This window comes from Manacus vitellinus, unplaced genomic scaffold, assembly GCF_001715985.3.
Source record: "Manacus vitellinus isolate BGI_N305 unplaced genomic scaffold, ASM171598v3 scaffold_43_pilon, whole genome shotgun sequence".
Classification (NCBI taxonomy): Eukaryota; Metazoa; Chordata; class Aves; order Passeriformes; family Pipridae; genus Manacus; species Manacus vitellinus.
This window is the reverse complement of record NW_021940560.1, coordinates 6,933,945-6,994,892: the sequence shown is the minus strand read 5'-3', so window position 1 is coordinate 6,994,892 and position 60,948 is coordinate 6,933,945. Positions and strand designations below refer to the sequence as shown.

The 60,948-nt window shown below is 38.5% G+C and overlaps 1 protein-coding gene across 1 annotated transcript; it reads right to left on the bottom strand.

Annotated features, from left to right (window-relative positions):
• Positions 1-1,338: 1,338 nt before the first annotated feature.
• On the bottom strand, positions 1,339-39,304 carry TMEM163 (transmembrane protein 163). Its single transcript, XM_018078844.1, has 6 exons — positions 39,261-39,304; positions 38,059-38,150; positions 21,066-21,162; positions 6,909-7,020; positions 3,428-3,569; positions 1,339-2,478 (listed from the first exon to the last, which is right to left on the bottom strand). The coding sequence occupies exons 1-6, from the start codon at positions 39,291-39,293 to the stop codon at positions 2,418-2,420; spliced, it is 537 nt and encodes a 178-aa protein (XP_017934333.1). The 5' UTR covers positions 39,294-39,304; the 3' UTR covers positions 1,339-2,417.
• Between the last annotated feature and the right edge of the window lie 21,644 nt (positions 39,305-60,948).

The following is a 60,948-nucleotide window of genomic DNA, read 5'->3' as shown; positions in this document are numbered from 1 at the left end:
TTACAAACATCCTCAGAGCATTCCAGAGTTCCAGAAGGAAGTGTGAAACTTCATTTAGCCTGTGTTTAGCTTTCCTTCATGCACTAGCATGTCTGTGTAGCTCTGTGCTCCTGTTTACACTCGGCATTTTAGCAGAATTATTCAGTGTTTGACCTGGGTGTTGGTTTGAGTGTCTTACATACTTTCAGTGGTTCAGAACTTTGGTGTGGCAAAGGTCATATTGGGAGCTCAGTATCTTGCCACAACCACGTAACCTCCTGCTCACTTGCCTGCAGAATCAGTTGGTGCTGGACTGGCTGCTGGACTGCATGGCCTTGTGGAGCAGCACTTCCAGTAGTTCCCAAGTGTCAGTCTCACAACTAGCAGTGGGGCTGGAGAAGGAATAAAGCCCTCAGAGAGGTGGAAAAGTGTAAACAGTGCAAATAAAAACCAGCAAACCCATGAAATGTCTAATATAACTAGATTCAGGCTCTGGGTCTGGAATTCTGAGGCTGAAGGTGCCTGACGAAAGTTGTTAGTGAGGAAACACCTGTTCCACAGCTCATTGCATGGAACTATGTGAGAGAGAAGAAATATACTGGGAAAATATCAGAACTAAGATAAAGTATAACAAGTTAGGGGCTGGTGCAGGAAGAAAGGTCTTGAGGTGGCATTTGACATTTAAAAGTCCACCTGTGAGGACAGTGGGCACTCCTACACTTTCCAGTCCTCCTGGAGTCCTTGCTAAATGCTCTTATGATGTAACTCCTTTGTCATCTTACTGCTGAGTGACACACCGAGCTCTAACACCATCCTGTGACAGCAAGGCACACGCAGCAGCAGCACTGAGGGGCAACAATATCAGAAAGTTTGTGTGCAAATACTTGTACAAACTTAACTGACCAAGAATACATGAAAACAAACCATAGCAGAAAAACAAATTCCACTTTGCCATAAAGAATTCTGCAATATTGTGCTCCTCGTATGGGCACTGTCAGATTAGTGAAACCACTGGGTGGTCTCTTCCTACACACATCACTTGGAGTTGGCTTTCATTAGAGATCCTTAAGGATCTGGCTAAATGACATACAATAGGAAATACAGTTTTAGCATCACACCAGTGAAAAACTCAGTGTGTCCACTGTACATCAATCACTGATGAGTTCTATTGTACATCTACTCTAGTTTCTGTACTCTATTGTTGTATAGTAGAAATGGGCATTTCTACTCACCGTGGTCTTATTTCAAAATCTACAGTGGACTATCTATTTCTTATTCATCTGTGATAAACAGAAGCAACAATACTGGTTCTCTGTTGTGAAATCCAACCTGGAATATATAGAATAATGAGAAAATGGCTATAGCCAGAGAATCCAGTTTAATAGGCTGCTATACAGGAAGACTTTTTCTATGATACATTCTGGAAATAGTTTTCAAATGTTACTTACAGATACTGTATAAAATAGATACCAGTTTTTTATTGATTATACATCAAGATTCTTTGATCATTTAACCTATTAAGTAATATATAAGATGTGTGATGGAAGGTGAGCAACACTTTACAGGACAATCTAAATCTAGTAAATAGATCTGTATCTCACCACAAGATTGAGCCACTGCTGTGCCGTCGTCAGACTACAGAGCAACCACAACGTCACACACGCTGGTACAGCTGCATATGGTATAATAGGAGATGAAAAATCCCATTCCTTGAGCAGCCCCTCTTCCCTGCACGACTTTTTGGCTTTGGTCTGTACAGTAATACTGTGTGTGCTTGTTTGGTCCATGCAAAGCTATGAACAGTGTCTCGATAAGAAAAAATAGAATTTAAATTGAAGAGGTATAGTTTTGGTTAATTTGGGATTAAAATGCAGTTTTCTCTCTGATCACAGAAAGGGCTGTGCCTGCTCTTTCTGGGTGTCTATTTCAAGGGGAGGGGGGAAGTAGCTACTTAAGTGTTTTAAGCAACACAGCTCTTGGTGTCCAGACTCTATGTAAGATAGTCCTAGTCGAAGAGGTTAGCAAGGATTGTACTCCTGTTACAGCATGTGTCTGGGAAAATACAGGCCAGGGGGGAAAAAAAACAAACTCCAAACCTGAAACTGGCACTTCTTTACCCACAGGCTTACCACACCATTAAGAACACTTTCACTCTGGAATATACAACATGGCAGCTGGGTTCAAACTGCAAACTGCATGTTTTCTATTGTCACAGGAATCAATAGCATACTGGAAATAAAAAGACGCTGCTGTTTGGCAGAACTGCAAGCAGTGTGCACATATGCCAGATTTACAGAGAGATTTCCCATTAAAACAAACTTCAACAAAAACAGACCACGGGAAACAAACTGCATATTCAGTAAAATACCATTGGCACCACTTGCCAAAACATAGGACGCTGTAGTTTTACAGTCCTTACAGAGGAGAGGGCGGGACCTTCACTCAAACATCTCGTAGTGGCGCGTTTGCCTCACCCGGGGCACCATGTCGATGAGCAGCCTGCAGGGGAAACACACAGTGTGGGTGCAGAGACACAGCAGAGCCCTGGGACTGGGGGGTTTGCTCTCTTCACTTATTAATTTACTTTATGAATAAAGAAGAACTCAGATGCAGTAACAGCCTCTACAGTTTTCCGGAACAGTTGGTTTTACACTGGAAATAGCAATTATAGTGACTTATTCAAGAACAGTGTTCCCCATTAAAATGCTAATTTAATTTTCGAAGTTTAAAAAACCCCCCACAGCTTCCAGCTGAGAGCTGGCTGCAGCCTGGCCAAGATCTGGTTCCAACTAAGATGCTCCATCTCCCCCTTTCTCTTAATGGCAGAAAAGGGGATAAAGCGCAAAACTTATGTTAGATTCCATGCAGTCAAGAGAAATTGTGGCAGCAATAAAGCCCATGGCAGAGCTTCATTGATTTTTTATTTTGTTTCTGGTGTCATGAATCAAGAAAACATCTTAAAATTCAAGAGAAACAACATGTGAAACAACCAGCAGCCTTCCATTTGGAAGTTGTATAAGGTAGAGGGCTAGGGCAGAAATCAATAGCAAGATCCTTCTTTAAACTTGGGCACCTTTCCTTTAATCCAGACTGTCTTTGGAAAAGCAGTACTTAGAAATGTGCCATAAAAGCAACGGGGACTGATTTTATCCAAGATTTGTGGTTATATTTCAAATATTTAAAAACTTGTTTTTCCAATTCAGGTATCCAAAAGTCTTCTAAAGTTACTCCAATTTCTTTTTAAGTCCTGGCTGCTTTCCAGCTGATGTGAGAACACAATCTTTTATAACCATTTCCACACACTCTGCTTCAGCATTGGCAGCTCATCTAATAAATTCCAGGGACTGATTTCACTGGAGTTATATAAGCCTTTCAGAGCTATGGCTACCTCCCACAGACAGCCCATCTGCTGCACACACTGCACTACCTGCTCCCAGGAGATACTCACTTGATTCCATAGGCAGATATTGTAAGTCCAATTAACACTCCTATACTGCCATCCAGGTACCAGACAGAAGAATTGTGTTTAAATACTTCTGCACTAAGAAGGATGGAAAATCCCATTATTCCACCTACAAGAGAGTTGAAACCTAGAAGGGAAAAAAAACTAATTAAAGGAAGAACCCAAAGAGCTTATGAAAAGGAAAATAATTTTTCAAGTAACTTTTCAAAGACCTTCTCTTGAAGCTTTTTACCCCATTCCATATATTTATTTATGTGTTTGGTACACCAGCTTAGAGCTGTATACATTGCTGAAGACATACAGGAAAATTCTAGTAACATTTTACATTTATGCTTTAGACATATCACAGCAGCTTCTTATCTTCTATTATTTACAATTTTTATGACCATCCTTTTAGATTCCGCTTTCTTTTATTAATCCTCTCTCTTTGTCTTCAAGACTGTCCCTTAAAAATTCTCCCAGAGCTTTTGAAATTATTAATGCCCTTTTTCATTCAACTCCTGTTTGGTTGGTTATTGATTTGGGAGTTTTATAAGTCACTATATTTATAAGTCATTCCTTTTTTAAACCCAAACTCTTCCTGATTTTTTTTTCCCCCTCAATAACCCAGAAGACATCACTGTTGTCTACAAAAAAAATGTCACTGATAATGCATAGAGCCATATACTATTTAACCTAATTAACAAGTGAAAAATCAAACTTGAAACATTCTATATTGCTTGGTGAGTCAGCTCTAGTCAGCTGCTGCTTATAGCACTTACCCAGGCTTTTTCCAATTTCCCATGACTGCCAACAAGGACATATATGACACTTGTTCCTGAGTATCTCCTTTGACCCAGACGTCTCACCTCCAGTCCTTGCCTCTTTATTAACTTACACTGCTAATGCATGCTGATGAAATATATATAATGTGTATATATATAAAGAATATATAAAGAATATTAAAGATAAATTAATTAACTAGAAATTTAAACCAGTGTTACTTCCCCTGCTCCAGCTTAAGTCAGAATCCATCAGCATGATATGCAAAAGAATAATTCATTTTCTTGCCATTATTGGTTAATGTTTCCAAATTATATAAAAGCTACTTGCAAAGGAAATTATTTTCTCTTCCTGATTGTCATTCAGTCAAATCCTTCTTTGCTGGCATGGCAGGAAATCATGTAATAGCTGGAGGTATTAATGCAGACACTGTTCAGTGCATAGGGCCAGCACAGGAAAAAACAGGTGGCTAAATCTGGGTAGGAAACAGGTATCTAAAACCTACAGGAAAGCTGGCTGACATCACCCAACTGTCACGTATCTGCAGTTGTCCTCTGAGATGTTACAAAATTCAAGGCAGGAAATGGCTGTTTTTATTATCCAAGAGGCCGTGCTCTTTTGCTATAAACAAATTGTACAAATAACCTTTTGCCTCATTACATTTAGGCTTGAAAGAGGTACTGTTGTCAAGCCCTGCTCTAAAACAAAATTATTCTCAACAAAAATTTTTAATAGAGGTTGACATGTATGAGAGAGAATTTGCTGTTCTGAAAATAAACCTATTTTTCAGGAAGAAAAATGTATGCTCTTGTTACTCAAAACAGTTTGTTGGTCCAGAGCCAGGGATCACAGGAGGTAAATTAGCAGGAAACAGAAAACACTAAAAAAAGATATGCAAGGGAGTGCTAAATCTATCTCAGCTGCTGAATCACATTGTCTCTTCCTGATTCTTAATAAATCAAATATATATGTAAATATGTCTCGTGAAAGAAGATATTTAACCACACAAGGTAAGATCAGCCTCCTACATTTTCTAAAGTAGTCCTGAAGGAGACAAGAGAGATGAAAACCAGACTGAGGTAATTGTACACTTTTTTCCCCTAATTTTTTTTTAATCAAAGAATAAGCAATCTCCAGCTCAGAAGCAATATCATTAGCATGAGGATGTAATTATGGGGGAAGCGATTTCTGTGTCATACAGGAGAACAATTCAGAGCTGGAGTTATTTAGGAATTTTCAGCTAATATTTTGTCTGAATAAACTGTTCTGTTTCAAAACTAAGGTACATTCCTTTCTAAAGGGAGGGTTAATAATTTGCCTGCCTAGACACAGTTCTGAAACGGTCAATGTGTCCCACTTACGCTCTGACAGGGAAGGAAGTCAGACTCACTGGGCCATGGTTCCCAGGATCCTTTCCAGAAAGCTTTTTGCAGGTTGGAGATATTTTTGTTTCAAAAATGCCTAGGGTGGCAGAGTCCATAGGAAAAAACAAGATCTCTGAACTGCAGGTCTGTTGGGAGAGAATCTCAAATGCAGGGAGGCAGCAGCTCTAGTTGTAACCCCCGCACCGCTGCTCTGGTTCCTTTTTTCTTCTTTTATATTTAAAATATAAATAAATGCTTATGAAGAATTTATATAAGTAGGATGATATAAATACTCATCATACGTGCTATCACACATCACCAAGGAAAAAATAAAGCATGTTTAACATACTTAAAATAAAGCAATTGTATGTATCCCCAGAGTAAGCTGAAAATTGAATTTTCTTAAAGTGAAATCTTCAGCAGAGTAATTTATGTGCCATTATCTATGAATCATTAACACCCTACCATGTCTGTTTACAGAGTATTTCTAACTACCCTGTGCTGGCAGATACAAACTGGGAGAGGTTCATAGGGTGCTGTGAAACCTCTGCCTCACTCGTTTTCAGGGCAGATCCCCGGGGCTTTCCAAGGGTTCACAAGCTTGAGCCCTGTCAGTAAGAGATATACCTAGACCAAGCTTTAAAAGATGCCTTTAGACATAGCTTTTAAAACCAGAAAGAGTCAGGTGCTACACACCTGAGCCAGCACAGTGAGGTGTTCAGATAGAGTGGATGAAATTCACCCTGGGCCAAACCACTGCGGGACCAGAGGAGGGCAGGGCAGTGAGCAGGACAGGGCTTTGTTTCACACCTGCCATGTGTCTGTGGTGACAAATTACATCTCTGGGGGTATGTCTGAATGATGCTGGTGACCCCTGCTCAAAGCAGGCAGCGTTTCTGCAACAGACTTTCCTTTGTTTAAACTGTCAGGATTATGTTGTTCACCTGGCACAGGCAGAGAGGATAGAGGTGACTTTAACAAAACTCTGTGAAGTGGTGTCATGTCCCCCTGCTGTAGTCTAACCTCTGACTTATACACACCTACTTTGTTACCTTCTCTACCCTTAACTCTCTATTAGTAATATCATTACTATTGCTATCCACACATTCTCTGTTTGGCTTCCACCAAACATACTCATTTCATCTGAAAAATATATGCAAGAGCCTCGTGATACCACAGATTGTTCTAGGGTTTCAGGGTGTTTCTTTCCATTTCTCAGTGGCTGCCTTATTCCAATGCACTTTCACAGCTGTCACTGTGCAAGGCTCACTCATATCCTCTGTGTCTACAATATTCCCTGGAAGAGTCTATAAATGCAGCAGGATCAATGTCACACTCACCATCAGTTATCAGTGCTCTGCTTGTAAGGACCTTTCCCAGCATAAATTTGATTACTGCCAAGACAGTGCAAAGGATTCCACTTAAAACAGAGACACTATACAGAAAATCATCCTGGGAAAAAAAAAAAAAGAAATATCATACATTAGTATGTCTTCTGGTCATGCCCCATATATTGAATGATAAATAGTACTAGTTACTGTGCAATTAGTTGTGCCACTGGAGTATACAACCTGAGAAAAAAATTCCTGCGTTATGACTTCCATGGCAGATGGTGCTTATTTTGCTTATATTGCCAACTGCAATTCCTTTTGCAACCATAATTATTGACAGTTCCAACCAAAAAGTTTTGAATTGACCCAACCTCCTCAGAATAGGGAGGTTATATACCTGTGGGGCTGAACACAGACTGCCAAGCCATCTAATGCCTAGTGCCATCAGTACTGGAGTTCCCAAAGGCAGGAGAAAGGCTTGAGAATAGAATCCCACTTACCAGACCTTTGTTGATTTTTGGCATAAGAAATAACCATTTAATATTTTTTCTGATTCTGCACTTGCTTTGGTTTTGTTTGGTTTCCTTCTTCTAAAGTCTGGTCTGAGCTACATCCACAAAACTTCTGATACTGATGCGCAAAGTAAGGCTTAGCTCTTTCTTAAAAAACAAGTTTTCCATTGACTTTCATTTCACAGAATTATCCACATTGCTTAATTTGCATGTGTAACATGGGCTCCCCAGGCTCCCTTAAGAGAGAGCTTCATGTCTATGTAGGGCAAAGAAGGGTAACTAATTACTGTTTAACACACATTCTCTAAAAGGTTGTCTGGAGGCACCTACCCCTTCCTGATAAGTATTTTGTGTTTGGTTGGGTGGGAGGAAACTCTCCTGAGTGCTGACACACCACAATAAGGTGCCTAAAGGGAGTCCCTGTTCATTTTTCCACCTGAGGTGCAAGAGCCCACAGGCTGCAGAAAAACCCAAGCAAGCTCTCAGCCTGCCTGCCATCTAACCACAGAGCTTTGAAATAGATTCATTTATTATTCTTAATAGAAGCTTTAATTTAAGCTGTTGCAACACCAGTACAAATAAAGGAAACAGCAAGAATATATTTCTTTTGTATCTGCAGGTCTAAGTAGGCCAGTGCCATTGGGACCCTGTTCCTGATTAAAACACTCCGACAAAAATCCCCGCTGATAGCAAATATTGTCATGATGATTCACCATCAGCTCCATCCATTTTCATTATTTTAGCAGCAATTCAAAACCCAAAGAAATCAAAAAAATGGTTTTGAAATCTGCTTAGGAAGATGCTGGAAATTAGATTACTGGTATAATGTACTCACATCCCTAAATAAATCATTCAATATATTTTTATACAATTTTGTATGTCATATAATTTTGAAAGTCTACTTCATTCGCTCTCAATCATGAGCTCATTCTCTCTAGAGCTGGTACAATATTGAGTATTAAGGCAAAATGCATTGAGGGAAAGAGAGTAAAATAGGAGCTGTGAGAACACAGAATTGAAGCCCTGGGTAAAGTTAGGATGAAAAGCATTTCTAAAATTATTTTAACAGAACAAATGGAAAATATGCAGCCAATTTTGGAGTGCTAGGGAAAAACTAAGGAAGGACTGGGAATATTTGCTTGCTGTCAGTCTAGCAAGGAAAGTTGGGAGCTTTCAGAAGGTCTGAAATGACAACAAAGCAAAGATTCAAAAGTCTGGACAAGCTTTTCAAAACAACACTGGAAATTTGAGATCCTTGTCAAAATTATGCCTCTAAATGTTATGCATCTCTCTTAAAAATGTGTATTTTCAGTGCCCAAAAACTTAATTTTGATAGCCTGACAAATTCTGATTGGTTTTGAGATTTTAATCTAATCTCATCTAATATTTCACCTAATATTAAATATACAACATATGTATAAGGCCTCAAAATAATCTGAAGCAGAATGCTATGTTCCACTAACATAGTCATCTCTATCCTAGCCTACTGAGCTGGCAGCACAGTGCCCTTCCCACACTGCCCTACAGACTGTGAGCTTCCCGTTGATGTGTGAGTTTGGGTTTTACTTGTTTGGGTTTTACCTTTGTTACAGTACAAGTGACAAGCAAACTTCCTGGCGATGCTCTCAACAGCACCAAGGCCCCTCACTCGCTAGCAATGTGTGAGGAGTGGCTGAAAAGAGCAGTGCAAAGTTGCAGACCTGATGTGCTCCCAGCCATGCACAGGCCAGGTGCTGGTCCCAGCTCTTCACTGGTAACACGTGTTGGGTGCTTGTTCAGCTGAGCCATTGACACCTCAACGCTGCATTTCTCCTGTGTCTCACTTGACACAATGACTCATTGCTCTATGACTACATGAGAGTTCTTTTTTCTGCATCACCTCACAGACCCTCCAAAGACTTAATGATTCCTCCCAGTCATCCGTACCTCTTGTCTTTGCCTTCCTCCTCAGCAAAGCACAAGCTTTGTCATTACACAGACTTGAGCCCTGTGGACCCAGTGGAGGTGACAGGGTAAATTACTTTGCTATCAACAGTTATGTTACTGTCAGCCTTAGGCTGACAAAATGCAGTTTTCCTACACCTGTAAAATTCTTGGGTATGCACTTGCAAACTATTACAAATTCACATTGATACAGATGTTCAGAAATCCAGTTATTAATTCAAAATCTTGAAATAGTTATGCCTTATTTCCTATTCTATCATGCCAGGTTTCATCTTCTGTATGGCACATTATTTTGAGCTGGTGCAGTTTTTTCTTGTCATAGTGTATCACAAATTTTTTAAGTGAGCTCAGTTATTTTTTTTCCTGAATGTGTCACTAAATTCACAGTATGTAGAAATGTGTCTTTCCATTTGTTCTGCTATACAGTTGTGATCTAAATGAGTCTAGCCACTCTACTGGAATCCAAGAATGACTTAAATGTGATTTCTGAATGAACTCGTGAATTCCTGAACAGGCTTTTTATAGAGAATACATATTCACGATCTAGAAATTCTTCATAAGTTTAGAGTTTGTCTTTACTGAATCGCACTAAACAAGCTCATTTTGTTGCTAATACTAATCCAATAACCTCTGATAAAGCAGAAGACCTGACAAATTGAAGCTCCTTTGTTATCATAACGGACACAGGAAGAGAAGAAGTTAGAAAAACTTGCTCTGAATGCAAACACCTCAGCAGTTTCATGCTGTAGAACTGTGCCAAACAGATTTGCAGAAGATGATTTTTTTCCCCCCATCTCTAAACCCCTAAATCTAACCAGTATCCAAAATCACCATCTCCAGTTGTGTGCAGCTTTTCACACGAGCCACAGGGAGGCGGCAGATCCCGCAGGAACTGAGCGCACGCTGCGGGAAGACAAACAGAAGAGGGAAAAATCTTTTGAACTCACTTTCCTCAGTACTTCCCTATGTTTTCCGCATGTTCGGGCACCAAAGAGCTGGAAAAAGAAGAGTGAAGCTACTTGGCAGTAACAAAAGGTTTTGCAGGTGTAACAGATCAGCCCAAACCAGGCAGGCTGGTGTGATGGCCAGCAGCATGAACAGCCTGGCGGCACATTGCCTGAGCAGGTGAGGGTGGAATAGGAGAGAAAGAGCTAAAATATGCTGCCTTGGCACTTCTCTGATGCAATGATCAGAAGCTGGAACTGTTTTAGGACAGCAGGATTCAACAAATTACCTGAGGGAGGGCTGCTGTGGGCTAGGCACCTGGGCTGGAGCTGAGCCTGTGGAGGTGGCCAGGCGGGATGCGTGGCTGGCAGACGTGCTCTGCTGCAGTGCTATGGGCTCTGAAGAGTTAAACACGTCATACTGTGGCTGTGAAATGATTCCCATAAAACTAACTCATCCTTTGGAGAAATGAAGGAAAGAAAAGCCATAATGAAGACCTAAATTAATAAAATAAGCCTGGCCATCTGGCACCTTCTCCCTCTGGATCTTCCCGGAGCCCTGCCCTCTCTGTACCCCTTGCCTTCCCATCTGACAGTCATTAGGAGCACGAAGCACATCCAGCCAGACTCACTGTACAAGTCCTTGGTATTATTTTAATTAAAGCAGCAGCAAATTGTGACAGATGATAAAAATTTAAATTCTGATCATTTCCATATGATAAAAGCTTCTCAGTGCAGTAAATAAAGCTCCTTCCTTTTCGATTTCTTTTCATCATATTCCCTCATCACTACTACACTGTACATGACACCTTAATTAAAGGACACATATATCTGATTAGATGGCTTCATATTTAATCCAGCAATGTACATAAAACAAGATGCCCATCCTGGATTGCCTTCTCATTACACAGCACTCTAATAGCTAAAATGTCTTAAGATTTATTTTATGCTGTGGTTTTATGCTTGCTTTCCAGAAAGAAACCTTTTCTAGGATGCTCTTTTACCTTTCCTAGGAAAGGAATAATAGAAATCAGCAGGCAGCCTTCCTCTAATTCATCCAAACATTGTCCCCACCAGTGCAGCTGAGAAGAGGTGTGTGACAACGGTTCTGTCCCTGCTTTCAAGGATTTCACCAAAAGCAGCAATAATCTTATGGCTTAAGAAAAAATTAGTTGATTATGATGGGACTTTTATCTTTTTCTGAGTCTAATGTAGGAAAATAACCAAACCAAACCAAAACAAAAAAAATACCTCACGGGGTTCCTCCATACTTGGTTTATTAGGTGGAGATATTTTAATCCAATTCCCAGCCTACTAGCTAAGTTTCAGCTGACTTGTGTTCCTAATCTTTTCCTAGAATGCATTTTGCTGATTCTGACCCTAAAACTTAGCCTGGATTTCATATATTATTTCTACCAACTCCCCTCTGCCCGCTCTCCTTTAGTCACAGTCCTTTCACTTCCACTTTGGGGATGTAAAAATGTTCTCATTTCACCTGCATTGTACAGTGTTGAGCCAAAAGATATTCACTGGTATGGGAGGAAGCAGGTATATCCAGCGTTCCTCCCCAGTGGATACAACACATAAAATATTACGATTAAAATCTATGTGTGACCCTCCTCTCTGTCCTTCCTCAGTTGCTCATTTCAGTGCAATCCCAAAACAAGCTGTTTTGCCCACCTCCAACAGTGCAGTTTTCCTTCCACTCCCCTGCCTTCTCCTCAGCTTCCTCTGTGAACCAGCCAAAGGCCTGGTTCTTCCTCACTCCTGCAGGAGTTGGGCATTCTTGTACCACCTTCTTTATGCCAATTTTTCTCTTCCCAGAGAATCTGGTGTCTCATGATGCTTCACCTCTCCTCTGCTGAGCCTCACTCATCCTGGCTGAGGAAGCAGGGACATATTTCTGGAATGATACAGATGCTGTTGGCTGGAGCAAAGTCATGGCTGGCCCAAACTGAGCTGAGTTTGTGGTGTTAAATATTAATTTTGCCCATCTCTGCAACTCACCATCTGTCTCACAGATCCCAACAATGACCCTTCTTCAGTCCAGGTGACCAGTCACCGTCCTCCCCAGTGCCCGTCAGGTTCTGCTCCCACCCTGCTCCCCATCCCTACCTTCACATGCTTCCCACTCCCTCCCTCTCCTCCAGGTCCCTTAGCAGCTGTCGTGTCATCTGGGCACACTGGCTGTAGAACATGTTACTTAGTCAAAAAGGACTGGCTTCCCTCTTCTTCCCCTGAAGGATTGTTACAATACAGACAGTAACAGAGATATTTCTAATACAAACACTTTAAAAAAAAAAAAAGTCCAAATCTCTATCACACTTTCTCCCAAGCAATAAATAGTTTATGCAATCAGTCTAAAGGGAGCTCCTGGGAAGCCGGAGGGTCTCGCTCACTGCTGAACTTCAAAAGGAATAGGAGTTTTAATTGCACTCCACTGTCAGAAAACAAACCAACAGCCCAGTCTCTGACTCAGGCAGGAGACAGTCTCTTCACATGGAGATACAAAGATCTATTATTAGTGCCAAAAAAAAAAAGTCTTATGAATGTTTAAACTTATTTCTTTGGTGTGACAAAGCAATTCTCCAGCACGGAATGTTTTTTCAAGAAACAGATAACGAAGACAGGGTGTTCTGAATGCCCTGGGATGGCACCGAGCTCTCATAGGCGACCTCAGGACTCCTGCAAAGGGTCTGCCTGAACCTTTAACATCACTTGTGCTTCCTGTCTTCCCAGGATTCATCCACATTGTTTTAGCAGCGAACGGTTATAAAACATAATTTCAAATGGTATTTGCCCTCTCTCAGCAGAGTCTCCCTAGGGACACTGACATTTTTCTGATGAGTAGGGAGCTGAGACCAGCAATACATTTCACATCACCTACCAAGTAGTGAGCAGTCATCAGCTTTTCTTTGTTATCACTCTGAGGTAAAATCTGACAGTAAGGCTTTCCAAAATTCACCTGAACAAGGAGCGAAGTTGTTACGTTTTTCCTAACCCTGGCTTACTCATTAGTTCAAGCATCCACAACATTCCCAACAACCTGCAAGAAGCACATGTATTTTAGACCAAACTCCAAACTATACAGAGCAGGGAACAATTGTAAAGCAGGATTCTACCGTATAATTAATGTATATGGCACTTTGGTTTGAAATGGTAAGCAATAAATTATATATAAGAGATTAGAAATGTATAGGCAAGTATGTACAAGGACATATGTGTATGTAATGACAAGTATTTTTTATATTGCTATTGACCTATAATTCAGTTGTTGGCATCATTAAATGTATTTATACATTTATGATGGATTTATTTTAAACTATTAAATTAGTAAATAAATTAGAACTCACAAAGCTACACTGTGCCACCCCTACTTTCCCATTTCAACTGTAATCAATATCATGATAGTGTAACATATGGCCTAATTTTTCAAGTGGTTTCATTTATAAAAGCATTGGAGGCATCACATCAGATGGGCTGCATGTCTTTTGTACACAAACTGATTATATTTTTCCTTCTTTGTTCTGCAGGAAATGTCACAAATATGGCATGATGCTTGCTTACTCTTGCAAAAAAGTGTCCTTTGCCATACTAATGAGGACAAATGCCAAGCTGCATTGACATTACATGTGTTATACTATTACCCAGGGAAATGCAAGCAGTAACTGAATAGTAAATGGATATTGATTTACAACCCCAGGTGAAATTAAAACAGCCATTCTCAGTGTTGGGCTGGGTTGGGCTTTTTGAGCCTTCTTTAAGGAACAAGGAAAGGTCTACAGATTCTTTGTGGCAATAGTAAAAATAAAGCACATCATTCACACTTAAATTATATTTGTACTATTGAAGATTATCTAGTAATGGCATGATGAGGGTAAAGGGGCAAATGATAAAGGTTTTTTGATCATGGAGATGACAAGCACTAACAATAGCAAATGCAAACACAAAACAATGCTCAAAATCTGTGCTCAATTTGAGTTTGAGACTCCTTTCTCAGTGTATTAGCAAAATGTCAAAGAATCACTAAAATTTACATAGAAATCCAAGTGTGATGTCACTGGGAGTGTGAATATCACTATTCCTCCTCATTTGTAGTGAAATGTGTGTGTACCAAATCCTCAGGGACAGCATTGGCTGTGGATACAGCTCTCTGAAACATCAATAAAGGAATGGTAATTCCTTTCCCTAGTGGGAATTATCTTATTACGGACAACATGGGTTGGAGAACAAATGCTGCAAGTAACAATAGGGGAAATATCCTGAATCTAGGAGAAAGCAAACCTTATTAAATTATTTGAGTCAACAAGAAGTGATTCTATTTTGGGTTCAACACTCAACATTGTCAGGAAAAAAAATCTTAAATTATGTGATCTGAGAAATATTCATTTAAAATTAACTGGAAGGGTAAACAGAATGAAGGGCTTCTATTCTAATGTCAAATACTGATTAGCTTTGTAAGTCAGGTGTATTGAACAACAGCTAAAATTATCAGAAATTTCAATTCCAAACACTTCAGAAAGAAGAGCAGCTGGCCTACTTATTGTAGCACTTATTCCAGCAAGTGTAATAGGAACAAAGGAAAAAAGAGAGAGACAGGGAGAGGAAAAAAAAAAAAAAAAAAAAAAGACAAAGATCTGATCAGTGAAAAATATTTCCTTAGGGATCGATGATAAGAAACTGAAACAACTGCAGCATATTGAAGCAGACCCCTAAAGAACAAAGATTCCCAGCTATATAAAAAATAGGGCAAGAACACAGAAAAGAGTGGAATTTGTAAGGTTCTCACACATTATTGACACATCTCTCCCTTCTGCAAAAAAATTGTTTTCTTTGGATTTTGTGATCTTTCCAATTTTTTTTGAGTTTTCCAGGTGTACAATAGCACGTCCACAGCTACTCTCATTGCAAACACTCACATAGTGTTTGGGCAGATCCACTCTACAGCACATGCAGAGAAATTCCAGGACAGTGTCACTTAAAAATTCTGGGAATGGTTGGGGGCACTGTATGGGCTCTATACAGCACATATACCCCTACTTTCTACAAGAAATCTTACCCAAATACCTCAGCATCCCAGTGATAGGGTAAGAACAGGAGAGAAACAGCAAGATTTCCTTCAAAACCAACATGTTCCGAGACAAGTGGAAAATATCATCACATCTCTAAATTCACAAAACGAGAAAGCTTTAATTAAAAATATTTTCAGGCAAGTGAGAATGGAGGCCACAGCTTGATAAAGTGACTTGCATGTATGTGTTGATGTAGGGCAGAAACTGCCTCTACATACACACCCACACACAGATTGCCATCAGAGGATAATGAAGCTTCTCTTCGAATTCAAGCTGAGGTTACTTAAAAGACAAATCCCCCCTGGAATTGACATGAAAACTTTATTCTCATCATTTACTCCTCTGTCCAAAAAACAGAGACTCATAATTTGTATTTTCAATGCTCACAAAAAGCAATGTCCAAATCATCAAAGATGTAGGAGAAAAAAAATCCATTCCACTTCTCACTGAATATTTTCAATATTGGTAGTTTCCAGACTTTTTGGACAAATAGATCTCTTTAATTCCAATGTTACTCCTCTATCTACCTTATCATCAACCCTGAAAGTTAACTCATTTAAAAATATACACAATTTTATGGATCATTGTTGAAGAACACTGCTCTACATCACAAATACTGAAAAGACCAGGACAAGGGGGTTTATTTTAAACCCTGAGGATTAATATGTATCTCAATTACTTGAAAACGAACTTTTCCCCATGAGAATAAGAAATGCATAATTAATACAAATACAGAGTTATATAGTTAGTGTGTAATTAATTCTCTGGCCAACTCTCCTGACACAGAATGCCAGTTTTCAGGGCAGGCTTCTTTTTAATCATAATATAAATATAAATTCTGTGCACAGGGAAAACCATAAGTTTATCTAATAATGACAATTTCTGAACTTGCTGTTAACTGCAGGAGATGAAATCTACAGTTAAAGTTCTCTAAAAATATCAATTCAATGCTCAACGGTAATTTGCAAAAATGAACATATTGCAAAAATCCCTGGTGACCCCTATATTTGGAATTCTGTGGGCTCTTCAGGCTTCCTCATGTAAAATGGAGATAAAACTAAAAAGAAAGGTATGAAGAAAGTAAATGAAGACCAAAGATGGACCTGACCCAGTATGGCCACAGTTGCTGGTGCTTAGAGAAAACACACACACTCCCAGGAGTCAAACACTTGTCATTAAACTTACCCAAGTTCTTTTAAACTAATTAATCTACCTAGTCATTCATATCCTGCCTTACAGGCTGTATCATAGGCCCTGCCACATCAAACAAGGAAACCAAAAGGAAAAATACACCATTTCTGTGTTTCCCAAGGCTTTGAAGCATTCAAAATAATTACAAAAAACATTGCCTGTGCTGAAAGCTTGTGTTGTGACATAACGCTACCTATGAGCAGCACTGAGAAATGCAGAAAGTCAGGAGCTCTAATTGTCCTCTCGTCTCTGCCAGTGCAGATCAGGAGTATTGTCATTCACAGGGTTTCAGCAAAATTACATTCAGCGTGGGATAAAAGAGAATTCAAATATGTGACTGGAAAATGTCTGACTGAGCTGAACCTGAGCTCCAGCCCCGTAAATTAAGCAGCACCTCTCTGCAGTCTGACAAGAATCTGTGGATGTTTAAGACCCTTCCAGGATGAGGTAGTCGAGCTGGAAATGTCATTAATGTGTAAACCTGTCATTCTCTTCTTGGTTCTCTGAATTCTGCTGAGGATCACCAGACCTGCAGCAGAAATCATCATGTGAAATGACAACAATACTGAAGACTCATGTTTCTAAATGCCCACATAATCTCAAAACATCTGGAAGAGTATTTCAAATTATTTCTTAGTCATGTGATTTTTATATTCTTTCTTACTGATAGTATTTTCATGAAAGCAACGCTTCCAAGATCCAGTTTAAGGACAACAGAATCTCTGCATTAAAGAATTCCTAAATTCTTTCCAAGAAAATATCTTTTTTGTAACATGCATATTAAGAACCAACAGATACAAAACTGATGTATCTCATCACAAGAAATACAGCGAACTTCCTCTAATTATTCAGAAGTCACTGACAAGGCTTTAAGGGTTTTAATCATAGTTACTTCCAATTAGCAAGCAGATACTTAATTGGTCAGTCTGTTTATTTGCTTAAATTAAACTTGACCATATCATACTATTTTCTTCAAAACTTACTCAAATTAAAATGAACTCAGAGAAATTATGACAAAGTTGCTGAAGTTTGCCAGAAATTAAGATGTAAAAAGGGACGCTATAGTTTTGAGAATGATGCAGTTAGTCATGTTGCTCTGCATTATTATCATTAGGGTAATCTTGACTCCCCCACAAACAGAGCATTCCAAACCAGCTCCATCTGCAAGGCTGACAGTACTAGCTTTGTGTTCAGCATCTGAACACCATTTTCCAGTTGGGTTTTAGCCACATTATCTCTCTTGAAGTTGAAGTCACATGGCTAAAATTTCACAGGATCCTTTACAAAGTACCCACATCTTCAATGACCTTCACTTCACCAAAGAGCAATAGGATGTAAACCGTACCCAAAAAATCATGCGACTCACATGTGAAGGTTTTGTTGAAGTATACATCCTTTTAATCTAGTGCAGAACCTTTCCCCCTAGTTTTATACCAGTTTGGGACACCAGTGGAGTTACACTACCTTGCTCACACCACAAGGATACTTCCCTGGTCTCAGAATAGCACGCTAATATGGAATCCCAGTGACACAGAAATCACCATCAGAAAATATCTCAGGTCACTATTTTGATGCAGAACTGGTTACTTCCCTGCTAAGCAAAATCAGCAGAAAACACTGCTCTATTATTTATCCACATATGTCCATCATTAAAGCTAAATTACATGGTAAGGTATTACAGAAATTACTATTATTAGCCGTTAGCTCATCAGTGGTCCAAGAAACAGAAGATAGCACCCTGGATAAAGGAGTAGAGACAGAAACTTCTCTCCCTTACTGATTTATTTTGAGTAGATTTCCACTCTGCTCAGGTGTTAATGATGCTGCCTGGGCAGCTGCAGATTAACTGGGAATACACTCAATAAACAAAACCCCAAACAACTGGGAAGAATGATCATTTCTGCTGAGACACTGAGCTGCTAAGGGAGCAATGTGCAACCAGAAAATCAGCATCAGGTTCATGCCCAGCCAGCGCAACTGGAAAGGTTTCTATTGGACAACACCCTTTTTCCCCAACTATTTTTAATGTTGGCAACCCTCAGGCCATGACTTGCAGCAGTGATGCTGTTCTCTCAGCCTTCCCATTTTTCAGTGTTATTCTTAGTTTACACAGAGATGTTTCACCTGTCACACAACCCCTCCTGAATCAGTTTCCTGCAGTGAGATGTACTGAAAGACTTTGAATTTAAATTCCTTGCTATGTTATTTAAGAGACATTGAACAATAGTACCACTGCTTTTCATCCCATGCTCCAACCTACTTTCCAAGCAAAATTGCAAGGTATGAAAAACCTTTAAGTGTGTTCATGTGGCTTTTACCCTACAGTAGTCATCCACAGTCCGTGCCTGGCCAGATACATCTTTCAAACTGTTGATAGCACTTCAGTGCCTAAATGAGTGAGCACAGTCACAGGAACGGAATTATCTATCAGTGTTCTGATACAGTTTCAAATGGAAGCAGTATCCACCTGAACTTTTACCGACTCGACACAGACTTAGCACACCAAACTGAATCCAAGGCAGTCTGTGATAAAAAGGGATCTGTACAAATCATTCTTACAGGACACTGAAAATGCAATGGGATGTTCTTTTCAGGGATATCCTTCTGTAGTTCTGATTGCGGATTTTTCCCTACTGTAACTTTTTTAATTTAAAAAATTAAAAATGAGGATGTAGAATATCCCTGCAAATCACAGAAAATTTTTATAATGCAAATAGGAGACATTTCTCCCCTGTAAGAAATGGAGCCCTAAACTGTAGACAGAATCCATAATGATGGAAAAGTGAGATATAGATGATACAAGTTTTAAATTTTTGTTCTAAATGTTTTAAATGTTTTGTTTTGTTGGAATTCTTAGGGCATTTGCTCATAATGAAGTAGACCGAGACATCCGAATTAATCTGATCCATGCTACCATAAATTCACCAAATTGGTGTTTTAATTATCATTGCAGCCTCCCTTTTCCCTTCTGCTTCCCTGAGTCAGCACTATATATTACATTTTCTCACTAAACAGGAGTTAAACTGTAGCCAGATGCACCATTTGGGTACAGACAAGTTAAGAAGTTGTCCTTTAGCTGGTCATCACAGTAGGGTCTCCCCTCACCCCCACCTGTCTCTCCTTCAGCCTCGCTGGCACGATGGCACCCATACCCACTCTCTAACCCAGTTCTGTCAAAATGTTTGGGTTGAGTTTGAGAACTGCTTACTGGAAGTGTTCAAGCTAACCCAGATCGTTTTGACAGAACCAGGCTGGTGAACTACATGTGCTGTTGTCCTGGCAAAGCTGAGGAGGAAGTAAATCACGAAGACTGGAAAAGACGGAAAGTCAAATGCAACAAGAACATGAATCAGCTGCAGTCAAACAATGCACCTGGCTCCAATTCATGATGTGTAACTCATCTTTGCCCAAATTTCACTAAACTACTGAAAATAAGTTTCTGTAATTGCCCGGCTTCCTGGAAATCTCCATGAGAGCACAGGACCCACTAGGTCGTCTGCCCTGCTAACAGAGGGTAAAAAGATGAAATTCCATTTTGGCTTTTTTTTTTTCCAGCTCTGCCTCCAACTCCTGGTTGAAAGGAAGGAGTTTAGGTTTCTGTTTAGTACCATGTTGAGAATGGCACTTGGCAAGGTGACCCTAGATGCCAAAGACTGAACACATAACTGGACCAAACTTCATGAGAGCTGAATACAAAAGCTCCAAGTTAGGTTGTCTATAACAACTGAACTGAAGCCTCATTTTGTTTAAGCACATTAGGAAGAATCTTGTGGGAGTGGAACCATTGCCAAGTGGCTTTCCCAGTGAGCAGCTGGTTTGGATGAGCAGAGCTCAGAGAAGTTAATATCCAGTACTGAAAGGAAGCAAGCAGGACAGGACAGAGCAGAGCTGAGAGAAAGACCACTGGGGAGAGCTGCTCTACAGGCCAGGTAGGGGCTGGCTTTCACAATGAAAAGAAAGCAGAGAGTAGGAGAAAAGCCCTTTGTGATGCTCCATGGTGAGCCAGTCAAAAAGCCAGCTCTTTGACCCAGCATGCTCTCCTCACCTGTTTCATTCCTGCTACTTGTATATGGCTCTGGAATTGGAGGCAAGAGCTGGAAAACAAAAAAATGAAATCCAAAAATACATTTTTTTCCACACTGAAAATAGAATACTGAAGCCATTGGAGTAGGAAACCATTCTTCTCATAAAATTCTACTGCAGTCATTAAGCACAGAGATGCCTCCTCTGTAAGTGAACTCTTACAGTCCCATGTAAAAAGCTTTAAGTGGTTACACTGAGAAAAAATTTGGGTTAAGCCTATAAAAACTCATAAAGATTAGACTCCATCACATAAGGAAAAATACTGCTTGAATCCTAGGACCAGTATGTGCAACCAGGCAGAAAATGCACCTGCTAGAGCTTTGCAGAGTTCAGGGGGGCTGCTGAAAGGAGACACTGTTTCTCAGTCTCACTGGCAGGGCAGAGAATAAAGAACATTTGAAGGAACAGGAATCACCTTACCACTTCTGGAAGCACCTTCTTCGCAAGATCGTGGATGGCTTTGATCACAATACATATAGATGACAGGAGGAATATGACACCCAAAATAACACAAGCTCTGGGGAAAAAATAGACAAAAATAAATAGAAATGTTAAGAAGGTATTTGAAGCTGCCAACTCTCCCACTGCTGAGGGTAACAGAATATTAATAATAAAAAAATGTCTTAAGGAGCTAAAAATAGAGACTTAAATTAAAGAACAGAATGAAATGTCCAGTTCCTCTCCGGTTCTTAAAACCTGGATTATGAATGAGAAGACAGGGCATACCAGATGATGTTTCTGGGCATACCAGATGATGTTTCTTTCTCTCTGATATTTCAGAGAGAAAGACCTGCCACTTCTGCTCCTGCTCATTTATCATAGAGTCCTCTAGAGATCTGTTTATCTTTATTTGTTTGTTTTGCTTGGATCTCCCATTAGAAATAATCAAGGGAGCTTCATTCTCTTTACCAAACCAGGACAGATGTTTGGTAAATCTGGTCAGCAGCACGACAGAACCTGAAACATCTGTTTCCTTCCCAAATCTCCAAGAAAAAAATATTTTAAGTGCAGATATTAAAAAAAAACAAGTGCCTCCCTTTGTAGGCTGTCCAAGATGCTCTCAATACCTCAGTTTCATCAGATTAGATGCTGTGCAGAATTAGACTCTCTCCTCCTGTTCTGCAGAGCTTACCACCCATTCTTACAAAAAAGGCAAACAAATGCTTAGTGAAGAGAACATAAAGTAACAGACAATAATTTGCAGAGAATAATGAAGTTTTGAGTAGGTCAGACACACTGAGACTTACAAAGCACATAATGCATACCCAGAACCTCACAGTAAAAAAGAAAACCCTTGCTTTTGTTCAAACATACAGACTAGTACTACTCTGAGATGGTGTTCCTTTTGCTGTGAAATACTACATATAAGGCTTTGGTTTCCTCTACACCAATAATTATAACCGTTCTATTACAGTGTTGCTATATCTGTAACTCCATTTTACTAACAGTTCTTTGTATAAAAATCTGTTACCACAGATATACAGTAAGAGCAATTTAAACATTTAAAGTATGAAATAGTTAAGAAGTGATATCTATATGTACATTTTTTTCTTCAAAAGCTGTATTTCCTTTGTTATTCATCTGTTGGTACCTGTCTGGTAGCTCAGGTAGCTGATGCTATAGTTATTCCCGTAGCACACTACTATTTTCACCAGCTCAGCCATCAGGGCCATGTGGGGGTTGGCAGCACATGCCATGTTCACAGCAATCTCCATCCCAAGGCTGGAGTGGAACTGGCACTGCCCTGTCTGGCTCAGAGGATGCAGCAGCAGTGGCACAGGTGAGGAGCTGGTCATTTTACCCCCCAACACAAGTGACACTAAATCACACTGCGGACAATCCAAACAATCCTACAGACAACTTCTCAGTTAAGGGGTTGCCCTTCTCCAGAGGAGTACAGACAACACAGAGGCTCACATCCTCCCCAGGAACAGAGTGGTACTGCCGGTGAGGTACTCAGATAGGAAAACTCTGCTACACCTATTTTAAGGTCGATGTTTAATACCATTGTACTAACTTGCAACACAATCCTCATTCTTGTTAAACATAACCTGTTGTAAAAGGCAGGTAGAAAAGGCTTGAGACAGTCTGCTGACCCCAGAGTCCTTGCCCTGGGCTCAAACACAGAACAGAAATCTGGCCCGTAGTCTGTGACAGAGGAAGAAACTCACAGAATGGATTCTCTGCAATCCTGCAGCCAGAGATGATCATTAAATGTTCATACAGACGAGACAAAAGTTCATCTCCCAAAAAGAATGACTAAAATCAAATATTAGTGGGATTTCCACTTTCTATTGCACACTTGTGAGCAGGTCCCTGTTCTGCAATAAATTCTTTTAAGAGGTTTGTAGCTTCACTCTATCTGAACGCAGAGAGAGACCTGTCTGTGTAACACAACACAGAGACCTGTCTGGAGCCTCTTGAACTGCTTTTGTTAAACTCCAGACTTCTCGGAATTATCTTTATGCATTACTTCTGTAATATTTAGCACTGCCATAACAGAAGAAGCTTATATTGCACAATCTTTCACAACAGATTTTGTTGTGACAATGTTTTTTTTAATTTATTTATTTTATGTAAAGAATCGTATACTAAAGGTTCTGCTCATTTACCTGGGACAAATGCAAGTGTGAAATATCTTAGAACTGGTCCACAAAAGTTGGCTGACTTGCCTAAGGCCATTTGCTGAGCCAGTGACAGGTTGACATAAAACACCTATACTTTCTGTGAGAATATGCTGACATTTTTGTCTGAAAGCAACTCTGAAAGACAAGGTATTCTATCACTCCCAGCAGGCTTAAACCCACACAGCCAGAAACCTGTGAGCTGGAAACTATGGATTACACTTCCTTATGGCAGTATGTGTCGTTGAATGCCAAAGGTATGGGAAAGAGAAGACAGCAAAGCACCATCACCTTCCCTTAACTTACCTTTTATTCTCTGCATACTTCTGAGAAAGACAGGCGAACATTCCCTAAGGGGAATGCACTGGCTGGATTCAGTTCTGACATAAATTGGAGAGTTTGGAGTTATTTCTGTAAAGTCTCCAACCACTCAAGCCTAACAGCAAATATTTTGCATCTTTGCCTATGCCAGCAGATACACAAAGACTTCAGCAACCTTGATCTGCTTCTCTTATTCTCAAGATCAGTTTTACTCTGGCTAAAGAATTCCCATACACCTACTTAACCAGAAATAGCTCAAGTAGAAAGAAGACAAGCAAGATGATAATAACAAAGACAAGGTTATTAATAGCAGACAGAAATGCACTCTTAGGTTTGAATCAGCATTCAGTCATGATATTTAGCAAGCCTAGCTCCCCCTTTATATGCTGGCTTTTGGAGTCCACAGCCATGTAAAATTCATGAGTAATGACAGTGCAAAAGTATATGTTTATTGTCTTCTTGAGTGTCTCAATTTATCTGCAAAACCACTAGAACACAACATTGCATAGCATCTTCTTTCAATCTTATTTGCCAGAAAAAAATAATTTCTAACTCCAAATCACACAAAATTCAACTAAAAATTTACAAAACAAGAAACCTCCAAAAATTAATCTGAATAACTGTGGTACATAATAAACAAATTTCAATTGGTTATTGTAAGTTTGCTCTACTTTCACGGTATTGGACCGCAAAATTTTTAATGCAAGCCTTGTAACTTCCATCTGCTGACAATTACTGCTGTGTAACTAAATAGTGTTTCCAACTGCACACTAAGGGTGTTAATGCCAAGGTGGTTGGCAAATCCAATTTCATTAATAACATTCAATTAAATTAGAGGAGCCAACTGCCATTTCTAAACAGGTTCAAGTCAACTCAGAAGTACCCATAAAAATTAATGAGAGGAGTTATACAGTGAGGTTTGACTGATTTTAAAGATATTCCTGACTTGTAATCGCCGTGGTGTAGCAAATGCTCCTCAGTCTCCAGGTTCTCCATGATGACTGTCAGCAATTCAGACACTCTGGAGTAGCTGGGACTCCACCTAATGCCCTCATATTCCAGAATATTGGTATGTTCTTGCTAAGACATGAGGAGGGTACTTTTTTCAGCAACCCAACAAGATGGTATCCTATGCCACCTGTACCCCTTAAACCTCCAGCACCTGTTGAAGATCCTGTACTTATTTTACACCCATTTCTGCCTGAGTTAGTGTAAGAACTTCCCACTAAATATTTACTAAATCATTACAGTTATAATTGATCTATAATGCAAAATAATTGATTGCTACAGGTTTGACAGGCAGCAGGAAAGACCTAATGAAGAAAGCGCGAATCTGAATTCCCCCTCAGTTCCATGTAATATATTATTTCTAAAAAGAAAAATGAACAGAGAGAGTTTGGTCAAAACATTTTAAAACATAATGGAAAAGTGTTGTTTGATTTTCAGAAGAAATGAGCTCTCTGGAATCTTTCAGAATGTAGTATATTTTAAAGAATAACAGACTAATTCAGAAACAAAAAGGTGAGAGCATCTCTCTGATATCCAGGCAACAATCAACTTTTAAGTCAACTAAAACTCAAACTTCCAACTTAGAGCAATGACACGTGGAAGGCTAGAGTAATTAAAATAACATCATTACATTGTCAGTAAAGAGAATTCAATATTACAAATTCAACAGTGAAACTACCACATCTTCTTTAGTTTGCTGGGTGTCAGTAGCAGATCATGATCTGCCAAAGATACTTCTTGATGTGTTTTTGATATGGTATTTCTACCTGCAAATCCATGAGATAATACAAAGTGCAATTCATTGTAATAAAAATTAACTCATCAATTTTGTCAACTTTTCAGTATTTGTCACAGATGAAACACACTGTTAAATTAGTTGTACTGCAGCCTCAGGCATTGTGAATGAAATTATTTACACTCTCAAAACTGTCAAAAACTTTACACAGCTTTTGAGCTTTGGGTACTGCCAGTTCACTCCTAGAGGAATTCAGACATGTATAAATCCTAAAAACTAAAGCTTGGTTCTGGGTGTGCTACATCCTGGAAATTTCCAAGACATTCTTCTGAAAGCAGTATTACAACCCACATACAACTCGTTTATATTTATACAACCCTATAAATATCCATTTTGTATTACATCAGCCCTGGATATTTGCACTCATATCAATCAAAACAAGATCAATGTAGCTGCATTACATGACATACAGCTGCCATCTCATCTTTTCCATAACATATTCGCTGCATGGAGCTCTAATAAACATAATTCTTCATTTTGATGACAAATTCTCACAACTCATAACTAAACCAGAAAAGGAAATCAATCACTGTGAGCACCTGATGGTCTTTCCCTTAATCAAAAATTTGTCACTTTGCATAAGTTAATGGCTTTTCAGCAGGTAGCTATGAAAAGTACTGAGATTCAGGGATTTCCACCTCCACAAACTGTCAATTTTCAAGCTGCTATTAGTAAGTTAACTTTTTTTTTCCTCTTTTTATCACAGAATTAATTTCCTAAGGAGAGTATGTCAAATTATTCAATTCATTTGCATCTAGCAGATGGAGCAAAACAGCCTTATAATTCATGGATTTAGCCTTAATTCTATCTTATATTTTGCAATTAATTGTTATGATTCCCTGTAGGGAGTGATAAGACTAAAATTCTGTAATATTTTCGTCATAGAAATAAAGATTAATCTCACTCAGATTTCTGTGGTGATTAATCTTCAATGTAATGAAGGAATTTTACCTTTAGCATGGCTCTTGTCAAGCACTAAATACCCTTTACATGAATTGGCCCTTCCAGCCAAAGAGACTGCTCTTCAGTGTGAGCAGCAGTCAGCTTGAAGTGAGACTGCAGATTTAGATTCTCAGCTACTTGTCTTGTAACATTTTATAAAAAAACCCTAGATATATATAATAGTAGTGAAATTACAAATACATGCTGAGCAACAAGCTCTGCTATATACTACCTCAAAAAATATCTGGGGTAAGCTACATAAGGGTGATTGGTAACAGAGTTTTCCTCATGTCAACCGACTGCTTTAAAATACCAACACAAGAGGTTTCCCTTCTTAATTATCTTCCTCCTGTCTTTGTGGCAAATGGAATACAGCACCACAACACCAACACCAGTTTGTAATGAAGCTCTTGGTAATTGCTCCTCTCAAGTTAATCTGCCCTCACATGCAGCAAAGGTGGTGCAACAGAATTAAGGATTCAGAAAAGATTAGTGATGCATGTGAATGCAATCTGCAAAAATGTGTTAACTTTCTCTTAGCAGCTCATGGAGGCAGTTGTTTTGGGGCAGTGGGGAGGAAAAAGGGCCTCATGCACTTGGTAGTTTGTCTGTTACATCCTGGACCTTATTTTCCCACCACACTTCAAGTGCATTGAGATAGTCCCTGAAACGTGATGACATCATGTGGAATAAAACAAGTTTGTCAGTAGCGGTCTAATTACTTCCCACTTTTGTTAACATATGGTACAACTAAAATGCAATATTAGAAGCCTAATCTTCTTGTCAAATACTGGGCTATTCTCCCACCATTTTTATTCACTGCAGTATCTCAGACTACTTACCCTTTTTTGATTAGATGAGTTATTTGGGTTTTTACTACTTTTACCAATATGAAGAGGCTTGCAGAATAATAGAACAGCCCAGGTTGGAAGGGACCTCCAAAAATCATCTGGTCCAGCCTTTCAAGGAAAAGGGAGCCTAGATGAGATTCTCTAGCACCCTTACCAATTGCATCCCACGATCTACCATGTCCATGGGGAGGTTGTTTGAGTGACTGACTGATCTCACCGTGGAAAATTCTTTCTTGTATCAAGATTTCTTACCTTATTCGCTGAAAACATTTTAATAACTTCAGCTGAGCTACAGAAGTAAACATGAGAGAGAACTGAGAAAAAATCATTATATAAACCACTAGCATTTGTCTTAATATTCTTGAGGTAGAAACTCTTTTGTCACATTTGCAAAGCTGCCATCGAAACATGCTTCAGGTCCTCATCCAATTCTCTGGCAGCCACAATACTCTAAGGAAAAGATAATACTTCTAATTTCTACATATATTCTTGTTACCCTACTAGAACCAGTTTACTCTATTTTAATTCTGTATTTCCATGGTTGTTAAGAATCTTACCATTATATATCTTCCTAAGAGAAATGGGGTTTCCACCCTGGAAATAGTGGAACAGTTTCCCAGAGAGGTTGTGGAGTCTCCATCCTTGGAAGTTCTCAAGACCTGACTGGATAAAGTTCTGAGTAACCTCTTCTGATCTCACAGCTGACTCTGCTCTGGTAAGAGCCTGCACTAGAGACCTCCTGAGGGCCTCTGCAACCTGGATTATCCTGTGATCCTATTAATTTTTATTCACAAAATCTTTAACTCTGCATTTTCTGTCAAGATCTTTCAGCACTAATGGCTCCTAATGGCCCACAGAAAAGGAAATGCTAAAATCTCTACAGGCTGTTTTCACCACTGGAATGAAGAGATAATGTTAAAAATATTACTTTGCAGGGTACTGTAACTGCACATTAAAATGAGCTGCAGGCCACTGAGAGCAATACGAGCTCTAAACCCAGGAGTAATGTGAGCTTTTTCAGCAAAGCTGAGCAAATCAGTTTTATGATGGATACAGGATTTAATCTCTGAATAAACCCACCAAGGAAACCTCTAGAGTTTAAGTAAGAAAAAAAAATTTAAATTATAAAAGTAATTATTTTAATAAAAACTGTAAAATTGCTAATTCATGTTTCCCTATGATTAGAATGGATTTTAGTATTAGTGGGTGGCAGAATGAATATTATGTATGGAATCATTCAGGGAAAGTCATATGGCGTAACATAGAAGGCAGTTCCTCAAGAGGTTTTTGCTGACAGAAGTTAGGAAAATATTTTGAACATTCTTCACTTTACAATTCTGTATCTCTCTATACCTTTTTATCAAGTGTCTTCTGTGTCTAGCCACATGACAGGAATCCTCTTGTATCTCTTTGCCTCACTGATACTCTTGTTTTCATTCTTTCTTCTCAGACCCAAATACAAATTACGTTCTATGAATGCTCCTTCATCAGTCACTTGGAGCTTGCAATAACCTGCAGCACATTTCTTCTAGATGAGAGGCTGTCAGCCTGTTTAAACAAAGCTAGGCCTGTTTTCATTTAATATTTGTATTATGGCAGCTCTTATAGTCTGTTTACAGTAGCCAAGTACCATATTCCAGTCACAGCCAGCCCAAGATTTCTCAAGCACAGGCAAAAATTAATGATGATAACTGAAGACTGAGAACTTGGGGGGGGTGGGGGGGGGAAATCAATTTTTGGTCACCAGCAAATGATTTTCTGGTGGCAAACCAGTGGGATCTGACTGATGGGGATGAAGTGGAGCAGGGTTGAGAAATTGGAAGAGAACTCAGAACTAAGTCAGTGGACAAAGAATATAGAAAGGGAAAAAGTCTGAGGATGTTTCAGAGAAGGGAATGAAAGTGTTCTGGTTTGCAGTCTTTTTGAGGCTCAAGGGATTGCTGGGGAAGTTGCAGGTGTGGTCCTCTGCAGATCACGGTAATACACAGGCAAAAAAGGCAATATCAACCCCAGTCTTGAAAGTCCTGCTCATTTGTCACTCTCTACTGCTAATCTGAAACTTCCTTGTGTCCAATGAGGTAGTTATATTGCTGGTGGTGTAACTTCTCTGTTATCAGGTTTAGTTACTGAAGAGGTTTTGGACACTGCAATGTACAGAACCACAGCTGTTCAGAGTATTTACACCTGCCTGCAGGGTGAAGAGGGAATAGAGTCAATTTAAGATGCACTTTAAAAGGAACAAAGTGGGCTTGCTGTTCATCACACATGTTCCATAATCCACCCCCAACTGCCAGAATCCAGATCAGCATCATTACAGCTACTCCTTTTTCTCACCATAAAAAAAAAAAAGTCCAAACCAGGTTACACAATAAACAGGATTCAAGTAATAGTACAAATTACCATTGAAAGTCAATTTCTCAATTATTTTGATATACTGTGGAATCACAGGGTCTAACCTCTTCTTAAAACACATGAAGGGGAAATGCTGTTTATATCTGAAATTCAGATTAGCTCTGCTAGCGATACATTTCATGTTGAAAATGTTATAGGCCTCCTAAAACTTTTATTATCCCTTAGGAGCTCAACTAGTTGCTGGAGAACAGGGTGTTTACATCCTCTATAATCATGAAGCTCAACTGGGGCAACAGTTCCATAAATAATTTGGTACTCCAGGTATTAAACATCTGCCAGAAAAAAACCCTAACAGACATTTCTACAACCTGGGAGAGTTTGAAAACTCTCATGACCTATTTTCTAGTCCCTGGTCTGCACAGACTGTGCAGCTGCACTTAGAGTACACCTGCCTTACAACCACCCTCCTGGCTTGAGCACTGCTCCCAGCCTTGCAGCAGATGATCAGAGATTCTGTCATTCCCCTGAAGCTGGAAATTAAAGCTTTTAGAGAATTTCCGTAATATTCGTTTTTATGGTGATTATCAAATTCCTGTACAGAAGACATCATATCCCTGATTTTATATATATCAATACTAGTAAATACTAGTATATCAATATATATATTGATATATATTATATATATCAATACTGTAAATACTAGTCAACATACACAAATACTCCTCATCAACTACAAGTGAAGTGAGAGTTTTCCATAAATTAAATAGACTTTGGATCTAACTCCAGTAAAATCATTGCCAAGGCTACAGATGCCACAGTTTTCGAAACAGATTTTAGAATGTATAAATATATACATTTTCAATTTCATATTTAATATAACTTCTATGTGCGTTGATTTGCGTGTGTGTGCAGGGATAACCTTATGCACACATGCATTTCTGTCCAGATAAGAGCAAAGTTTAGGAATACTTTACCTTTGTCTTTATTTGGTACAATGAATTTAGGGAGAAATTATAGTGTTTAATAACTCAGCCTAATGGAGCACATCTAAAACTTGTATCTAGCCCTGGACTGGATGCAGAATTTCAGCTAAATATTTCTGAAGAAAGAATGGTTTGGAAATTTTCAGTGTGGTTAAAAAGAAACTATATTTCCCTTCCTATAAAGCACGTATTCAAGCATAGGTGAATACTTACCTTGAAAACTCTACACTGTGCCTCACTGTGTGGGAGAGATATGCAAGTGTCACATGAGGATGAACTCATGGTAACTGAGAACTACACAAGAGTTGCAGAGGTAGGTTCTGAGCTCTTTGAAGTTTGTAGGCCAGCTCCATACATTTGACACTTTTCCAGACCACTTAGGTGTTCCATTCACTCATCACAAAGGAGTTTTTCCTCCTGCCACAGAGGTTTGCCCTGAACTGTGGGTAGGTGTGGATTTTGCCATCTGTGCTTCAAGTCTCTTTCGTATGTATGGCACAGATAAAATTATCTCCAGTTTTTTCAATGTGACTGATATGTTGGGTCTGAACTGAGAGGATTATTTTCATTCAACACCACCTAAATAGACAGTGCTCATTTAGCCAGGCTAACCAGTACAGCAGAGCCAATCCACACAGAAAAATTTAAATACAGTACAAATGCTAAAAATTACAGAGATGGGGTTTTTTTAATTCTGTGAACCAAAAGAGAATATACCCTGCAAACATATAGATCGGTCTGCTTTCTTATTTGAATCAGAGGAAAGGAGACAGAAGAGCCAGACCTCACCTTGCAGGATGTCCTCCTATAAACAGTGACTTCTAATTCAAGCTTTGAGTGCAAAAGTAGGATACATCACAATCCCCATATTCCCAGCCTAATTGCAATGCACATATATCCAGCATAACTTCTGTAAGGCTCCCCAAGAGCAAATGCCAGGGTAAATATTCTCAAGTGGTGTCACTGAACATGAGCAAGAGAGAAAAAAGGGTTAAAATTACTTTGGAAGGAGAGGTTTGCTCCATCATAGGGTCTCACCTGGCATCCTGTTTTCTCAGTAACAAAGAAGCTCACAAGCCACTAACTCCCCACATTTGTCCAGCAGCCCCAAAGTGCCCATTTCCTTCAGCAGCAGGGGAGGTGACAATGGTGATGGCTTACAGAATCTGCACAGGGCAGGAGTAAAGTAAGAAAGGGTGATTCCAAGGATCACCCTCAAAGCAAAAATCACTGAGAGGATGAAAGCTTCTGGAGTGCCCTGGACTAGACAAAAAGCAGCTGGACAAGAGACTACAGAGTGAAAGTAGATTTGCAGTTCAAAGAGACAATGTAGAGCAAAGCAGTAAGGTATAATTTCATGAAGCCATAAAGCACCTTTCCCTAGTAACTGAAGGATACCATATAGGATATCTGACTTCCTCTGTCTTCCAAAAATGAATTGCACCAGAAAGTAAAGAGCAGGAGAACAAGGCACTGAGGGAACAGTTATCCATAACATACCCATGCAGACAAAGGGAACACAGCAAAGGGCAGTTCTTTCAGGTATATTCAGTTTGGAGTTGCATACACAGAGTTATGGAGATGATTTTATTACTGCTGTTTACTTAAGTCTAAATTCCAGAAAGCAGGTAACTAAGCAACTGGTAAAGGGTTTCTAAGCACCTGAATGGGCTTCTCCAAGGATCACATGCCTAAGGAGATGTAAGGTTATTAAACAAAAACTGTTCAAAGTTGCATTCTTCCACTTGATAAACATCCACTGATTCATGGTAATATTCGAAACACTAACATGTCTTTTTCCTGCAGTGCCTCATTTACCTGGAAAGTACTAACAATCAATAATGAATGCTAGGCATACTCTCTGAAAGAACAACTGACAAAATACACATAACCAGGAGACCAGCAAGCAAACAAGGAAAGGGATCAGCACACCGATGGTGTTGTAGTCATTGGGTATTATTAAAAGTCTGTTGATAACATTGGTATGCTTCATAAAATGTTTAAATATCCTAATTCCCATGTCATACTGTTACATAGCCAGAAGTTTCACACTCAATGCATGAAGTCCTAGGAAAAGGTCAGAATTTCTTTTCTTCCTTCCTCCCTGCATTGCATATCTCTGTGTAATGGATAACCCATATATAGATAGAGATAGAGGTTATATATAGATGATACAGATATAGACATAGACATAGGTATAGGTATGGATATAGATATGGTCTCCACACAGTGTATTTCTCCAGCTGCCTAAAAAATGAAAACCCCAGGCATGTTCTTCTTTCAACAGACAGAAAAAAATCACAACAATGTTTATAAACCAAAGCTATATATATATACATATACACAATTTAGAAATAAGATGTACATCTCTATTACTGAGATTGTTAAACATAGGGGTAGGGCAGTGAGGGGTGAAAGAGATTCTTAATTGCTGGATCCAGCATTCCAATTATGAATGGAATTAATATTTACTATTTACTCCATCCCTGAGAAGCAGTCAAATATCTTTCTTAGAGATTGCTTTTAGCTCAAACTAAATTAGAAATTTTTGGATTAAGCTCTCATGAGTTGTGTTCTTCTGAATGTCAAAACAGGTGAGAATACCAGTTCATCCTTCCCATAATGTAAGAACCCATGATTTAAATCCACAGGGCAGGCATTTTTCACTTGGCCAATAGGTTCAGCATTCTGGCAGTATCAAATCCAGCTGCCACAGCTGAAGTGTAATGTGTGGAGACGAAAGTTAAATCACAGACATATAGCAATTTGTTTAGATAATGTCTGATTGCAAAATGACTATTTTCTTCTGGCAAAAAGCTTTCTCAGAAGCAGGTGGAGGTATGACAGATATCTGCACCCGTGTCTGGCACACTGTAAATTCTCTCTAATTCTTGTCTTTTTAATATTACTGTCAGTGTTTTGGACAATGTAAGAAAAAAGGGATATATCTGCATTTGTTATATATTATGTCATGGCAACATAGAGCATCACAAATTTGTTTAAAATTATTAGTCCATGATAGAATTTAAATTTCTTATTACAGTAATTAAGGAATGAATAGTCAGAGTCTGAAATATGCAAACAAAAAAAAAACCCCAATGAACCAACCAATCAAAAACCCAACAAACCACACCAAAACAGTGAAAGAAATGTGTGTTTTCTGCTCTTGGCATGATCCAGAATGTTCATTATGAGTAAGGTTTCCTATTTACTCTGGCACTGGGTTAAGAAAGATATTGCCAGACTGGTTCCTGGGAAACACAGAATTTAACTTGGTACCATCAACAAAATAATATATAACAAACACCAGCTGCAACTGTCAAGAATCACTATGTTAAATATGCTGTACTGAGTTAGTTTTTGCAATACAGACTCAGTAGCCAAAAACTCCAAGGAGCAGTGGATCTCACAGGCATAGTCAGACACTCAGTGCTGAGTTCTCTGTACAGAAAAGATTTTTCCAACCAATTGTCCTTCAAAAGCTCTGTCCTTTAAAGCTTTTTCACTAGGCTGTGCATGTACTTTGTTATTCTGTTTTCTCGATCTTCTCTTTTTTGATAGTGTTTCTCACTTTCTCCTCACACACATTTCCAGCACTACAATCCAACTCCTTCATTCCTTAACTTAACAGAAGCAAAGAGTTGCCCTTAGACTGCATAGCTGGTGACTAGTTCAACATCTCATGAGACATTTTTCCAATTCTTTATTAAGAAATTACTTCTATTCTTATTTACAGGATTTATTTAAGCCCATGAAAACCCATTGTTACTGCACCAATTTCAATAAATTCCTTCCTTCAACAGAATTTAGATTTGCTTCAGCAACCCAATAAGCTATTATGTCACTAAAGATTTACTAAAGGCAGAATATTCAAGATATCTGTAAACTGGTGATGGAGAACAGGAATGGGGAACCATTCAGGTTTCTTTGCACATCTTGAATGTCTCAGTGCTCAGCCAGTGTTCAAATCACAAACCAGAAGACTGGATTTAGAGCTGTAACCTGACAAATCAACTCTGCTTTGAGCAGGGGTTTGGACTGATGACCTCCATCACAGCACTGCACAAAACTCCCCCCACACCAGGCCTAAAGCACGCAGGTGGTGGGTCTCTGCTTTATCAGCTACATCAGGGTATATTGCTTTTGGTTTCTCCTCTCATGAGAAAAATAAGGTATTGAAAAAGTTTTATTTTAGTCATAAATTTAAGGCTCATGGAAACTAAAGAGGTGATTGGTGACAGTCAACATGGCTTCACTAATGGCAAATTGTGCCACAGGATTACAGCTGTGGAAGGTGAGGGAAGAGCAACTGATACAATCTACCTGGACTTGCACAAAGTGAAACACTGTCCTGCGTGGCATTCTTGTCTCTGAACAGGAGAGAGGTGGATTTGATGGATGAACTACTCAGTGGATAAGGAATTGGTTGGGTGGTTGCACTCAAAGAGTTGGGGTCAACAACTCAATGTCCAAGTGGAGACCAGTGACTAGTGATGTTCTCTGGGAGCTGATACTGGGACTGGTGCTGTTTAACACCTTTGCTGGTGACATGGACAGTGGGATTGAGGGCACACTCAGCCAGTTTGCTGTGTGGTGTGGTTGACGCCCTGGAGGGAAGGGATGACACTGAAAGGATGTACACAGCAAAAGTACCTTCTCATCTCGCCCCAGAAAATGAGAGAAATCAAACTATCTAATAAAAATGAAAACCATTGAATGGAGTTAAACTCAGCAGGACAAATTTTCATGATAGTTTCAGCACTCCAATTCCCCTGAAGTCAAATGGGAATGCATTGGTTCATTTTAGCAGAACTTGGCACAGCAAGCATTTTTGTACTGTTAGGAGTGCCAGCCCATAAAATGTTGCATCTCTATCTGCCATATGGCTACATCTTAAGTAAAACTACGCAGTCCTTTTACATGGTAGCATTTTATTCTAAGTATTTAATTCATAGCACAGAATGAGTCAGGCTGGATTCTCCGTCTCTTTTTCTGGGGGTTTGTTTCTCAGTCTGTCTTTATGTTCTCTCTCAATGACGTCCAGCAGTAAGGACTGAATGTAGCTTTGCCTTTCCATGAGAGGCTTTCCACTGATTTCAACAGATTTTGGATCAATCTCTTGCTGTCAAGTTTATGAGACAGGAAGTTTTATAAATTTGCAAAACAAAATTAATTGGCAATTCCACTTGGCTTTTGCCACAGAGCTAAGGATATTTTCAGATCTGTTAGGATACACAGACAAAGGTACTATTTAAATCAATAAAAGACAGACCTATCAATAAAGAACTAAACCAAAGCCACTCTGGCACACCTCACTCTGGCAAACAGGCTCCCGCACTAAGGCAGAATGTGGCCAGGCACGCAGAGACAGGAATAGCACACGGCACAACGTAAGCACCTACACAAATTTGCACCAGAAGTGAAGAGCAGACTGGCCCACTGAGGCACTGGCACAGAGGAGACAAGGACTGTGTTAGAGCAGGTGTGGTTACAGGACATGCGATACAAAGATTATTCATAAGGTGAGCAAGCAGCCAGCAGGCGTCATTGTAACATTGTCCCAGCTAGAGCAAAAGTAATTACATGCAGCCTTTCAAGCAAGAGATTGATTAAACACAACAGGAAATTAGAAATGTGCCTCCCTCAAAAATCTGACACAGTAAGAATTGCCTTAAGCAACACAACCATCTCATCATCCCTCTTTGCTTGTCAGCGTTATGGTAATTCTCCTGTCAGCTCTAGAAACAGAAAGGTAACCAGACTGACTGTCCAGTGATTCATATTCCCAGCATATGGGAACAGTCTTTCACTCAGTACTGATCCCACCATGTAATCTTATCTGTCTTCAACTAAATGGGCATGGTAAGTAATTCATTGATTTAATTTAGCCTTATGTAAAGGAGAGGAAAATTAAAATTGAGCGTTAGTTTAGGAAAATACGTTTGCTACCTTGCTTTTTCACTTTACTGCTTTAGCCATAAGGATATGTTGATTCTTCTTTTTTATTGGGAATTTTGTTCTCTGTAAAGTAGTTTACAAGGTTCACTTGAAAAAGCTCAACAGAAGGGGATTTCAAAAATATGTTAATTGGATGTTGACAGGAATCTCTGTGGACACCCACAAAAGCAAAATACTCAGGAAATATCTGTTAAGATCTCCAAATCTGTGCAGGAAGACTAATTTTAATCACATATTTCTGAATTTATTTTTATGAATCAACGCCACATCAGTCCTTTATGGCCTTTTATTTCAAACTGTTCTGTATGGAGCCCTGCCAGAAAGGAACTCACAGCACTGGCAAGCTGTTGCATGAGCTTGAGTTAATGCATGTAAAAATACTGCTTATTTTTTTCTTAGTTTTTAGGAAAAGACTATGAAGATGAGTTATAGACCCTTCTGTCTGGCCTTTTTTTTTCGATCCTACCAGTTATGTACAAGTTCAGTTTTATCAGATTGCCCTTCTTGTTGAAGGGACACCATTAGAGGTGTCTCAGCACAAAACCTACCTTATCCTTCTTTATTGTAAAATTGTAATCTAGTCCAGGGGATAGTTGAACTGTTTTCAAACAAGCCAGATGGGATACTGCTAGCAATGGCAGCACAGAGCAAACCCAAAGCAGACAAATGTACTGCAATTCTCTATCTAGTTGTACTCAAAATTTGAGTAGGAGCTTCAGATTTTCTTTATGCACTAGATGGAAAAATCCTTGAGTCAATCTCAAGCTGGTCTTCTCAGCTACCACATGTATCCCCAACAGAAATACTGCACAGTGATGCAGAATACAATGCCCACCATGACCAATATTGCACTGCAAATGTAAGCTCTTTTTTCCCATGGGATACATATAGCAAGTATTAAAAATGGGGAAAAAAAACTACGTGCTTGCAAAGCAAACATAAAGAAGACATGTAAGTACTGCTACACTCTTACTTACAAAAAAACCCAAACAAACAAACAAAAAAAACCAGGGGGGTGTCTCTCTCTCAGTACAGCAGTTACAACAACCTGTGCCACCCTACCATCATATCACTAATATGGACTCAATCTTACCAGATGGTCTGTAATCTCAACTTCCAATAATATCACTGAGTGTTGAAGTGATTTACATCCAAAGAGAAGGGATTCACGTTTCTAACTTGTTAAAGGAGGTAAAAATATAATACAAGCAACAATTTAAAAAACATACTCTAGTAAGAATAATGCAGTAAGATGCAAAATAAAAGATTTAAAAATCTATTGCAGATTGTAAATACAGTTTGTTTGATACAGGTGCTGCAAGGGAGAAAAAAAAAATCACAAAGACCTGAAAGTTGCTATCTTGGCTAAAAAGAAACTGAAAATCACAATCCCAGGGAGGTTTGCCTAAGGAAAGGCTGCGTGTTTGGGACCAAACAGTAAGCTGGCAGTAGGAAAGAATACTTGCTGACATGACAAAGTGCTTTTTGTCAAAGCTCTGGAGTCTGTAGCATAACAGCTTGACAACAAAAGCTCTGCAGGTCTCTCCCAGAGCCAGAAGTACAGTGAAGTGTACTTACATGTACTCCCTGTGTGCAGAATGCACAGCGGCTGCGTTGCTGTATCGCCACAAAACTATCGCTGACGACAAAACATCCAGGGTGGCATCAAACTGCAAGAGAGACAGAGTCAATGGCTTTGCTGGCTATTAAATGTGCCCTGTGCTAAGAGCAGTGCATTTACTGTCCTGCTGCACAGGCACAGAGCAGCTTCAAATAAATCACTTTAATGAAAGCAGGATTTACATTTATTGAATTGATCTTCACATTTTCGCCATGTATTATTGCATAATGACACACTTCAGAGGTCAGGAAGTCAATCAAGCGATTAAAAACTTATTTATTTTTAATCCATCACTTGTAGAGAAATTAAGGATAAAAAAGAGCCACCACAATCTGCAACTGTGGCACGACAAGAGTTAAAATACTAATATTCTTCTTATGCAAAGATTCTGAAGAAAGAAGTGTTTGGAAGTGCCTGGCAGTCATTCCTTTTTCTTGCAGTCACTAATTTCTTGCAATAGAAGGTTTTGTTTCAAAGCAAGAAAATACTAACTTTTTTCAAAATCCCATTGTATCCAGATTTCATATTATATGAATATGTTATCCTGTATCATCAGGAAAATTGCCATATTTGTATTTCCAGTTAATGAAGACACCAAAAATTAGGCTTGTCCCACTGTAAGAACTTTCATCCTTACATCAAGCTTTCTAGAGTCATCTAACCTTCAAATTTGAAAGTAAGAGACAAATTATTTGATATGAGTCATTGCTTGTAGTTGGGAACTTTTTGCTCTGCTGCTAATCAGGAAAGTCATGGCAAGGACTAGAGAGGCAAGCTGTCATTCCAAAGTCAAATAGCAGTCTTACCATAGACTTCAATAGGAACATGGTAACATAAAATTCACAAGGGAACTTTGGAATTTGGCTCAAGTTCAACAAAAAAGCGAGAGATTTTGTAGAAGAAAACATTATCTACTGATGATGAGATGCAAGCATTGATATTAACTCCAATATAAGACTTAGTGGGCAGAAACTGAAAAAGTATAATGCAAACATCCTTCCCAATGTTTGATTTCAACAATACTTTTCCTAATCCATCACTGACTTTGCACAACTTGCCATGAAATTACCATAAGAAAAAATACAGTATTTCATGTTTAGGGAAAGCCCATTAAAAAAATAAAAGGGATAGAGAATATTTAAATGTATCTTCTACTTACAGCAAATCCAAAGGAGGATGCACTGTATCTCATTACGGAGACAGCTGAAGGAAAAAAAACATTATTTAGAATCACTTTAAATTTTTTTGTATCCTTTCTTCTTCACTCATTCAAGATCTACCAAACTTGTTTCAACACATAGGCTTAGTTCCACCCAGTTCCCACTAGAACAACCTGACCAACAGTTCAAAATGTCTACAAGAAAGGCCTTGTGCTGCAGGAAATGGTCAGGTCACTTGAAGGATGCTTTTCTTTCTTGCAAAACTGTAATGGAGCAGATCTTAGAATAGCATTCAGATATTTTTATGAAATATACTGTGTTTTAGATGCAGACTGGAGTAAAAACATTTTGGAACTACAATTTCAAGCTCTCAGAAAACTGTACATGTCTCAAGGTGCTCCTTGCTACAGCCAGGAGTTTCAAGTCCCCTGAACTGGATGACAGAAAACTATGCAGGCCCATGGAGACTTCTTGAGTGCCATCTTTTTGACAAAAAGCCTAAGGACAATTCACACAGCCCCAGGAAATGCTTCAAATCCCATCAAATATGTGATTTCCAGAGAAAAAAGCATTAGTAGGAAAATTGACCAGGTCTGATTTTGACTGAATACTACCTCTAAAAAATAAACAAGACTCTAAAAATGGTCTAACATCTAGGAAAAATATACTACTTTTATAATTTTACTCCATGCATCCTAATTCCATCCCCTCACACTTTCCAATTCTAGGAGATGCTGTGCAAGAAAAATACTTCTGGAGCCCAGAGGAATACCAGGGAAGAAGGAGGCAGCAAGGTAAGAGGCCATCACCTGAGACTTCATCAAACTGCAACTCTCCCAGGCTGACAGCCTGGGTATGCCAAGCTCTCAAACACTGAGCAGCTCCAGCTTCTTGCTGTGTTTTATAAAAGGACTACCTGAACCTGTGCTCCCTGAAAAAACTCACAGCCCTCTAGTTCCAATATTCAGAGAGTCTGAAATACAGCCTAAAAGGATTGATTTTACTTCTTTTTTATGAACAAATATCAGCTAACTTACTAAGGAAAAAAAAAACAACAAACAAACCCACAAAACAGACTCAAAACGACTCATCAGTGACTTTGTAAATCTTAAGCTGACAAACACAATATCTGATTTTCAGTATTCCAGTATTCATTAGAACAGCTTGGCAGAACAGAGATGCTATGGTTTGACTGTTCTTTTCAGTAACAGCAAGTTGCAGTTCTGTGGCACTTATCTGGATAAACAGAAAATAAAATCTTGGGAAAAATAACCCTTTTGTTATGGATCTAAGACCTAGTTGTGGCCATGACCATGCCACGTGTCACAAATATTTGTGACTTTATCATTACAGTTGGCCAAACCAAAAAGAAAAGTCATCAAGTTCTTTTCCAGATTCCAGTTTTCTCCAAGTTGAAGAGTATTGAAACAGTTAGTGTAGATTTACGTCTCCCTCTCATTTTTAAATCATAATGTCCCACACTTCATCTCCTAGGTAAAAAAAGAGGCTATATTTCTTGGTCAGACTTGCCAGGCAAGAGCTTGAAGTGATCCATCTGCAAATTTCAACACTTCACGGTATAATAATATATTACCTATCAAATTTTCCCTGTCTGCCTCCTTAGAGGCATGATTTCAAAAACTGCAGAACTTGCATTTAAAAAAAAAGGGCATTCACAGGTACATACAAACTTGCAATGTTCCTGTCATTACTGCTTGCATATGATGCAGTTCAAAGCAACACTTTTACTCCTACTTCTATTTCTAGCCTGCCCCTGTAGTAGAATAACTCCTCAGTTTTCACTAAATTGCCAGTTTCTTTCCTAACTCAGATCCTGACTTAAAACAAGCAAACTTTATGACTCCTTTAAAAATGAATTTGTTCTTTCTCTGGGTGATGAACTGCATGCAGAGAGCCACACCTTATGGTATGCTTTAGGGGACATATTTGTTGTATTTAAAACACAAGATCCTTAGCATGAGAACTGTCTTTATTTTATGTATTCTACCCCAGCACTAAGACACAATCTGTTTGACCTGAGCTATCCAGAATACTAATGAAAAACAAGTATTAACTAGCAGTGTCACAAGTCTGCTCAACCTTTTTGCTAACTAGTGACTACAGCTCAGACTGGCACCCTACAACGCTAACTTGTAGTGGTGAAAGGCCATAATAAAGGTAGCAATGACCATTTAAGCACTGGAAAGATTTTTTTTTTTATATTATTTATTTACATAAACAACCCTTTTTTTTTTCTTTCAGAGTCAAATAACAACATTAAAGCACCTTCAGCCCTGACTTCAGCACGTTAATACTTCTAGCTGACAAGTACAGTCACAAAGCTCACCAGTAAGTCACCCCAGGTTAAATGGGATATTTGTCCATGGATCCAGGCTCTATGGCAGTGAAAACATCTGCAGTATTGGCTTATAGGGTATCAGCCAAGAGAGGTTGCCACAGACTGACCACACTAAGAATGACTGACTCCCACTGCAGCCACTGAAGCTGAAGGGACTTCTAGGGAAGTACTTCTTGGTAGCCAAAGATTTGAGACCCCTGGGCAAAGGAATAATCCATGGTCCTTATGACTCCAGTGTCCCTGCTGACTTCCAGGAGCAATTTGTGGCTCTGCAGGAATGGTCCATACAGCCTTGGCTCATCTCTCCCCTTCCTTCTTCTCAATATGCATTTACAGCTATTCCCAGAGAAGCACGTGCTGTAAGAAAAACCCCAAAGATTCCTAATCTCCCTATTGAATCAGTACAATGGTGGGAAACAAGCAATGAGGAAAGAACAGAGCAGGCAGCTTAAAAATCCTGTGAGGCCACTGTGTACATTTAGCAGCTCCACTGCCATGACAGCAGGACCCTGCTTTTAGCTGGTTTATTGGCTAAATTGGACAACATTTTATTACCTCTACAATAAAGCAGATAATCCTGATGCATTTTCCTGACATTTGTAAACAGAACTTGCAAGCAATCAGAAACTAAAAATAGAGCCAGCACAGTAAGCCACAAATCTACCACTGCCTCCACCTGCACAGCAATAGCAGTTTGTGAAGTCTGCCAACAAACTGCTCAGATTTTGATGTAATTCCTTCACCCCTTACAAAGTGATTCCAAATAAAGAAAAATACCCCATTTCGCACACATTCTACCCTCAACAAAATAATGGTTTTATTCACTTCATGGGCCTCAGAAAAATCATGTAACTAGGACCCTAACCCAACAAAATAGTTCCAATTTAACTCTTCAGTCATCTAGACTAGATGATGGTATTTTCTAAAAATCCCTCACGACAACTTAAGGCAAAGAACAGACATGTGATACTGTTAATACTTGTAAAAAATGCTACAGACCAGGACCAACAGGCACAGATGCCTTTTCCGAGGTACCTTCTCCCTTCTTCAAAATTCTAGTAGAGCAAAATTTGAGGATTTCTGCCATCAGCACAGCAGCTACAAATGGCTGCCCCACATCCAACATCTCAGACACAAGTCTGCCAGATACCTAATCTACATGGGGAGATCCAGAGCTATCCATCAGTGTCATGTTCCTGGCTCCACATTTCTACCCCAAAGTCACTTGGCAAAACTGTACCAACCCTACCTATACAAAATCTTCAGCTCATTTTCCTAGTTTATAATTGCTTCAACGTGGTAAAGACCCTTACTTCTGTGCAGTACCATCATACCATTATGTGTGTGTCTACCAAGTGGAAACTTAAATATAATGTATATCAAACCTGGATCTTCATCTCATTAGAATTTATGACCAGTTCGTAAAGAAGTCCCTAAGAGGGTTCATTTTCCACCTGCCTGAAAGGTGTCATAGCAACGCTGTGCAGAATGAACTGCAGGGAAGTACCAGAAGACTTCAATCCTTGGGGAAGACCCAGTGGGAACTCAGTGCACAAGACTCTAAAGAGCCAGACATCATGTCCTCACCTCTGCTTCTGCCTGGGCCATGACTATGAGGTCAAGAACACACTCTTCTCAAGCCTTGTGTTTTTTTAATTTCTGAATTTGTTTTCTGTACAAATTCTACACACTTCAGAGCAGGACCTGTATCTTCCAGTCTCTCTGCTGTCTCCTGGACTACAAGCAGAGCTGGAATTTCTGGATTATATATGTGTACTAAAGTAACAAAGCTAAGGAACCTAGGATTTATTATTCCCTTCCTTCAAAGAGAAAGTACAATCCCACCAAAACTATTAAACAGCTTTACTTTTTCCTTTGTTTTTTTTTTTAAAGTCTGAGATCCTTGACATAAATGACTACTGCTTAATAACAATATACTTTGCTTCTTCCATTAAAAAAAAATCCTCAAGGCATCCTAAAAATTTTTGCAGGTTCAGTGAGGTAACAAATTTTGATATAGGAAGTTTTAAAGCTTTCCAAGAATATTTTTCTTTCCTTGTCTATCATGCCAAATTGTTTTGGTTGTTTGTTTTCATCTATTGCAATGGTCAAACCTTTAGCAGCTGCAAACTTCCATAACTTCATTGGCTTCAGTGAACTACAACAGTGTATATCAGTTGAAGATTTTCCTCATTTCCTACTACAGAAGCAGTAGAGTTTCAGGACTTTGTGCAAAGGTTTTCCTTTAATCCACACAGTTCTTTCCAATTTGCTGACAAGTTAGAAAAAAAAGATTGTTATTTTTATTGTTATTGTAATCTCTGACTTCAGGATTTTCTATATTAAATCATTCATTTTTCAATCTTTCAATTTCAGAATTTTTTTAAAACTGATTTTTTTGTGGTTCTTGCAAAGAGATGTCCATTTTCCCTTAATCCCCTTTATTTACATGTTTTTGTTTATATTTGTCTTGTGGCTTCATCTTTGCCTCACTGAAAAATATCAGACAATTTCCATTTCAGGGTTAAATATTCACAACATGGGCTTTCATGCAGGCAGGGTGGATGTGGTTTTCTGAAACTGAATATTCACTACACCATGGTGTTCACCAATAGCAGCAATCTCAAAGAACAGCAAAGCAGTCCAGTCCTAAAGTTTACTTATCTCCAGGTTCACTTCTGTTTGATTTGCTTTCATCTTCCTATTTACTACCAAAAGAGCAGTCAGGCCTCCACTGGCATGTCCCACAAATGGGCCACAGTGGGCAAACTGGCACAGCTGCACAATCCTGAACTCTGAAATAAAAAAAAAATAAAAACAACAACAACAACAAAACAAAAACAAACAAACCCCCCAAAAACCTAGAAAAAAACTTACCAAAAAAATCGTATAACTTTTCAAATCATGAAAACATTACCCATGTGGAGAACACAGTGAACCAGCTTTCTCTACAACACTCAGTAAACAGTCCCCAAGAGCACACCTGTAATATAAAAAAACCTGAGCATAAAACTACTGAATGATGGAGACACATAGACACTGGTGGTAAATCTGCTCCTGATTTCAGAAAAAAAATAATGCCTGGGATCTCTTTTAACAGCTGCTGAAATACCTTCTATGTACAGCAAGCTTTCACTGCCACTCTTCAGTGAGTAGAACACTAATAAATGGCCAGCCAACTATACCAAAGCCATCAATTTTGTATGTCACCCTTTCCAGCACAGGTAGAGATGAACACCAGAAAACAGTTATTTAAGCAAAGCTGTTTGTAAAGCCAGAAATGAGGCAAGTCCCATAAGGCAGAGTTCACAGCAATTTCTCAGCCTGCTCAAAATCCCAGGCAGGGACAATATCCCAGCATGTGCAAGGGCTGTGCAGGGCTGGGAGAGAGCAGGATCCCTCCTGTCTGGCATCCTACTGCTTCACACTCTGCTCTGCTTCCTCTCTCAGGTGCCAACCTTCTGTTTTCAAACAGGATCATCTCAAAAGAAGAACACAAATAAAGCAGAGAAAAGGAGGACTTGACGTTTTTGTTTAGTTTTGGCTTTCCAGGGGGCAGGAACTAAAAGAAGGCCAATATGTTACAGCTCCAACTGAGCTTTATCAGGATACTGAATGTATACATTGGCATTTAAGAATAGAAATAATAAAACTTGAAGGGCTGTAAGAAACTTCCAATTTTCCTTCTAGGTACATGGTGCAAACCTTCTGCAATTGAACATACAGGTGCATACTTTAATCTGTTGTATTTCAAATGGGGTCACTTAAATCACCCAAAATAACTCACTGCAATGACATTAGAGCACATTGTCTTTTAATGAAACTATGTATTATTGATGTCCCAACTCCAAATAGAACAACTGAAATGGCCTAGAATATTGCAAATGCCTGTGACTGCACATTTACCAGGGAATTTTTTCAGCTTATACCTGCAGTCCACAAGCCTGAACCCAGCTTCCAAAAGCAAAGGAGGCAAGTTGACCCTGAACAGGGACAAGGAATGAGTGGTACCTTGGCTAAAAAAGCCATAAATTACCAGAAATTTTGAGTTATATCTGACATAGTCAACAGCTGCTTCTAAAGCCCTGTGACCAAGATTTGTAACTTGCTGTATCCAAACAAAGGCTATCCAGATTTAATGACCTGGGAGACTCTCCCATTTTTTGTGTCTTACTGACTGGAGGCAAAAGAAGCATTCAGGTTCTACTCAGCACAAAAAAAAAATTATTCTTGGGAGTTTGAGCAGTTGATTTAAAAAATTAACAGAACAAGCCAGAAGACTGAGGCAAAGACCTTCATCTGACCTAAAAAGGTTTCTGGAAGCTTCACAGAGATTCAACAAACTTGTATTTTATACATGTATCCCCAAACCTGGAACAGCTTGGACACAGGCAAAGCATTATTACCAGTCATTGGAGGTTTTGAATTGTTAATAAAAGAGCTGAAATATTGTTGTTATTCTCAGGTTCTGGTAAGCTCCTGTCCTGTGGTCACATTAGAAAGATGGAGAGATCCTTTCAAAAGGATAATTAAAGGCAGATATTGTTCAAAAGCTCAGATGTATTAACATACAATTTACCTAAAAAGGATTCATGTTAACTACAGCACAACCAATAATAAATATATAAATATCATTGGTTGTGATATGTATTGTGCCATGTATTGGTCTCTATAAGGAACAAAAATATTGTTAATTAGCTTTTATTTAGAACCAAAGCACATTTAAAAGAACATAACCAATGAGAATTGCATCCCCTACCCCTGACAAAGTTATTTGTCTCCATTACTGTAAAGAAGCCAAGTGATTTTTTTTCCCTTTAAAAAGATGCTCAACTTGAGTTTGCCAAATTTAGACTAGAAGAAATATATCAGAAAAGTTCAAATGCCAAAGCTCCAGATTCAGGGTGGGTGGTTTTTTGGTGGTTTTTGTTGGTGGGGTTTTGGGGGTTTGGAGGTTTTTGTTGGTTGGTTGGTTGGTTTTTTTGGTTGGTTGGGTTTGGGTTGGGTTTTTTGTTGTAGATTTTTTTTATTCCTTATTTTTATGCCACTATTTCAAACTTGACTTTAGTGTGAGCAAGCTGTAGTATGTCAGAAATCAAGAGCATTAAAACGAATCATAAATGCTGCTATTAAAAAATGAAGTCCCATTTGACATAAATAATTCTCCAATAAGACCTAATTCTCAGCATGCTGCAAGGATTCAAACCACAGGCCTTATGGCACATTAACAGGAAGACCTCTTCCTTAGTATCTGCTATCCACAATACAATACAGATGAATTTTCAACTTACAAACAAATAGAAACCTACTAGATGATAATATATTTGCTGGAGTTTCGTGTGATTTCAATATACATCAACAGATGAAGAATATAATTGCAAAAGTTTTTACTTACCATGAAAAGTTTTCCAAATAAATTATAGTCTATTTTACTTTATGGATTTTAACTTTTTCATTCAGTTGTTGTGGGGAGAAAGTTATTGCTTTTGAGGTCATTATAGACATGTAACTATTATTTTACAGTTACCTGAAAAAAAAAAACAAACCCAAGAACTACAGTAGTCTTCCTATTTCACAGGTGAGGAAACAGAACTGGATCAGGGATCACAGGACATATTTGAAGGATCCAAAATAAGTTTAATAGCCAGAAGAACTGAACTCTGAAGAGAGAGCATAGCTGTGTGGAAAGGCAGGTAGGTCCAAGTGGTTGGCACAGTCTCACACATCACACTGCCAACCCTTAAACATTCCCTTTTCTAGGATTCTTATCTATAAAATGGGATAAAAGTACTTCCACAGTTCAGGACATTATACACAGAGAAAATCATTGTACTGTATGGAAGGATGTAGTGACTCTGCAAAGGCTGACAGCAGGTCTCAGGAATACCTCACCTATTTGAACGAACTGTTCAGCATTGTGATCTGCCTTTTATGATACTTCACATTCTCAAAGCCCTGCTTTAACTTTTAAACTGCAAACTTTAACTATGGAAAATGGTAACCCAATTAGAAATGATCTCTGGGATCTTTATGGCATTCTCACAGCTTAACAGTTGTGAGAGGCTATTTTTATACTAAAAGCATTTGAACAGACTTCTGAAAATCAAAGCAGACTTCCTTTTATAGAGAATTATAGCAGTTGTTCAGAAGTGTATCAAGTGCTGAAAAAAAACATTCATATTGAAAATAATTTGGTATTGCCCTTTAAGTTGCACCAGTATAACATATTTATAATTATTGAAACTGATGTGACTGGTGCACCCCCATTGATGGGTCATTACAAGCTCATTTTTGTCCCGCTGAAACCTCTAGAACAAGAAATTCAGTGAGAGTCATGAATACAAAGGGGACTATTTTAAACATCCTTCATTTTAGATGCCTTTGAAAGTTCTGAATTTGGAACAGAGCAAAATGAGTCCATATAAAACTGTCAGTTGGACACCAAATAATGAAGAACTCAAAATAATTATGAGAAAGAGTTATTTAAAATGACATTGAAACTCAGGTACATGAGAAGATAATACAGGCTGATACATTAAAAAAAACACCAGCATGTCTAGCATAACCTTTTATCTGTGTTCTGTTTTCTTACAAAGGTAAAAGAAAGTATTTTCTTGGCACTTTCCTTGATATTTTTATCTGGTTCATCCCTTAACTCACAGGTGGTTAAGTCTCGCAGTGCTGTTCTTGAGGAGGATAAATAGAAATAGAATAAATTCTCTTCACACATACATTTGGGATTTAGAAATCTAAGACTGCTACCCTGGTTGGAGCCCATCCACAGCTGACCCTTGTTCAGCAGATCCTGGGACAAGGAATGGTCACTATAATCTGGAAGCTGAAGGTCACAGATCATGATCTGAGGTGGGTCTGCCCCACGCAGCTGAGTCCCTCTGTCATCAGTAGGAGCAACAGAAGAGAGGGCTGGAATGATGCAGAGATTAACAGATTTTCCTTATCATAATAAAAGACAGAGAAAAAGAAAAAAGAAAACTCGAGGCTTATATTCATTTTTCTATGCATGGCCCTCCTGGATGTGCAAAGAATGGAGCAAGGTGTGTGAACACAAGACCAGGAGAAATTCACACTCACGACATTTCTGCCTCATATAAAATGTTTGTTGTCTGAGCATTTAAATGAAGTTAGAAATATGAAAACCAAGGAAGATCAGAACTGAAAAGCTTTGGGTTTTGAAAGATAATTAGTTTTATTCACAGCCTTTTTCATCACCCCTATCAATTTAAGAGACAAGACACGTATCACACTACCCCTTGTTTAATTAGATGGCCAGTGAGCTGCTCCAGAACAAAACCAAGCTGCCAAATACAATTAAGCAGGCTGCCAGAATATAACACAATAGTAGAGATCTTCCCTTTTACAAAGGGAGATTAGGAATGCATACCATGCCAGACACTTCAACTGGTTGTGAGAGAGGACACCTGATCAGGCTTCTCCAGCTGTAGACAGAACCTGTTTTAGTGTATAGGAACCTGAGGGCCTGTTCTCAGAAGGGAATGTGCTGGGCACAGAGCATGTCATGCTAAGGACATCCCTACATACTGCTAGACAGCTCTTCCATAGCCCTTTAAATCCTTCCATTTAATCTTCTGTTTCAACAAGTAGAAGTTCAATTCCTGCCATTTAATATCTTAAACTTGTAAAACTCTCACAGAGGCATTCCCACACTCAAAAGCAGTATGTTCAAGAATTCCTGTATGTGGTGTATCTGACAAAAATTCAAACCTGGAAGAATTATATTGGAATAAAGTAATATTTATTTTGAAACTGAGGGTAAATTGGAAGAACTGTCAAAATTTTACCCAATAAATTTTACTGGCCCATTTTCCTAATAAACCTACAAAATGCCAAAACAACAACGGTAATTCTGAGTCAGCAAATATTTTCATAATTTAATTTTACCTCAATACTGTCCTTTCAATATTTATTTGCATTTACTATATTGTCAGATAGTTTGTGGCAGTTTATCACCTAGATTGTTACACTGTGAACTCGTTTCTGTAGTCAGATAACTGGAAAGCAAGAGATGACTGAAAATGTTACCTTGTTTATTCAGTTGGACCAAATGGCAGATTTTGTCACCTATTTTGTATATTGTATAATGAGTTCTGATCAAACTAACATTTAAATGACTTGCCTATTTCTGATAGGGAAGATAATGTTCTTTGCACAAAGCAGTGAAATAGTCCAGGTAACTGCAAATAAAATCTATTGATTTCAGCTCAACAATTAAGAGACAGCAGATCCTTGCTTTACTTCTCATCCAGCTTCTGGAATGCAAAGAAATCTTAAATTTTGAAGTGGATTATTAGTGTTCCTTTCACACAAATCACCAAGCAATGAAAATTCACCATTTTTATGCAAATTTAATTAAACAGTCAAGTTCTGAACACAGATAATTCCCATAAATAAATCAAAAGTCAGGAAGAGAAATGAAAAAGGAAATCCTCTGTGTTACCTTTTTTATCTGAAATATAAACAAACCTTCCGGGGAGAGAAGCAATGTGTGATGGTTCTCTGTTAAATGTAACTGGAAGGAATTGCAGGCCCTTCACACAGATCTCTTCCTCAGACAATGTGTTAATCTTAACAATCTATTGCCGAGGGCTGCAGTAAAGCAGCCTGTCATCAATCCTACCCCAGTGTTGTAGTGTGGAGATGCTCTGATAGCAAGGATGCCACAGACACACTGTACACACAAAACAGCACTGCAGTCAGGCTTGGTGTACGACTCAAGAGCAAATCCAATATATTAAGTTAACTCTGGGCTCGAAGTCATTAGGCAAAAATTAAAATGAAATGTGACTCTTAATAACAAATTTCCTTTGTTCTGTGTTTTTTAATTAAGGTCTGTTAGCAGCTTTTAAATACAATTATTCTGAATAAGTCCTCTTGCAAACAGGTAATGCACATTTTCTAACAAAAACATTTTAAAACTCTGGCAGTTTTCTTCCAGTTGTGCAGTCTTGATGACAGGCAGCAGGAAACCCTATCCAGCAATTCAAGAGACCAGGAAGAATGTAACAATTTTCCTAATGGATGCAGAGTTGTAAAGCCAAAAGAAAAACCACTTAATGATTGGCATACCACACTGCTTTGCATCTGTCCAATTTTAGAGTAATTGGCTTGACACGTCTACTGCTAATTCTGATCAAAGTAACACAAGACTTGCAGTCCTCTCTCTATGAGATGAGCTTAATTTATTTGGACAGAAAATAGTCCAGATAATATCAGAAAAAAATATGATGATAAGACAGGGGGATATTACAAAGTCGTACACTGCTATTTATAACATGTAATCACATCAATAAAACTCGAACTACATCAATCATTTTTTTCTGTTCCATGCACAACTACTCCGAGGAGCAAGCTCTTGAAAAATCTTACAAGTATATTCCCAGGATAAAACTTTCTATGTCAAGCAGCATACACATTTTCTTTTAACATACAAAGGGTTTCAACTCTTGCTGGTTTTGCTTTTCTTTCCTGTTATGCAGGCTTCTAAACCAAGAAGAAAATTCTACATTTCAGAATATAGGGAATGTTTAAAGCAGAGCTGACATGCCCTTGACTTGCACGCAAAATGACTTTTCAGTGGAAGATACCAACAATCCGTGGAATCATCTAAAATATCCTGGCTTAATTTTTCTGAAATTATAAGCATAGTCTCTGAAAATACAGTTTTTCAAGGTTTCTGCAGTAACCCTTCTGAAAAGGGAGCTGACTTTGAAAGGACTAACATGTCTCCTACAATCATGACACCAACAGTTTTAAAAATTGTTGTTGTCAACAATATATTTTTTTAAAACATTGTTTCACATTATTGAAAGCAAAAAAACCCAAACCCCACACACACACCTGCACACATACAATTTTATCATTCTTATCTCTTCAGCTGATCTCCTTTTACAAATCAGCCAATATCTATTCTCTGGCTCCATACATAAGTAATGATGGGGGTTGGGGTTTTCTTCATCTGTAAATCTTATTGAGAATAGTTGCTTGTTTTAAAAAGTGGAAGCCTAGAATTACTAACAGCAGAATGCTGGACTTGTGGTTAAAAAAATAGAATGGTCTGAATTTGTAGTCAACAATCCTGATCCTTGAACCTGAGATCAACTTACTAGCAGTGGTAGGTTCTGTGATGAGAATTGTAACACTACTGTGGCATTGCAGACTGACCAGAGATGTCTGGCTCACTATTCCCACTGTGACAGATCTCGTGTTTTCCTTCCTTGGCAAGGAAAGGCTTTAAACTTCCTTGGCCTGATGCACCAACACAGCCCCAGCCCGATTCCCTCCATGACGCAAACGCCGCTGCCCCTGGTGGTTTCACCTCCCTGCTGCCTGATGAAGAGAATGTGCTCCTTCCACAGAGCCTTCCGAGCCAAACCAGGTATTTCATATTCAATTACAGCTCTGCTTATGTGAGATTATTCACTGCTTTCGGTGACCTCCCTCACAGGTGAGACACCCTTTGAAGTTTACAAGTTTACAAGAGCCACAAGACAATGCTAAGTCTGCTCTGCAGCCACAAAAAAGACATTGCAGTAAGTTCAGTCAGCCACTTTGAGGGAAAAATCAAGGACAAAATGAGCAGCGTAAAACTAATGTAAATGATCTGAAGCTAATGTGTCCAAGCACATAAATTAGATATTTTTGTGGTGAAGTTATAGAAGAGTCTAAAGAATATTTTTCCTCTACCCCCAAGCAGATCAACTCTCAATTCAGTAGATATTATTGCAAGATTCAAAGTAATATTACATTAAATAATATCATATGAGAAAAGTAGCTTCCTTTTGGAAAACAGAAAGAACAAGTTACTTCTTTATCAACTTTGCAAAGAAAATTACCGTGTGTTGTGGAGTACTAGAAATTCACCTCACACTATATTACATGGTAACTTTATTGCATACATAGAAGATAAGAGTCCAGACTGTGTAAATTTACACCATGTTACTCAGATATGCTTATTTATTTATACTACTTGATTATCTAGCCTTCATACAACTGACTGTGTTTGTAACATTCAGCCTAAATTTAAAATTTCCCATTACGAAGAGTGTGGTAAAAAAGTCTAAAAATTTCCATGGAAATTATTTAGATAAGTTGATCAATGATAGTGCTGGATAAAAGAATACTTACAATTGAAAACATTATTTTGCAAATATATTTTTAACATGCTGGAAAGATAATATCCTTTCTTCAAATGAGAATATGTAACACCTTCTCAAGTATCCTAATAACATCCTTTTGCATACTAGCTCTGAAAAAATATCCTGCTGTACGCTACTTCATCTGTCAAAGAATAAAATGTATAAAAAGAAATTGAAAGGAAAGGCCAGAGAGAAAAGATTAATTCAGAGCTAGAGCTGAGGCTCCTCTGGGGTAGGAAGTAGGAATGACACAGCTGCTCCAGATGGAAGCCATGAGATTAGTCACAGTTCACACATAAAGTCTTGAAAGGGCTTTAGAACAATTCTGAAATGTTTTCTGCAGTAAGGGATGTATCTTTCTACATGAAAGGAGGGGATCATTCCAAACATACATGGTATAAACAGTTAGACCTACTAATGCTTGTAAAATGGATTTGCAATCTCCTAGATGCCAGAAAGCTCTTATGACATAGAAGTCAATATTTATAGTGTACACATATTTATAGACTCATCATTTCTAAGGAAAGCATTATTTATTTCTGGCCTCCTTTGCATTTTTTATAAATATATGACAAAAAAGAAGAGTCATGATTCAGGATCAGTCACAGGTAGACTACAAGCCCACCCTCTTTGCTGTGGCTTATGGTGCTACTCCGTACATTGAGTTATCAGCCACAAGCCTGGACAAAGTATCCAAGAGGGATCTTGGGGTGCAACTCTCCCAGCTGTGTTATCCAAAGGTCTGGCATACAAATTACCTCTTGGAATGACAGTAAACTTTCAACATACATTCCAAACAGATGTATTCAAAACCCTGACCATAGACTGATCTCAATCACAATAATTCAGAGGAGGAAATGATCAAAAACCTAAATCGTATTTCGAAGTCTCCATTTATTTACTTTTTTTTCATTTGTTTTCTTCACATGCATGGCCTTCCCATGAATATATAACAAAACCATCCCTCTTTTGTATAAAGGACTTCTTGGGAATTTGCTTTTTTCATTGGGTGTAACAGAAACAAAATGACAGACTGCTCCCTGGGCAGCTGTACATTAAAACCAACGCTGATTCCTACTTGATTTCTCTATAGGAGATATGTTTTCTTTTACCTACATCAACAGGTTTCAAATCCTACAATTGGAATTATGACTGAACTTGTCCACTGGCATGGCTTTTAATATTCTCCTAATTTCCAGGCTAGAAGAAATACCTGTGTTCACTTGTGCTTGTGTTTTTGATTAATCTTGCCCATTATTAGATCAGATACTCATCCCTCTGTGACTATGCCTTGCATCCACACTGTCCAAGGTTGGACTGGCCCACATCTCATCTCACAGTGATACAGCCCCAGCCCAGGACTGGGACTTCTGCACAGAGATCTGATGGTGAGTGACTCACATGCATTTATAGAACACTTTCATCAACACTAATTTAATTTGAAATATCTTCAATATCAGAGTCTCAATAGACAATGACTTGTTGGGGTGTGCATACTGATAAACCAGGGCCCAAAATGAGTCACTTCATTAAGAACTGAGTAATGACTTCTAAACAATTACTGCTTTTGTTGCAAATGAGGCATTTGCTCAAGGAGCAAATACAATCAAGTAATAAAAGGTGCTTATCAGGAGTTATTAAGTAAATATGATGGTTTAAAGAAAATCATGAATGATTTTTGTTGATGCTGTACATTACTCAATGCAAATGATTTTCTCAATTGTTTCTGCTATTATTTTATGTCATGAAACAACAAGCAACAGTGATTATTTGATCCATATCTTTGATGTTCTTTAATAAATTCAGGATTAAGAGTTTGCAGCTTTATACTGACACAAATGGAATCAATAAATTCTTAAAGTCGACTGTGAAAGAAATTGTAAAAACAGGTGTTGGCATTTGGGAACTGCAGTGCTGAACACAGAGCAGATGATTAATTTCATGACAGGTACCACAGGAAGTCCTTAAGAGAAAAGCTCATTGAGACAGCCAGAAGAATATGCACATGAAACAAACCACAACAATTTTATAAATACTCAGTAGAATTAGACATTTAAAATTAATTCAAACTGGCTGTACATGCCAATCCAGTTTCCCTTTATAATTCCAGTTCCACCTACCTAAAATACACAGTCGTCACCATCAATTGATACAATTAGTTTGTCAGATTTAAACAGGAGTCTGAATTTGCATTCAGCAACACACAGATTCAGATTTTTACACCTTAAGAAAGGGTTAAACATTTACAGCCACTTTGATTATTTGCAAATTTAGATCTGACATTAGTCACACTAGAATAGCTGGGCCTTTAACACCGTGTGATGTTCAGACAAGCTCTCAGAAAAGCCAAAAAATCTGCTGGTGTTAAATTTTTTTTAAATTCCTGTCTGGCAGCTGACCTGAAATGGATGTACAGCATCTGTTTCCTCTCAGCACCACTTTCAACTTATACAGTTCCATACCAAGAACATTTTCAGTTCCTTATAAGATTAACTCTTTGGCAAAGTTCTGATCCATAGGCAAAGTAACTGTCAAAATAAAGCACATCAATAAGGTAGTGGTTCATCTTTAAACTTCAAAAGAAATACTTAAGAATCCATGTAAACGTTTACTACAGTCAGGATAATGAAAATATCCTTACGTTTACTACAGTCAGGATAATGAAAATATCCTTTCTTTCTTAAAGAAACCACAATGTAGCTTTGAAGAACATATTGAAGAACAATATGTAACTACCTTTTATTTTACAAGTCGACAGAAATGTTGGCTAAATAAAAATATCTAGCAACAGCATCAAAGAAAACCCTATATAAGGTCATTACACAGATTTGTATAGATTGTTACAAGTGTTAAAAGACAGAGAAATGTCTGCACTGCAAGTCCTGCAGAGAAGACGAGTTCCTAAAGAATTTGGTCAATTAATTATATACCTTGATGTTACTTTAAAGATGCAGGTCCTCTCTATTATATATTTTATTGCAATGCGGTCTTGTGGCACATAACTACATTAGTAGAACGTGACTTACACAAGCCTGTATTCTTATTTTTCTTTTGGTTTTGGGTTGTTGGGTTTTTTTTTGTTTTTTGGTACTACTGCAGAACAAGCACCATCCCCAAAGCTGCTCAAGTAATGAAAAACACAGCAAAAACAGCTGGCCAAACCCACTCCCTCAGCCCCTACGTGTCACTAAGAATTCCAGAAGCTGCAAGGAAGTACTAAGCTCAATTCACATTGAATCAAATGCAAACCAGTCACTTTTATACGTCTTCCAACTAAAGAAAAGGACCAGTTTAGCACAAAAAAGTGCTGAACACGTTTCATGTGTTTTCCTTGTGCTTGCACTGGGAGGAGGGAAAGTAAACCAAACTGGGCTGACAGATGTGGCAATGTGCTACATTTGTAGGAACATAGGATGAAAGAAGTAGAGTTGGCCTAAAACATCACAGACAAGGAAGAACAGTCACACTTGTCAACATCCATCACCAGTAGATCCTTTCTCAGGTCCCAGCCTTGTGTCATCAGCAGAAAATGTTTCAAGTGAGGGAAAGCAATTGGAATTGTATGCAGGTTTGAAAAACATCTTCAAACCCACCCACCCAAGGCCAGCTATTCCTTTTGTATCTCCCACAATATCTGCTGTCAAAGTAGAGGGGGAGAAGTAGAATTTGGCTTGTTAGGTAAGAGGGTCAAAACAATAGACGAGCTTGGACAAGACTAAGACTTGTGCTTTGTCCATTTATGGCACATCTTCAGCTGTTGCCATGACAACACTGACATCTCCCCATGCTGGGAAGTGCTCTTAGTTTAAATATTGTATAAATGAACATAAATCTTTTATATATCCCACGCAGTTATTGTTTGTGAAATGGGGGCAGTATTTCTCTTAGTTTTATTAGAGGAAGAAATATTATACAGATCAGTCATGCTGCTATTCACTGAACATTGAAGAATTTCAGCAGCCCAAATCAGCAAAATGTTAATATTCTATTATGAAAAGCAGTATAGTAAGGTGTTCTGTATCTTGAGCACAGGAATCTTTGTACAGTGGGTGAAAGGATGGTTTTAAGTAATTTTCTGTTCTGAAAAATTCAGGTGTGTTAGAAAATGAGACCTTCACAATAACTTATTTTCAACTAAGAATCTTAAGGTAAGTTGAGTAAATTTTTTTTCAGATGTTTCAATATTCTAATTGAACATTTTGTGGAGATTTCTAATTAACAAGTTCTTATATTTTTAATTCCTTTTGGGTATTAATCATAAATATTTAACATTTTTTAGGATAAAAACACTCCCATCTGTCTCTAGCTGAGTTTCAAAACACAAACATGATGACATGCTTTCTCTCAGGGTATTCTGCACATGAGAATCTTATTATCATGTACATGTAAACCTGTAACAGTGATTCCATTATTTTTAATTGTACATTCATAAAAACATTTGAGATAAACCTAGAAATAAATGACATCTTCCTAGTTTTCTGCGTGATTAAAGACATTTTAGAACAAATACGAAAAGAGAAAAAAGAACAGTCAGTCCTTTAAAAAATTCAGTAGTTTTCCACTGCAAAGGCCCACAACAGAAATCAGCTTCTTGTGTGAGCTCTCTATCCTGTGCCCTTTTTTTCATGCAGAGAGTATGGAGTTTCTACTAATCCCTTATAACACATATGTATATTTTTTATTACTTAAATACGTATATTCCAGAATAAGATGACACTGGGAAGCAGGGTATTTTTGTTGGCAAATACACAGCAATGCTGTAAAGACCTATAAGGAAATGCATTAAATAAGGTCAGACTCATCTTTAATCAACCCCTGCATTTTATTTATAGACAGGCACATAGATAGATATTTCATCTTCTCACTTTTCTTTTAGGCTCACTTTTCCTGGCTGCTGTAGCATTTAAATAGAGTTAATCAGTTCCCTCCAGAGCAAAGGCAAGTACTATAAGCAGGGCTGCATGGCTCAAGGGATGTTCAGCAAATGTGTTCAATCAACACTTGCTCCTTCTGGAATAAAGAGGATGTGACTCTGCATCAGATTTAGCCCTTCTCTACTGTTTGAATAGTGTGGCAGTCTCTGTCTGTGCCATAATATGATTTGGACCGAGGGGAAAAGGCCAAAGGGTTATTCTAAAGCTGTATTGAAATGCCCAGTTTTCATCTAATGAGGATTATCTGATTTACATCTGAAAACCTGTACCCACCACAAACTACAAAAGAAGGCACGTGCAGGGCTGGAGCTGCTGGTGGGAAGGCAGATTTAAATTTACTCTCCCAGGACTCTCATTTATATGAGCATGTCAGTTATTATCACCGGAATAAAAATTTATTAAGCAAATTAATAAAATCTTGAATCTTGATATTATCTTTTTTTTATCTGATTAAGTTTTAATTATAATTGAAAATAGCAAGCTTATGAACATAGCATTTGCTGGCACATGAGATGGTGTGTTGCTTTAAAAGGTGAGAGTGGAAAATAAGTTAAGTCATAATACACATTAAAGAAAGGATCCTGATGAATGTCACCAATGAATAAGTACCAAGTAGTAGTCCTGATTCTGTAAACCCCCACAGAAATTGGCAATTTCAGCCATGTTTAACATCTCCTTTAAACTGACTAAGATTACACAAATTCTTATAAGTAACGCTCTCTGTCATTATGTTAGTAGATTACAGGTTAATTATGAAAAGATTTAGAGCCTTCCCAACCTCTCACTTTACATCCCTGAAATCCATTAAGGAAAGAACACAGGGCCATTGTGCATGCAGACACATAGGTTGCTTTCATCTCTAGAGTCAAGCTGCATGACTCCAATTTCCCATTAATTAGATAATCTTTCAGAGGATTATTTGCTAATTATCCTCAGTAGGTTTCCAGCACATTAAAAAATACACGGGGAAAAAAATACAATGAGAGACTTCTCTAAAAAACCTGACTGTGGAGAGTAGTATTGGAATACCCCACAGATTCTTGGGGATCCTTTAACCATGACATTCCAGGTATAACCATGACATTCCAGGTGTTAACTGCTCCTGGACAAGAGAGTAGTACCCAGGGCCTATCAGACTTCGAAAACATCCAACACCAGACAGGACTTTGAAATAAGATTACTTGATTAAAAAGCATGTTTAAGCATCTACTTGACAGATTTGTAAACAGGCACAAAAAATAAGTGTGGTATCTAATAGTTATGTGCCATTTATTAGCTGTGGGAACTTCCTTCTTTTTCATCCTGCTGGCAGAGCCGAGGACAGACACAGGAGGGATTTTTGCACCTGTGATGACCAAGCAGGAGTTCCTAGATGAAGTCAGTTTTCGATGCAGTCTCTCCCTAAACAGAAACACTTGCTTGGGTGGGAATCCTCACTTGTAAACCCTCCTGTTAAGAACTAATTAATCTGTCAGTTTTTCCTGTAATGTTTAATTTTGACACTAAATTCAATCAAGAAATATTTGCAATTTCCTTACTAATGAAATGCTATTTGTGGCAGTGTTATGATGCTACACGATGGTGCTTTTCAAACATGCAGCCCTTTCTGCCAGAGCTAAGAAGTATTAACATGGGGTTTATTAATAATATATTCATATGATGCAAACAAGATTCATTCTGCCAGAACAGCTTATGTCTTGGTACATAATACATATTTTGGCAACCCCTTTTCACACAACATGGTTAGTGCCACTAAGAAGTGCACCTTGGCTTCTGCTTATGATAAAAACTATCTGTGATGGATGAATTCAGTTTGAGGATTCTGATATATTTGGGCAAGGTTAAAACTTTATCAGTATTTCCAGGATTTGGAGGACATGATTTTCTACACACTCTTACTGCCTATATGCTTTTAGTAATACTACATAAATAAAGGTATTAAAATGACTCAATATACTGGTCAAAATGGGCTAAACAAGAAATGTTGAACTATTACTTCCATTAGAGCTGAACATGCAGTAGTAAACAAGCACTATCAGACAGTGTATGCTTGAAGAAACCTTTTTTTTTTTTCAGCCTTGCAACAGCAACTATCCATTCTTACAGACTTTGTTTCACTTTCCTTCTTTCCCTCCCAAAGTTAAACTGCAGTTGCTGGATACTCATGTGACCAGCTGACATCAGAACTGTCTGGTTCTGGGATTTGAATTACTTCATGTCCACCAAATGCTACAGAGCTTGCATCCGTAACCAGTAAATATCTCCCAAAATGCTACTTAGTTGACAAATTAGACATCTGTAACCAGAAAGGATGAAACAGGAAGTAAGAGCTGTCAGACTTATCCCAGCAGCAGCAGAGTTTTGTTCTTTCACCTACTCCCAGCTACCCAAAACATGGCACAGGGTTCTGGCTGCTGCTGTCCTGGACTGCTCCGACTTGTGGCTGCCATTCCCTCCTCCCTTTCCAAGGCATAACAATGTCAGTTCTGTTCCAGGATCTCCTACGCCCAAAATCTGAGCAGCAATGTGCAGTCACATGACTTGATGCAACTGAGGCAAGCAAAGTGATACCTCAGCCAACTCTCCAGCAACCAAGGGAATGATGGATCGATGCTGGCAGCTGCAGACCACAGGCTCGTTTGCTGCTGAGTCAAGCATTTGCAGCACATTTGACAGCAGCAGACACAGCCAAGTGTGTTTAAGTTCCAGCAGCGTGGAAACATCCTGCCAGCAACTCTAGAGAGCCACAACTCCCCTAACAAAGGCATCATGGAAGTTCATTGGCCTCCAAGTGCTTACTGGATGTGAACTTTGGTCACTGAAGTCAAGAGAGCTATTCAGAGAAAGGGAAGCATTGGTTTATGCAGTTGTAGAATTTGGGTGCCTTGCGTATGCGTCAGAAATTTGGAAAAAAACCATAAAAATATACTGTGAACATGTCTATATGTTTAAAAAGCATCTACCTCTTGTGGTGATTTACAGGAAAGGTAAAAATCCTTATCTCTAATAGATTCATAAATAATTCCTATGCTACATTTCTGGTGTAATGTGCTGATGTTTTGAGTTACTGCAGGTTGAGTATACTCAAGAAAATGCATATTACTGTCCTGTAGCATTCTCCTGCTGGGACAACAAGAAGATTTTTTTAGTTTGACAGAAAGAAAAGAAAAATAGGTACCAACTGCTCAATAAGAGCTGATGGCTTACCAATAAAAGACGA

Bases quoted from the DNA above. Each gene is read 5' to 3' on its own strand.
- TMEM163 (XM_018078844.1), bottom strand. From the start codon at position 39,293: ATGAGATACAGTGCATCCTCCTTTGGATTTGCT. The intron at 3,570-6,908 runs GTGAGTGTGACA...TTTCCCTTCTAG, and splicing joins CAGAGCACTGATAACTGATG to GTTTCAACTCTCTTGTAGGT. The intron at 2,479-3,427 runs GTGAGTATCTCC...TTTCCCCTGCAG, and splicing joins ATATCTGCCTATGGAATCAA to GCTGCTCATCGACATGGTGC.